The sequence below is a fragment of the Haliotis rufescens genome, unplaced genomic scaffold, assembly GCF_023055435.1.
Source record: "Haliotis rufescens isolate VD_foot unplaced genomic scaffold, xgHalRufe1.0.p SCAF_20, whole genome shotgun sequence".
NCBI classification, from domain to species: Eukaryota; Metazoa; Mollusca; class Gastropoda; order Lepetellida; family Haliotidae; genus Haliotis; species Haliotis rufescens.
In genome coordinates, this window is record NW_025963891.1 from 18008396 (window position 1) to 18080484 (window position 72089).

The 72089-nt window shown below is 39.6% G+C and overlaps 2 protein-coding genes and 1 long non-coding RNA gene across 3 annotated transcripts; all 3 read left to right on the forward strand.

The window, feature by feature from the left end:
- The first annotated feature begins 26394 nt into the window (after positions 1–26394).
- On the forward strand, positions 26395–33658 carry LOC124133896 (galactoside alpha-(1,2)-fucosyltransferase 2-like). The gene is made up of 3 exons (XM_046498485.2): positions 26395–26437; positions 31261–31353; positions 31886–33658. The coding sequence occupies exons 2-3, from the start codon at positions 31311–31313 to the stop codon at positions 32917–32919; spliced, it is 1077 nt and encodes a 358-aa protein (XP_046354441.2). The 5' UTR covers positions 26395–26437; positions 31261–31310; the 3' UTR covers positions 32920–33658.
- Positions 33659–45973: 12315 nt separating this feature from the next.
- Positions 45974–46639, forward strand: LOC125382648. The gene is made up of 2 exons (XR_007222502.1): positions 45974–46076; positions 46505–46639. It is a non-coding gene; the product is annotated as an uncharacterized LOC125382648 (long non-coding RNA).
- Positions 46640–60856: 14217 nt separating this feature from the next.
- Positions 60857–66031, forward strand: LOC125382649 (galactoside alpha-(1,2)-fucosyltransferase 2-like). Its single transcript, XM_048400710.1, has 3 exons — positions 60857–60883; positions 63637–63729; positions 64262–66031. Exons 2-3 carry the CDS (start codon positions 63687–63689, stop codon positions 65290–65292), a joined length of 1074 nt encoding a protein of 357 aa, XP_048256667.1. The 5' UTR covers positions 60857–60883; positions 63637–63686; the 3' UTR covers positions 65293–66031.
- Positions 66032–72089: the final 6058 nt, after the last annotated feature.

Consider the following 72089-nt stretch of genomic DNA (forward strand, 5'->3'; position numbering starts at 1 on the left):
CCCCAACCTTACACTGATACACACACACTACCACTGAGGTACCCCTTCCTACAAGGTGTCTTATCAGCTGCCCCAACCTAACACTGACACACACACAACCACTGAGGTACCCCTTCCTACAAGGTGTCTTATAAGCTGTCCCAGCCTTACACTGACACACACACTACCACTGAGCTATCCCAACCTTACACTGACACACACACAACCACTGAACTACTCCTTCCTACATGGTGTCTTATCAGCTGTCCCAACCTAACACTGACACACACACACAACCACTGAGGTACCCCTTCCTACAAGGTGTCTTATCAGCTGCCCCAACCTAACACTGACACACACACAACCACTGAGCTACCCCTTCCTACAAGGTGTCTTATAAGCTGTCCCAGCCTTACACTGACACACACACTACCACTGAACTGCCCCAACCTTACACTGATACACACACACTACCACTGAGGTACCCCTTCCTACAAGGTGTCTTATCAGCTGCCCCAACCTAACACTGACACACACACAACCACTGAGGTACCCCTTCCTACAAGGTGTCTTATAAGCTGTCCCAGCCTTACACTGACACACACACTACCACTGAACTGCCCCAACCTTACACTGACACACACACAACCACTGAACTACTCCTTCCTACATGGTGTCTTATCAGCTGTCCCAACCTAACACTGACACACACACACAACCACTGAGGTACCCCTTCCTACAAGGTGTCTTATCAGCTGCCCCAACCTAACACTGACACACACACAACCACTGAGCTACCCCTTCCTACAAGGTGTCTTATAAGCTGTCCCAGCCTTACACTGACACACACACTACCACTGAACTGCCCCAACCTTACACTGATACACACACACTACCACTGAACTACTCCTTCCTACATGGTGTCTTATCAGCTGTCCCAGCCTTACACTGACACACACACTACCACTGAGCTGCCCCAACCTTACACTGATACACACACTACCACTGAACTACTCCTTCCTACAAGGTGTCTTATAAGCTGTCCCAGCCTTACACTGACACACACACTACCACTGAGCTATCCCAACCTTACACTGACACACACACAACCACTGAGGTACCCCTTCCTACAAGGTGTCTTATCAGCTGCCCCAACCTAACACTGACACACACACAACCACTGAGGTACCCCTTCCTACAAGGTGTCTTATAAGCTGTCCCAGCCTTACACTGACACACACACTACCACTGAGCTGCCCCAACCTTACACTGATACACACACTACCACTGAACTACTCCTTCCTACAAGGTGTCTTATAAGCTGTCCCAGCCTTACACTGACACACACACTACCACTGAGCTATCCCAACCTTACACTGACACACACACAACCACTGAACTACTCCTTCCTACATGGTGTCTTATCAGCTGTCCCAACCTAACACTGACACACACACACAACCACTGAGGTACCCCTTCCTACAAGGTGTCTTATCAGCTGCCCCAACCTAACACTGACACACACACAACCACTGAGCTACCCCTTCCTACAAGGTGTCTTATAAGCTGTCCAAGCCTTACACTGACACACACACTACCACTGAACTGCCCCAACCTTACACTGATACACACACACTACCACTGAGGTACCCCTTCCTACAAGGTGTCTTATCAGCTGCCCCAACCTAACACTGACACACACACAACCACTGAGGTACCCCTTCCTACAAGGTGTCTTATAAGCTGTCCCAGCCTTACACTGACACACACACTACCACTGAACTGCCCCAACCTTACACTGACACACACACAACCACTGAACTACTCCTTCCTACATGGTGTCTTATCAGCTGTCCCAACCTAACACTGACACACACACACAACCACTGAGGTACCCCTTCCTACAAGGTGTCTTATCAGCTGCCCCAACCTAACACTGACACACACACAACCACTGAGCTACCCCTTCCTACAAGGTGTCTTATAAGCTGTCCAAGCCTTACACTGACACACACACTACCACTGAACTGCCCCAACCTTACACTGATACACACACACTACCACTGAACTACTCCTTCCTACATGGTGTCTTATCAGCTGTCCCAGCCTTACACTGACACACACACTACCACTGAGCTGCCCCAACCTTACACTGATACACACACTACCACTGAACTACTCCTTCCTACAAGGTGTCTTATAAGCTGTCCCAGCCTTACACTGACACACACACTACCACTGAGCTATCCCAACCTTACACTGACACACACACAACCACTGAACTACTCCTTCCTACATGGTGTCTTATCAGCTGTCCCAACCTAACACTGACACACACACACAACCACTGAGGTACCCCTTCCTACAAGGTGTCTTATCAGCTGCCCCAACCTAACACTGACACACACACAACCACTGAGCTACCCCTTCCTACAAGGTGTCTTATAAGCTGTCCCAGCCTTACACTGACACACACACTACCACTGAACTGCCCCAACCTTACACTGATACACACACACTACCACTGAACTACTCCTTCCTACATGGTGTCTTATCAGCTGTCCCAGCCTTACACTGACACACACACTACCACTGAGCTGCCCCAACCTTACACTGATACACACACTACCACTGAACTACTCCTTCCTACAAGGTGTCTTATAAGCTGTCCCAGCCTTACACTGACACACACACTACCACTGAGCTGCCCCAACCTTACACTGACACACACACAACCACTGAACTACTCCTTCCTACATGGTGTCTTATCAGCTGTCCCAGCCTTACACTGACACACACACTACCACTGAGCTGCCCCAACCTTACACTGACACACACACTACCACTGAACTACTCCTTCCTACATGGTGTCTTATCAGCTGTCCCAGCCTTACACTGATACACACACACTACAACTGAGCTGCCCCTTCCTACAAGGTGTCTTATCAGATGTCCCAACCTTACACTGATACACACACACTACCACTGAACTACTCCTTCCTACATGGTGTCTTATCAGATGTCCCAACCTTACACTGATACACACACTACCACTGAGCTACCCCTTCCTACAAGGTGTCTTATCAGATGTCCCAACCTTACACTGATACACACACTACCACTGAGCTACCCCTTCCTACAAGGTGCCTATCAGCTGCCCCAACCTAACACTGACACACACACACTACCACTGAGCTACCCCTTCCTACAAGGTGTCTTATAAGCTGACCCAACCTTACACTGGCACACACACTACCACTGAGCTATCCCTTCCTACAAGGTGTCTTATCAGCTGCCCCAACCTTACACTGACACACACACTACCACTGAGCTATCCCTTCCTACAAGGTGTCTTATCAGCTGCCCCAACCTTACACTGACACACACACTACCACTGATCTGCCCCAACCTTACACTCACACACACACTTCCACTGAGCTGCCCCAACCTTACACTGACATACACACTACCACTGAGCTGGCGCAAACTTACACTGACATACACACACTACCATTTAGCTAACCCAACCTTACACTGACACACACACACTTCCACTGACCTGGCGCAAACTTACACCGACACACACACTACCATTGAGCTGCCCCAACCTTACACTGACAACACACACTTCCATTGAACTCCCCCAACCTTACACTGACATACACACACTACCATTGAGCTAACCCAACCTTACACTGACACACACACACTACCACTGACCTGGCGCAAACTTACACCGACACACACACTACCATTGAGCTGCCCCAACCTTACACTGACACACACACTTCCATTGAGCTGCCCCAACCTTACACTGACACACACACTACTATTGAACTGCCCCAACCTTACACTGACACACACTACCACTGACCTGGCGCAACCTTACACTGACACACACACTACCACTGACCTCCACTTACACTGACACACACACACTACAACTGAGCTACCTCAGCCTTACACTGACACACACACTACCACTGAGCTACCCCTTCCTACAAGGTGTCTTATCAGCTGTCCCAGCCTTACACTGACACACACTACCACTGAGCCACCCCTTCCTACAAGGTGTCTTATCAGCTGCCCCAACCTAACACTGACACACACACTACCACTGAGCTACCCCTTCCTACAAGGTGTCTTATAAGCTGACCAAACCTTTCACTGACACACACACTACCACTGAGCTATCCCTTCCTACAAGGTGTCTTATCAGCTGCCCCAACCTTACACTGACACACACACTACTACTGAGCTATCCCTTCCTACAAGGTGTCTTATCAGCTGCCCCAACCTTTCACTGACACACACACTACCACTGAGCTGCCCCAACCTTACACTGACATACACACTACCACTGAGCTGGCGCAAACTTACACTGACATACACACACTACCATTGAGCTAACCCAACCTTACACCGACACACACACACTACCACTGACCTGGCGCAAACTTACACCGACACACACACTACCATTGAGCTGCCCCAACCTTACACTGACACACACACTTCCATTGAGCTGCCCCAACCTTACACTGACATACACACACTACCATTGAGCTAACCCAACCTTACACTGACACACACACACTACCACTGACCTGGCGCAAACTTACACCGACACACACACTACCATTGAGCTGCCCCAACCTTACACTGACACACACTACCACTGACCTGGCGCAACCTTACACTGACACACACACTACCACTGACCTCCACTTACACTGACACACACACACACTACCATTGAGCTGCCCCAACCGTCGTCTCCTATAAAGGTGCTGCAGTGCTTTCTCGGCGTTGTCTGTTCATGTCATTTCTATGTGTAATAAAGATGTGAAAGTGTGGTGAAAGGGAGGCAACCCAGTGACCCCCAAACATTCAAAGCCAATCGCCTGGTGTAAAATCCGGTATCGGTAGTATGGTTCTATGTCATCCGTTTCCCTGTGAAATAACGAACGCCTCCTTTACATCCAAAATCTCCATGGCTGAATTGGTGGTTGTTTTGACGATCACATCGTTTTCGAATTGACAAGTAATCGTGACAACTGTACGAAGCGATGATAATATGATATTTTATTTGTTTGTTGTTTAACGCAGCACTCAGCAGTATTCCAGCCATATGATTCTAGGCCAGACAATCCAGTGATTGATATCACGAGCATCGATCCACGAAATTGGGATACAATGACAAGCATCACCCAAGTCAGCGAGCCAGACCACCCGATCCTGTTACTCGCCTCTTAAGACAAGCATGGGTTGATGATATTAAATTCACCTTTGGTCATCTCCAACAAATTTTACACGTAGAAGTACTGAATTCAAAGGCCTTTCTTTCTGAAAATGAAAACCTGGCACCAAGTATAAGGATCCGCCGACACGTATATAATCTTCTGAGAAGAGGAAACTCTGAAGTTTGGCAGCTCTGAGACGTGTACCACTTTGGTGAAACACATGAGCACTGGATTGGTGCTGACAAACCTTAAAATATATTATGGGTGAATCTGGGATTCGAACCCACGTTCATGTATGTTATTTAAAACACAATCTCATTAAAATCAGATCTTAGTTCTCGCTACCGCTAAACTAAAGTCGGACGACCTTTCATCCGACCAATCAGAGCGTCGCTTACCAGATCGGGAAAGTGACAGTCGGAATGTGTTTTCCTTTCATGTAACCTCGAAAAGGTGCAACACGAGGTATTCCGAACGACAGTCTCTCGCTTCAACGGCATTCGTCACCACTCGCCCCTTTCCGTAACCTGCAACAAGGTCTTGTCCCGGAATAACACGAGTTGGTCACGAATGGCTTCAACGGGTTACAGATTTGAAACGGAAGAGACTTTCCATTGCCCATGGAAAGTACTGCCAGTACTGCCACACAATATCGACCATAAATATTTTATTTATTAGACATTCCCGAATTATATTTGGTTCAAATTTCTAATTTTGAAACAATATTTTTCAAAGCGTAGCCGGGAATGGAAGTCGCCAGTTTGAAACAAGCACCGTAATTGATTTGGTCGGTCAAAGTTCGCGAAAGGTTGTTGATCCGTAATGCGATGTCCTCAGTTCTTTTTTAGTAGTGGTAGCAAGAACTAAGATCTGATTTTAATGAGATTGCTCAAAACAGAGACGGAGGTGACGTCACGACCGGACGCAGCTATATGAATGTTACCGACGAATCCTGGTATCCATTTCATACAAATATGCAGTGGATTATCGTGGATGACCATGTACTATTCGCCACCATAGACTCCTTTTGAGTCCGTTCGAATGACATGACCGTCTTAATACTCTTGAAACATCTTTTCCTGCTAAATATTCATTTTAAAAAATAAAACGTCTTAAGTATGCAGACGGCTCGTTCCTACTAGGCTGCAGTTTTAAAAATAGATATGTATGTACAAGCTCCTTCCAGCGCGTGACATCTTCGTTACACTCTCGGTAACATCGCTGCCACCAGTGTGGGCGCGGCCATTACAAGAATCTTGAAATTGTCCCTCTAACCCCAAATGTAGTAGTGTTTATTCTTTTGTTTATGTCTTTGGGAATGCAATCATAGTGAATTTTGAAAAGGTTTATGACTGACCAGATTTCCTAGATGAATTTGCCTTTTTGTTTGTTTGATCCGATTGATTCGAGATTGCAGACGAACGGATAATCAAGCAAGTTCCCTCTTACATTCTTACTATATCAATTGCATGATAGTTGAAGTGAAATAGAAATTCAAATTGACAAACAAATAAAATAATTTAGCAGGGGTAGGAGTATTCGGCATCACGTGCTGGGAAGGAGCTTCTCAATTTCATTAAAATCAGATCTAAGTTCTCGCTACCGCTAAACAAAGATCTGAGGACATCACATTACGGGTCACGTCAGACCGACCTTGCGCGAACTTTGACCGACCAATTGAATGACCAATCAGAAGGCAGCTCTCTCGTGCTTTACGGCACAAATTTGAAATTGGCAACTAAGCTTCGAAGCATATTTTGACAAATTCTCGATTACAAATTTGAAACCTGAACAAAAACACATTCTGGAATGACAATTAGATGGTCTAGATTGTAAGGATTCAGTCGTTAAACCCGTAACCATCGTTCGGAATACCCCATGTTAAAGTTTTCGAGAGTGCATGATTAGAAATCACTTTCCAACTGTCACTTTCATAATCTGGTAAGCGACGCATTGATTGGTCGGATGAAAGGTCGTTCTGACGTGATCCCTAATGGGATGTCTTCAGATCTTTGTTTAGCGGTAGCGAGAACTAAGATCTGATTTTAATGAGATTGGGAGCTTCTGTACGGTCAATGTAAGGGGAATAACTCTAAAAGGATGTAGAACGAATATGGTGATATGTTGCTAGGTCAGCGGGTGCACGGTAAGAATAGAAGGGAGGACAGGGCAGTTGAGATGTCAACACAGCTCGATTTGTACAGTAACGGAATAAAGACGTGTGTTGATTGTAGCAGTGACCTACGTGTGTTCTCTTGTAATCTTGATGATTACATATATATAGATACCGAATGACCGGTTGTAAAGTTCAAGCTCAGTAAGCCCATTTCTGGTGTCCCCCGCCGTGATATTGCTGGAATATTGCTAAAAGCGGCGTAAAACCATACTCACTCACTCACTCACTCACTCAAGCTCAATAGCGAGAGAACAGCTGTCCCACTTGTGTGATTATGGTGATGCCATTTCCTAACGTAAGCTTGAAGCGGACATAAAATATCCCCTCACATTGCCAGCGCAACTGGTGCCGGTTTCCCGCACACATCAGATTGGGAATGTCAGGACGTATTGTCCTGTGTTTTACTTTTTAGATCCTTTGAAACATTGCAGGATCTTGCAATATTGAAGCACGACTGGCCCCATACGGTAATGAGAAATGTTTGGTATCTGATACCTCGCCACTAAAAACACGAAATATCGCGATGATTAATTAACGAAGCTAACTGCATGTGTTCTAATACCTAACAGGTGAAAACAAGCCATTCCGCCGATAGGGAATAATACTCACAGTACTTGCAAAGTGCTCTTTTCAAGGAATGCCCAGTTACAATCCGGGTGAGACTCGACAGTTAGGTGACTGCGAGCGACTAAATTTAACAGCGTGTGCAGCTGGCGATATTTCGTGATTATAATTGAAGTGGCGAGGACCATAGCTTTTTATAACGATGAATGATCCACTCTCTTCCACGAGGTTTTATAACCCTAACCTTAATTTCATAACTCACTTAGTCGTCTCAGTGAGTGTTTGATTTACACTTTCAAAACACAATTTGTCTTCGTTGGTTGCCCCCTCCCCACAACACAAATATAAATATATGAATAGAAAATAAATATATAAATACATGAATGGAAAATAAATAAATATATAAATAAATAAATAAATATCGCTGGGCAGGCTGGATGTCCACAAAAGGTTAGCAGTGATGAGAAATTAAACTGATCGGCTACTCCTTTCACTAAACAAAATTGCATGACTTGTAGCAGTGACAGAAACGAATACGTGCTGTCTCAGACAAAAACATATTGTACAAAATCCATCGGCTAGTCCAGTGGTTTTTCGTTTGAGACCAAATGTTTTATTCGGTACATCCAGTAAACAATAAGGACATTTATTTTATAAATCATGGGGCGTTTTGTGAAATGCCTACCAGCAACCTCACACTATGAATATACCTCAGTTACAATGGTATGAGTTTATGAGCGCAATCGTCATACATATCCTATCTCAGCGACATCCTTGTGTAATAATAAGCAAGAGTGGGGATTCTCTTTTCTCGTTATTCGGGAGGTGTTAACCCCCTTCTTGATAAATTTAAAAGATAACTTTTATACATTGCTTTAACAAAGGTCCAGATGAACCGTAAGACGAAAGTATCATTTATGAGACGTCATAAATATGTATGGAATTTTTTAATATTGATAATATTAAGATATTGTTTAATTTTCGCTTGCAAATGGTGAAATTAACGCAATGTTTAAATTATTTCCTTGGATACTCTTTAATTTGTGGTTTTACAAATTTAAATTCTGTTTATTTCCCAACGATCAAAATAGTCTTTTCTTGCGAAAATCAGTCAAAAAACATTAACATTGAAAGAGTTATAAAACTGACTGAACGGCATGGGGTTCGTGTGAATTCGAAATATGAAATAATAGAACTTGTAAAATACTGAGAATTGATATTGAGAATTCTAAAATAAGGCAAAGTACAACGTGAATTATCTGACACTTCCATAGTAAATTCTACAAACAAAACGTGATGTCCGCCACCTTGAAACGTTCGGGCTGCCTCGGTCCAGATTGAACGTATCGACGGAATAAATGAACAAGTTATGAGAGAGAGGCACAATAAACACCTTTCTCGTGATAATAAGGCACACTCCTTGTGATATCGCGGGCCAGTTTCTGTACGTGGCTGCGACAGTGGCTAGACATAAAACAAGAAAGAAAAAAAGCAGCGAAACAATTTCTGTTGGTAAACAAGATGAAGGCCGTAAAGAGCAGATAACTCTACATGCCTAACTTCTTGTCTCCACTCAGCCGTCTAAGAAGTTTGTTGGGCTCACAAGTTCCACAATATTTTTCTTATCAGGACACTTGTTTTGTTTATGTGTGATAGGGGTGCCTGAGGGGAAAGATCTTTTCAAGTATTTTCTTACATACCGAATGTAGCATTCTTCTTTCTCGTTACCTTCCAGATCTGCCAACCTATGGACGTATGAAGTGCCGTTTCACTATTTATTCCCTGTGTTAGGTCAGAAAGTCCTTCACTGATGCCACAAATTCGATTCTCTTTTATATAACTAAATCAAAAAACGTTTTTTAATATTACAAAATATATTTAAAGACATCACAAAAACATGATTAGGTTTAATTATCACAAATTAATTTGTTGATATCTAAAAATCGGCTGTGATGTCAATAAATAGTTTATGATTATATTTATGATATCATCAGGTCGAATTCATCATTTTGTGATATAATTAAATGAGTTAATGGTTTAATAATATACAGACAATAACGTAAACCGGCGCCTCATTTGCGGGAATCGCTCTTCGATAATTTAAAAGAATACTCGAATCTTATAATAATGCAGATTATTTTATCAAGTTATATGAATAGTCACAAAACCAGTGTAATTAATCAAATGTTATTTATTGTTTTGTCAAGAGATTAGTTGTTGTATTTGTAATATTTTACAATAAAATGTGGTTATATGAGGAGAACTTGTCTTGAATGCCTGTACGTAAATGAGCCCCTGAAAAAGGTCTCATCCCATTAGTAAGACAGCCCAGTTGTGAGACACCTTAAAACAGTCTTACTAATGGGATGTAACCCTGAAAAATACGTGACCACGCGTCATGACGTAACCGAGGTAGACGCTTCAGGTTAAATTCAATTACTGTCTGTTATGTCATGTGACTGACCATATTGTCAACAAAACAATAGGGAAAAATGCATACAGGAGATTGAATTTCTTTTTTTCTTTGTGTTTCAATAGATGTCTACGGATGCCTTTAAGGGACATTTTTACAAATATTCTTTTAGTATCTTGAAATTTCAAGTTATGTTTCTTGAAATTTCAAGTTGGTATCTTGAAAGTTCAAGTTGGTATCTTGAAATTTCAACTTAGTAACTTGAAATTTCAACTTAGTATCTTGAAATTTCAACTTAGTATCTTGAAATTTCAATTTAGCATCTTGAAATTTCAAGAATACAATTTTAAAAAATCAAATGCCCCTAAAAGGCTTTCGTCGGCTTCCGTAGATATCAGTCATTTTTAACTCCTTGAAGGTTTGTTTAATTTACGATGCTCAGAAGACATGCACAAATAACCGTATTCTATGTTAAATAAAATCAGTTTCGATACGATTATTTAATCAACTGACGTAGTGATAAAAGGCTTTTTTACTTGCCCATGTGATTGTTCACTAGTCCCGGTATAGCATAGTTATATCTTGCTGCAGTCTGAAATAATATCGTAGACAATACCAGTTTAATAATGTCACCGTGAGGCATTTAGACCAGTTGTTGTTTGAGCCGAAAATAGTTGTTTCTAAGGCTAATTGCCAAGAACTAGCTTTGTTTACACATTATATCGGTTGCATGTGTGTTTTTAAACCTATGAAAGAACGTCGTTAAATGTGAGTCCCAATATATATCGCAACAGTACGACATATTTGTGACGTCCAGCCACTGTGACGTGGCTTATACAACGCTCCCTGAAAGCAAAATCGCTACCGGTGTCGATCATTGCTACTTATTAACGCGTCTATTTTTATAACATTTTCGTTTTCCATCGGCATCATCCTTTCGAATTTTATATATTAGTCTTAAATAATTATCTATCATAAAATATATAAAAAGGACAACAACGTTACGATAATATCCATAACGCTAACACGAGGCTACACCGCATCATCAACATTTATGTTCAATAGCGGTTTATGTAATAGTTGAATCGTTGCAGTTCATCGAAGTGTAAATTAGAAAATGTAGCCCTAGATTGGCATCACTATAATCATGATGTTAAACATGTTTCAACACCAATAATTTGAATAATTCCCTAAAATGCTTTCGAGGATACAATTGAATGTACTCTTCCTTTTTTAACACTACCCAAAATATAATATCGGAAAAATGTGGGATTGTGCGGAAAGTCTATGATGCGTTTTAAGCAATGACCTGGTGACAGCCATCGGTTGATTATGAATTCCGTGTAACTGAGTTTCCACAAAGCTATCAAAAAGTTAAGTGATCAAGCATCAAAAGCAATGTACAGCATATTTAGACGAATAAGAACACTAGACATTCCTTTAGATTGCCAACTTAAACTGTTCGACAATTTGGTTCAACCGATACTTCTATATTCTTCAGAAGTATAGGGGTATGAAAATGTAAAGACAATTGAAAGAATTCACCTAAAGTTCTGTAAATCTATCCTCAGACTAAAACAGTCAACACCCGATTTTGTAGTATATAGTGAATTAGGTAGACATCCATTAACGATTCAGATAAAAATAAGAATGATATATTTTTGGAGCAAACTAATTTTATCGCCTAATAAACTATCTAGCCGCATCTATCTGCTAATTCATAAAATCACAATGACTAGCAATACTGCATTTCCATGGCTCACCTCAATTAAAAATATTTTATATGAAACTGGTTTGAATTTTGTCTTTGATACTAACTCTTTTCCAAATCTCTCTTGGCTTAAAATAAACGTTAAACAAACCTTAATAGACAACTTCTATCAAAGCTGGAATGTCAAGGCTTGTTCTTCATCTAAAGCCAAATATTATACAATGCTAAAAGACAAACCACAGTTTGATGAGTATCAATTACCTCTTCCATTGAAACAAGCAATCTGGATTCTTAAACTGAGAACATCTAATCATAGGCTACCAATTGAGAAAGGCAGATGGTTTAACACACAGAGTACTGAGAGAACTTGCACTTTATGTAACGACCAAATAGGAGATGAATTTCACTTTCTATTAGTATGTCCAAGACTAAATGACCTTCGAAAACAATACCTTCCGGCCTACTATACTAAATATCCCTCCACTCTAAAATACAATCAATTAATGAAATGTTCATACAAACCCATTCTAGTAAAACTGGCTCAGTTTTGTAAAAAAGGTTTAACATTATTTATATAATTAAATGTCATAGGATCGTCGATCTATGGCTGGAAAATTGCCCTTGCGACGTTAAAATTTGTGAATTTCACTCTACAATATAATATATGTGTACATTTTATGTGTTCACGTGTGTAGTTATGCAGATCATACATGTATTATAGAAATGCATTATGCGTGATTGGGTGCATGTATGTATTCATGTATGTATATATTATTAGATATTATTGTTGGTGTGGTTGTGCATATATTCAACCTCATGTATGCTCTGTAATCACTCTGTGTGATTTTCTTTCGAGCAATAAACTTCTGTTCTGAGATCTGATCTAATGATCTGTCTGTGTAAATGTGACACCAATTTGGCCAATTTTCATGTATGTATGCTAGTGTGGTGGTTTTAGCCATGTTTGGGTCGGTTTGTTTATTTATTGTGCTAGCTAGTGTTATGTCTATTTTGGGTGTTTTAAGTTTAGGGGTGAAGATGTTTGATTGTTTACAGTTTTGTTTAAGATTTATTTGGTGTTCATTTAAGTAATTGATTATTCTTTGGGATATTGGAGTAAGTAGAGGGTGTTTTTGAGCTAGGGCTTGTTTTTTTGGGCTGATATTTTTGTTTATTAGGTTTTGGATTAGGGGGTTGGATTGAGACGCGGCCCAGAAATTTAGGGTTAATTGTTCCCTACGTAGATTTAGTGGCATTTCTCCTGTTAAGGCCTGGAGTGAAGTGTAGGAGGTGCCATGTTGAGTTCGTGTTATTAGTTTTAGAGCCTGATATTGGATTGAGTCTAGTTTTTTGCTAAGGGATTTGTTTAGGGTGTCGTATATGGCACAGCCGTAGTCTAGTTTAGATCTGATTAGTGATATATAATGTGAGAGGAGGGTGTCTTTGGAGGCACCCCGTTTGAGCCAGTAAGGCATCTTAGCGTGGGTAGATCTTTGCTACATTTAGTTATTAGATTATTTATGTGAGCGTCTCAGGAGAGATGTTCATCGAAAATTAGTCCTAAGAATTTGGTTTGTTTCAGGAATTGGATTGGTTTGTTGTTTAGCTGGAGGTTTGGGTAGGCGGATTTCATGTTTTTTGTGTTTAAATACTATTCCTGTAGTTTTTTTTCGGGTTAAGGGGGAAGCCCCATTTGTCAGCCCATTGTTGTATTTTGTTTAGAGATTTTTGAAGTAGATTTTGGGCCATTTTAATGCTTTTAGTGCAGATCCAGAGGGCTCCATCATCCGAAAAATTTTGATGTGTTTATTTTAGGGGATAGGCCCTCGAATAGATCATTTATCATTATATTGAAGAGTGTGGGGCTGAGGATACTGCCCTGGGGAGTGCCATTTTCTAGGGGACATTGGTCCAATAGTGTTTGGTCTATACCCACGGTTATTTTACGATTGTTTAGGAAGTCCTGGATGTAGTTTATTATTTGACCTTTGAGTCCTAGTTATTGTAGTTTTTGTATTAGCCCGTCGTGCCATACCATGTCGAAAGCTTTGGAAAAGTCTAAGAAGATGCCTGTAGTATATTGTTTGTTGAGTTGTCCTGTCTTAATGTCCTGCTCTAATCCGGCGAGGTTATCTAAGGTTGAGCGGCCAGGAGTGAAACCGCTTTGGTCTGGGTTTATGATGTTATTTTGAGTTAGGTAAAGTTGTAGCCTGTTTTTAGCCATAGATTCCATTACTTTACATAAGTTTGAAGTTAAGGAGATTGGTCTATAGGAGTTAGCCTGATTAGCTGGTTTATTAGGTTTAGGGATTTGTATGACTAATGCCTGTTTCCAGGGAGTAGGTACTTGTCCGTTTTGATAGATGAAATTGTATAGTGCCTGGAGTAGTTTAGGGGGGAGTTTTTTAATTATTTGGTAGGAAGTGAGGTCCAATCCTGGGGCTGTGCCCATTTTCCTGTTTTGGATGACGTAGAGTAGCTCCTCCATTGTGTAAGGGTGGTTTATTTCTATGTTATCATTATTGGGTTCTTTGGTTGATTTGTTTTCTGTTTTAAGTTTATCTTTAAATTTTTGGCTAAATTTGGTGTTACTGCTCACGGCCGAAAAGTGGTTGCGAGGTAATTTGCCTTTTCGGCGGGGTTTGTTGAATTATTAATGTTAGGATTTTTTTAATGACGTTTTAAGCCTCTAATGGCGTAGATTTTGCGCCAGACCGTTCTGGCGTCTGTACAGTTATTTATTTCTTCACAGAATTTTTTCCAGTCTCTGGTTTTAGCTATTTTGACTAGACTTTGGACTTGGTGGTTTAGTTCGTGGGCTATTTTTAGATGTTTATAGTCGCATTTGGCTTTATTGAAGGCTGTTTTACGTTTACGTCTAGTTTGTTCTATTTCCTCGTTCCACCATTGTACCGTGGGTTTGCCTGTTTTAGTTGTTTTAAAAGGGATGGAGATTTTGGCTGCGTTTATTATGTAATCTGTTGGGTTTTTGCAGTAGATTTCTGGATCATTATTTTCTATTCCGTTTAAGTTAGCCTGATTGCAGATCTCTTGAAATTGGTCCCAGTTAGCTTGGTTATAACGGAATTTTGGTTCTTGATTTTCTGTTTGGATTGGTACGTTTGTATCTCCTATGGATATGTTTATGGGGAAGTGATCACTACCTAGTGGGACATCGTGTACCTCCCATTGAGTACTTTGGGCTAGATCTGCGGTGCATATAGTTAGGTCGATAGCCGACATTTTTGGCTCGGTCAGTTCTAACTGAGTTATAGTTTGGTAGTGTGAATTTGGATTTTTTGAAGAATTTAGTTTCCTGAATACAAGCAATATGTGGTCCTTTATCTCGTTTAAATTTAGCTTTTAGTTCATGGCCGTGGGAGGTAAGTCCGTTGGCGTTCCACGGAAAAATATTTAGTCCTTCCATTATTGGGGTCGGGTGGTTGGTAATTTTGTTTTGTTTTGTTTTACTTGGTGACTTCTTTTAGGTGGAGGTTAAAGAGGAAGAAGGGGAGGTTGGTTAAGTTTAGATTGAATGCTACTTTGTGGAAGGATTTCATGCTAGCTTTTGGTGAATTTTGACTATGCATGTAGGCTAGGAATAAAATGAGACTATTTAGGTTTTTGATGTTGGTTAATTGGTTTTTTTTGCGGTTTAGTTTTTTGTTTCTTTTAGGGGCTGAGAAGGTAGTTTCATTTGTTTTAGTTGGAGTAGTTTCGATTGTTTCTTCAGTTGTGGAGAACTCTTCGTCATCGGTTAAGTTAGATTTAGCTGTTTGGGTTTCCATTGGGGTGGCTTGCGGTATGGAGGGTTGTGTTTGTGCTTGCGGGTTGGGTGTAGCTGTGATCTCCTTAGCGTTTGTGTTTTTTTGTTGTGCTTGCTTGTGGGGGAGTGTTGTTGCCATGTGGGCTGTAGAGTGTTTGGATAGGGGTTGTGTTGTGGTTGTCGTTTTGTGGTTTGTTTTGCATGCGGGTGTTGATGTTGTGGCTATGTTAGGTAGGGGAGAGTTGGTGGGTGGTTGTGTGGCTGCTTGTGTGTGTGAGGTGGGTGCGGTTTCTCGGTAGGGGCCCCAGACGGAGCTGTCGGTTATGGATTTTGGCCGTTTCTATGTTTATGTGTTTGTTGGCCTGCTGAGGGTGTGTCTGTGAGGGCATTGGTTTGAAAGTGAGGTGTGTTTGATGGATTTGCAGTAGATGCACCAGGGTGAGCATGTGCCTGGGCAGTCTGTTTGTGCGCATTTTTTACATTTAGTTTTTTTAAATGTGCATTGGGAGACAGTGTGATTATATTTGAGGCAGTTGGAACATTGTTTAATATAGGGTTTAACTTCTAGGTTAGTGTTGGCTCCGAAAGATATGTGTTTAGGGGCTTCGGGGAATTAAGCGGGTTTTTTTAAAAAGTTTATGACTGTGTCTTTTCTTTGATGAGAAGGTTTCTCACCGACCTTAGCGTGTAGGGGTGTGATGTCCTGGGCAGGAAATGACAGTGTTTTGACTACTCTTCTTTCATTAATTAACGTGTTTGGCATCCCTAATTAACCTTTACTAATTCATGTTAACCAACACAGGATGTTTTCTGCAAAAGGATATTCGCGAATATCATAGGGCTGACACGACACGTGTTTATAACTGTCAAAGCGCTTCTAAAATTACAACACATACTTTACATCTATAGACTAGTATTATATCTACCTATATACCACTTTAGTGTCTCATATTGCGGTAGCAAACACGGTGCTCAAAGTGAGGCCCTTTTCCCTCTACATTCTCTCTATCAGAAGTGTTTGGCTTGTGTTCGGTCCGACTTGGTCCGGGCTGTCAAAATCAACTTTAAACACACAGATCGATCTTCAAATGTGTTTACATCTATAGCCTAGTGTTATATCTACCTAAATACCACTTTACAGTGTCTCAGATAGCTGTACTTAAAGAAAACAAGGGGCTCAAAGTGAAGCCCTTTTCCCTCTACATTCTCAACCCATATCTATATCTACCCATATACCACTTTATAATGTCACAGTGTATCGCATTTAAAGAAAACTGGTCCGTTAAAGACAAGTAGTTTTACTGTATTTTCTTAAGAAAATCTATGTCAGAAGTGTTCGGTCCAATTTGGCCCGGGCTGTCAAAATCAACTTAAACCTCACAGATGTATCATCAAATGGATTCACCTCTATAGACTAGTATCATATCTATCTATATACCACTTTATAGTGTCTCAGATCGCTGTACTTAAAAGAAAAAAAGGGGCTCGAAAGTGAAGCCCTTTTCCCTCTACATTCCCAAAATAGTCTCTATCAGAAGTGTTTGGCTTGTGTTGGGTTCGACTTGGCCCGGGCTGTCAAAATCAACTTTAAACACACAGATGTATCTTCAAATGTGTTGACATCTATGGCTTAGTGTTATATCTACCTATATACAACTTTATAATGTCCCAGATCGCAGTATTAAATAAAAACAAGGTGCTCAAAGTGAAGCCCTTTTCCCTCTACATTCTCAACATAGTCTCTATTAGAAGTGTTTGGCTTGTGTTGGGTCCGACTTAGCCCGGGCTGTCAAAATCAACTTTAAACACATCATATGTATCTTCAAATGTGTTCATATCTATAGATTAGTATTATATCTACCTATATACCACTTTATAATGTCACAGTGTATAGGAAACTGGTCCGTTAAAGACAAGCACTTTTACTGTATTTTCTTAAGAAAATCTATGTCAGAAGTGTTCGGTCCAGCTTGGCCCGGGCTGTCAAAATCAACTTAAACCTCACAGATGTATCATCAAATGTGTTTCCATCTATAGATTAGTGTTATATCTACCTATATACCACTTTATAATGTCACAGATTGCAGTATTTATAGAAAACAAGGGGCTCAAAGTGAAGCCCTTTTCCCTCTACATTTTCAACATAGTATCTATCAGAAGTGTTTGGCTTGTGTTGGGTCCGACTTTCTGTATGCTTACACATCATCACGTCATACTGTATTTAATTATGTTTCTTATTCTAATACTGCTAATGTTTGTCAGTGGCCAGTGATAGGATGATTTATGGAATAGTATTTTTCATACCAATATGGCGATATGTTATAACTTTATTTCGTATTTGTGAGGGACACGACACTATCATGGCTTACAAAAGTATTCTGGAAGCATTTTAGGACAGACATGTTAACGGAAGTTCAAAAGTAAATATAAATGGGTTTTGTTAATTAGCCTCAACAAATGCATAAGTTATCAATTGAAACGGTACGCTATTAACTAAAAGAATGTCAGGTTCAAGTATTATTTGCAACACATTCAACAGTCAATAAATATGTTATATTAACTAAAAAAGAAACCAAACAACAAAGTTTTACATTCATCTTTTATTTCACACAGATATTCGCAACATTTTACATTCATATTTTATTTCACACAGCTTCCAAAGTCAAACAATATATGAAACATATCATCCAATTTATAGTCCGACAAGATGTGGGACATTGTCTCCATAGATCAGGGGGGTTGTGACACCTGTCACAAGTAGTCTCTTTTGCTGCTCTAACCTTTCCTCTAGCTGGCGGTACACCTTCTTGGGTCTAACACTTCCACCTGCGTTCAGCTGCATTACCGTCAACTCTGCATAGTTCTGTTCGGACTTGATCAGGTTCACAAACTTAAATATGTTGGGGTGACAAGCAGCAAGTTTGGACAACTTCGAATGCCATACGTCTACATGGTTTGTTGTCCTTGGACCTACAGTGTCGAAATGATTCCACATGAATCTCTCTCCACCCTCCACCCACTGCTCAGTCACATAGTCAGCAAAGTTCCTTACACCAGGGATGTCCATATCAACCGATTCCAAAGCATGGAGCCAGAAGTCTTCGATGTCACAAAGTCGGAGAAGTGGAAGTGCTGCTGCATGACGGATAAACCGATTCACTGATGGATTGTTCTGAAATGCTACCTGAAGTCCACAACATTGCACATTCTTCCATACTGCTTGTCTGAAGTGAAACATACACCCCTTAATCTGGCATGGGAACTCTATTTTGGCGGCATTTTGGGCTGCGGTTTCAAAGTCAGTGAAGACGAAGTTGGGCTGTAGCTGGAGGTTCATCTGGTTGGCCTTCTGTTTCAGGATGGTAAACAGACGTAGATAAGTGGATTGTTTCTTGTCTGGTAGCAGGGCAAACACCAGAGGGACCATCTTGTTGTGGACAAAGGCATCTGGTAGAAGCGGCTGGGGCACATACTGAATGTTCCATCGCAGTAGTACACATCAGAAGCTGAAAGATGACGAATATTCTGGGATGTGGCAAAGATCATGAGCTTATTGTCGTCTTCGGTGTGAAGCAGGAAATCTTGGCCGCTGATGGTTCTCTGGTGGCTGTCAGGCAGTTGGATATCCTGGCGTTGTTTTGGCAAAGGTGGAAGGGTCTTGGCTCTGGCACGGTATAGACTGGCGCCAACGCTGTAGAGGGTTGGAACGGTCTGCGGGATGTCATCAGCCTCAGTTGTTCTCAGCTCTGAAAAAAACCAATATAATATTTAAAAAACACTGCAAAACAGATATTACTCATTAAGTAAGATTCTCTAAATCTGAGAAAAATGTCACAAATTGAAATAAACCTGTCATTGAAAAATAAAATAAACCTGACATTGATAAACACTGCTATGCTATGCCTTGAATGCAAGGATTTATGAATGCAAACATATTATTTTAATAAGAAAATTTAAATTGATTACTTACTGTTAAGTTCCTCTTGAAATATACTAGGCACTGGTCTGTGGTCTGTTCGGACAAGGTCCTTCATATTGGCAATGAAAGTATCTACTTTCAGTCTAGCAGGATCTCGAAGATGGTTGTGGATATTCTTGTACTTGGTGATGAGGTTGTCAGCGGTGTTGATCGTTGCAGGACATCCAGCCTTACAACACTTCCAGTGAACTGTCTAGCGTCTTCTTGTCTTAACTCTGAACTTGTGACCTTCATAAACTAAACTCTGGCCACCACGCGAATTTGGATGAATTGCAGCTGTACCTGAGCATTGGCCATTTTGCAATGAACTCCAACATTCTTACTTACTTATATTGGAGATTTTACGTGCGCTTTCCGACTGCAGCGTATTTCGCACACGGGCCAGGCCAAGCCATTTAATGTGTTTCCGAAAAGGGGAAAAAGTTGTTTGGCAATCCAGTAGGGGTGTTTTAGTGGTTGCTTATATAGAATTTTGGAAATTTTGAGGTTTGGAAAAAATGACAAGAGGGTTTCGGGGGCGAACTAAGGGAGCTGAGTATGGAAGTTTGTTAGTTTGATTATGTGGTTTGGTTTTGGTAGTTTATTGGTGTTTTAAATGCGATTTATTAGTCCTGTTTTGATTAAGTATACGCCTAAGGCTTTGAATTTTTCTATTTTATCTTGTGGGTTTAGGACTGCTTCTAGAATAAGAGCCTTATTTAGATTGAGGGTGGTTTGTAGTGTAGTTCGGTGTGTTAGGTAGTGGGTGCAGTGTATGAGTGCGTGTTCTGGGGTTTCTTTTTGTTTGCAATGTGGGCAGGTTCCTGTTGCGTGTTTTCTTATTATTTTGAGGTGGTTATTTAGGTTGGTATGTCCTGTTTGGAGTTTAGTGATTACTCTGTCGATTTTTTTGGACGGGTGTAGAATTTTTGGTTTGGTTAGGGTTTTTTTTAGAACCTTTTTGATTTGGCTATTTGAGTTTTGATATAGGTTATGCCATTTTTTGGTGATTTTTTGTTTGTTGACACTTTTAATTTCTGATTTTGAGATGGGTAAGTTTAAGCTTATTTCTGGGATTTTAAGGGATAGTTTAGCTGCTTTATCGGCGTTTTCATTGCCGTATATTCCTACGTGGGCGGGGATCCAAATGAATACTATTTGTTTGCCTGCCTTAGTTAAATCGTTTGAGCTTTTTAGTATTTGATTTATTAGTTCAGGGCGGATTTTGGTGTTTTTATTTTGGAGGGCTTGTAGTCCACTGAGCGAGTCGGTAAGTATTAGGATTTTGTTTTGTTTTTTAGATTGTTGATTATGAAGGGCTGAGGCCATGCCCATTAGTTCGGCCGTGAATATGGATTGATTGTTTGGGAGTCGGTAGGATTGTGTGGCTTTAGTTGGTTGTGTGATGTGGACTCCGAAACCTGTGTCTTTTGAGATCGGATCTGATGATCCGTCTGTGTAAATGTGACACCAATTTGGCCAATTTTCATGTATGTATGCTAGTGTGGTGGTTTTTGCTATGTTTGGGTCTGTTTGTTTATTTATTGTGCTAGCTAGTGTTATGTCTATTTTGGGTGTTTTAAGTTTTGGGGTGAAGATATTTGATTTTTTACAATTTTGTTTAAGATTGTTTATTTGGTGTTCATTTAAGTAATTGGTTATTCTTTGGGATATTGGAGTAAGTAGAGGGTGTTTTCGAGCTAGGGCTTGGTTTTTTGGGGCTGATATTTTTGTTTATTAGGTTTTGGATTAGGGGGTTGGATTGAGACGCGGCCCAGAAATTTAGGGTTAATTGTTCCCTACGTAGATTTAGTGGCATTTCTCCTGTTAAGGCCTGGAGTGAAGTGTAGGAGGTGCCATGTTGAGTTCGTGTTATTAGTTTTAGAGCCTGATATTGGATTGAGTCTAGTTTTTTGCTGAGGGATTTGTTTAGGGTGTCGTATTGGCACATCCGTAGTCTATTTTAGATCTAATTAGTGATATATAGAGTGAGAGGAAGGTGTCTTTGGAGGCACCCCAGTTTGAGCCAGTTAGGCATCTTAGCGTATTTAGATCTTTGCTACATTTGGTTATTAGGTTGTTTTGTGAGCGTCCCAGGAGAGATGTTCATCGAAAATTAGTCCTAAGAATTTGGTTTGTTTTAGGAATTGGATTGGTTTGTTGTTTAGCTGGAGGTTTGGGGAGGCGGGTTACATGTTTTTGTGTTTAAATACTATTCCTGTAGTTTTTTTTCCGAGTTGAGGGAGAAGCCCCATTTGTCAGCCCATTGTTGTATTTTGTTTAGAGATTTTTGAAGTAGATTTTGGGCCATTTTAATGCTTTTAGTGCGGATCCAGAGGGCTCCATCATCCGCAAATTTTGATGTGTTTACTTTAGGGGATAGGCCCTCGAATAGATCATTTATCATTATATTGAAGAGTGTGGGGCTGAGGATACTGCCCTGGGGAGTGCCATTTTCTAGGGGACATTGGTCCGATAGCGTTTGGTCTATACCCACGGTTATTTTACGATTGTTTAGGAAGTATATTGTTTGTTGAGTTGTCCTGTTTTAATGTCCTGCTCTAAACGGGCGAGGTTATCTAAGGTTGAGCGGCCAGGAGTGAAACCACTTTGATCTGGGTTCATGATGTTATTTTGAGTTAGGTAATGTTGTAGTCTGTTTTTAGCCATAGATTCCATTACTTTACATAAGTTTGAAGTTAAGGAGATTGGTCTATAGGAGTTAGCCTGATTAGCTGGTTTATTAGGTTTAGGGATTGGTTTCCAGGGATTAGGTACTTGTCCGTTTTGGTAGAAGAGATTGTATAGTTTAAGTAGTGCCTGGAGTAGTTTAGGGGGGAGTTTTTTAATTATTTGGTAGGAAGTTAGGTCCAATCCTGGGGCTGTGCCCTTTTTCCTGTTTTGGATGACGTAGAGTAGCTCCTCCATTGTGTAAGGGTGGTTTATTTCTAGGTTGTCATTATTTGGTTCTTTGGTGGATTTGTTTTCTGTTTTGAGTTTATCTTGAAATTTTTGGCTAAAGTTGTTGTTACTGCTTACGGCCGAAAAGTGGTTGGCGAGGTTATACTCCAACATGAAAGTTCCCTTTTTATATTCGTCTTTGAATACATACTCACTCAAATTGTTTAGTTTGTTAATTTCATTAAATAAACACTATTCATATTTATCTGTGATTACTGGTCAACATGTATGTCTAATACTGGTGAACATGGTGATGTGGGGCACCTTTCTGGGACAAGACATACTCAACTTTCGTAAGTCCGGCCATAGCTTAATTGGACGAGGATGAATCTCATGTTCAAATATATGATTGAGAACATTTGGTATATTCTTACACAAATCCCACAACTTGTTTAAAGGTAATGTTTGAATAAGATGTGTGATGTTCCGGGAGCAGATTAAAGAAAGGAGGAGGTTTTGTAAGACAATGTTGTTGTCCACTACTGCTCATTGTCTCAACATATTGATAATCCCTCATAGCAGGGGAGTGGACCAGTCCATTCATTAATTAGGTGTGACCAGCATGGCCCAATTAATTAGTGAGCTAATTTTAACTGCTTTTTGGGAGGTCTGCATTTTGGAGGTCTACGTTATGGGAGAGTACCATCGGGGGCAACTAATTTGGTGTAGCACCTGTCGTTTTAAGGGATTACCATGCTCCAGTGACCTGGAATAATAGGAACTGGCAATGTGAGAACACCCCCTATTAACTACCACTAAAAGCTCGGGACAGCTAATTAAGGGCCAATGGTTGATTAATTACACAACACCTACTTGATTGCAATTACACAAGGGGCAATTAAGCAAGCTGAGTACAGGTGAAATTTGGATTAATTCCACACTTAACGTGCATATACGGACGCTATGAGAAGGATTGATGAGTCACAAGACTTAAAGCTTGAAGTTAAGCAAAAACGTTTCTCCAGTATAATTCAGTGTAATCGAATAATCAAATTAGCGTATTGTGAGACGATGCTTGAACCGTGAAACCAAACATTAATGTTATCATCTCAAGTTTGGGTGTAGGAAGGTGTTTTTCTTGCAAAAAGATGTACATGTACATATGTTAAGGTACGAAAACCTGGTACCTAAGTGGTACCTCAGCTGTACTATTTGAGTAACAGTTCACGATTGATCTAATGTTCAACATTGAGATGTCTTAACATGTGTTAACCAGTCGTACGTTATGAATAATTCTTAATTGGAAATATTATGCGTTTGTTCTATGAGTACATGGGAATCAGTTTTGTAAAAGCATTCTTAACCCGCATCGGTATATTCTTAATTACAGTTTAGTTACCTGAGGTTATAATTTGCGTTCGGCAAAGAAAACCAAAAGGTTGTGTTTCCGACAGACAGGGGACTACACCTGATGTTAGAACAAATATTGCGTAAAATGGCAAAACATAATTGATAAAGTTAAATACACATGTTTAAAATACACATTACAATAAATATGAATATGAACGCTGCGTTTTCTGAATCAACATAAAAAAGGAACATATATGTGAATCTTGAAATAGTGTTTTTTACATTTCTTACAAATTCAAAACACGCTTGACTAAAGATCATAGCTTATGACACCATATAAACATGCCAAAACTTCAACACACTTTATCTGTTGTTGGAATAACCAGTTTAAGTTACAATTTATTCAGCAACATAGCTGCAAAACTTACACTACAATGTGATCAAACAAGGTATACAAGCTTATATTAATCTCGTGGATGGGGAAGTCAAAAGCATTTACTCACTTATTTTGGGATTATAAATATAGTAATACTAATAACGGAAGTGGAATGGCATGTAGTAAAAATACATCGTACTAACAGTGTCACAATTAGAAGCCAACAACTTTTATGTTTCGCCCCGTCTACGCAAGCTGCCAGTATCTAATTATTTGGAATAATCCTTTCCCGCGTTTCTTTCAATTAAAAAGGCCTAATTTCATACGAAGGTGTCTGTGATCTAAACACACAATTAGTACGTTTACGTAAACACAGACACACGTGGTGTGATCTGGTCTGGTCAGCAACTGACAACCTGCTGATGACAAATGTCAATATACCGGGTCAGTAAACTGACCATTACAATGATCGAACGATGTGTGACGTCTACTATTCATCTAACAGTTGAAACATTTGTACATCAACGCATTCGTTTTCTCTTTGTTTGATAGGCATTACTTAGAAGTTGACGGATGACAAGGTAGACACAATTTTATGGATAACGTTTTCTATACAATTGTGTCTACCTTGTCATTCGTTTTCTACCAAGGATTTAAGATTGGGAGGCCACGTGTAAGTTATTTTCTTTTACAAAAGAATAGGATTTCGATCAAAAGGTAACAGTTAAAATGACAAATACAACGTTTAAATCTATTTAAATCTATAAGATTATGGTGAATTTTGGCCAAGGAGAAAAAAACCACTACTCTGAGAGTGGATGTGGAGAGTATGCGAAAAAGTGCTTCACTTTGTATGCATGTAAATACATTTCATGATACATCTGTTGATTTTGACAGCCCAGGCCAAGTCGGACCCAACACAAGCCAAACACTTCTGATAGAGACTATGTTGAGAATGTAGAGGGAAAAGGGCTTCACTTTGAGCATCTTGTTTTCTTTAAATACCGCGATCGGAGACAATATAAAGTGGTATGTAGGTAGATATTATACTAGTCTATAAATGTGAATCCATTTGATGATAGATCTGTGAGGTTTAAGTTGATTTTGACAGCCCGGGCCAAGTCGGACCGAAAACTTCTGCCATAGATTTTCTTAAGAAAATACAGTAAAAGTGCTTGACTTCAACGGACCACTTTTCTTTAAATGCGATACACTGTGATATTATAAAGATGTATATAGGTAGATATGACACTAATCTATAGATGTAAACATATTTGAAGATACATCTGTGTGCTTCAAGTTGATTTTGACAGGCCGGGCCAAGTTGGACCGAATACTTGTGAGACTATTGAGAGTATGAGGAGAAGAGGTCTACTTTAACCACCGTGTCTGCTTTAAACACGATGAGCAGTGACATTATAAAGTGGTATTTACTTAGATATAGTACTATCCTATAAATGTAAACGCTATGACGACAAATTGAAATTTGTATCACGACAGCTAGAAGTATTTGATACGTTTCAAATCCCATTTCGTTTAACGATTGCTCTTTTACATGTTACCTCGATGAGCGACGCTTACACACAGCTCCACTTTCTGGTTTTCAAGCGATTTACTCCGAATCACTTAATTATGGTGCACGATTTTGGTTTCTGATTGCTCATTAATGTCATGTGTGTATGTTGCATCAATAATATATAGGTATGGTCGCCGATAATGGAGTAATTAGCAATAAAACTTTGGCCCGGCCCGGCCCGACTTTTAGGTAATCCCGTCAGTTATAATTAGGCACTATAACAAGCTACTTTAATAAATCCTTAAATAATGACTCAACCATCCATGGTTACAGCCGATCAACCGCTGGCACCTTGAATGTTGTGATCTTTAGTTATGTAACGTATGGCCAGAGTTGTATATATACGGCGGTCGGTGGTAGTAAACTTCACTCTACTTTCAACGAATACACGCCATCAACTAAGCAGCCTTCTCTGTTCTTCAAGGTAAGACACTATTGACCTAACTGTTAACTTATTCTGTCAGCTACGATCTTAATATGTTTGGTGTAGGTTAGATCTATTTCGACTATATCGTAGCGTTAGGAAAATTATCATTGACTTAATATCCAGACAATACTTCCTCTCGCGAACGTATATTTTTGTATATTAGCATACTAGTTGCAGGGCAACATCCCAATATGAGTATGTGTACCAATGTCAATAACTTGTACGTTCCTACATTCAGTTACACATACTCATAACAATGATTTGCCTGCAACTTAGTAGCAATGAAAACTGAGTCGGCCAACATTATATTATATTGTCTGTTATAACAGTATGTTGTTAAATATCCACGCATGACAGCGTGAGACCGTGTACTGTTTTCTACAAGACATATTTTCTCGTAATAAATGCCTTTTTATAACCATCTGTTAAACCTTAAAATACAATATATTGTACATCTATACAGTCATGTCATTATCTGTTGTATGCCGATACTATTATTATGATCATACGTGTTGTACACGTATCGAATTATTATAATTATATGTATACGATTATATGAATATAACTCTACCTCTGAACACTTGTTTTCATGTATCATAGTATCTTGTTATTATGATTAAATGTACTTGACTCTACTTCCTCCGAATAAACGCCATCAACTCAGCAGCCTTCTCTGTTCTTCAAGGTGATAGCCAGTCGTGACCGCTACTACCGCTAATTCCCCCAATTAAGTAGTAACACCCAAAAGACGTCTACGTCACCCAAAAGACGCGCTACGTCACTACCATTACCCCTAGTTTCAGTTCGGAGAGCATGAGATGATAATCTCAATCTTGTAAGTGCGAATCTGTGATTATAAATCAATACACTACTAATATACTTTTCTATTCCAAAGATTGGCTTAAACTGTTTATATAAAAGATATGACAATTCTCTTAATTCTCGATTCCACGGTGTTATATAATTATCTTATGACGCTGCCTCAGTACTTTACAAAAGGAAGATACGTTTACGTTACAAGGTTAAATCCACACATGGTAATAGCCATTCTCTGACAATATAGACTTTACTATACCAGTTGTTCGTGTGATTACATACAGTCGTATACATGTCTTTTAATATACCAGTAGTATATTAAAGTATACACCTTAAACGAATATTTAACCATACATACTTGACGTTGGATATTCAATGGAAATTTCCCCAACTCCCCTTATATCTGCACATTACTAGTACTATCCTTTACACCCAGAATCAATTTACAAAATTTACGATGTACTCTCTTAATACAATCAGCTTTTTTTCCAACCCCATACTTCACAACCATGATGTAATACTGGTAACACACATGTGTCAAATAGTTCTCAGGAAGATTTCACATCAATTTTTTTTTTTATCACACTTATTAATATTATTACATGCCTTTAATCCCTTTTCGGATAACACTTTGATAGCTGGAGTAAGATTACCATTTGACACCAATAAAAATCCGAAATTATTAAACTGTTTTACTATTTCTAGAGAAACTGATTCATTTAAAAACTGTATGTCTAATGGTGATATTATTTTCTGAAAATTACAACTTTAGTTTTGTCAATATTGACAGTCAACCACCATTTGTTACAGTAATGGGCAAGTTTATCAAGATGTCACTGCAGACCAGAAGCAGTTTTACTCATTAGGACCATGGCATCAGCAAGGAGTAATAACAGAAACATAAGATCACTTATGTCTATGCCAGATTGTAAATTTTCTTGCAAACTAAATTCTAAATCTTCAATAAAGAAAGAAAAGAAAAGTGGCGACAGGATTTCACCCTGTCTAAGTCCAGAACTATAACTAAATATTTCTCCATACATATTTTGATACTTAACACATCACTAAACATCTTTATACATTGATCGACAAATGTCTAGAGGGGATGTGATGTCAGTACATACATACGCAATTCATTGTTTACTTAACTGCGCATGCGTGTTTCACCCTGCCTAAATCCAGAGCTGTAACTGAATATTTCTCTAAACATATTTTGATATTTAATACATGATTAAACATCATTATACATTGATCGACAAATGTTTATAGGGGATGTGACGTTAGTACCCGCATGTCTGTTCATTTTATTTATTAACTATGAGCTGGATCCTGTTTTAGTACAGAAAATATTCATGCTATTCACTCAATCGATCATATATACATTAGATGGTTAATCTTTCATTTCCAACGTGAATAATGGCACACAATGAGATGCAGGTGATCGGTGCCATAGCAACGCACACAACAAAACCATTTGACCACATGGATATTTTGTATCAACCAGCAGATTGGCGAAACACATCATCCAGTAACTGTATCGGTTACATACCAAACAACGACTCGGATGAGTGAGTGAGTGAGTTTGATTTTACGCCGCTTTTAGCAATATTCCAGCAATATCACGGCGGGGACACCAGAAATGGGCTTCACACATTGTACCCATGTCGGGAATCGAACCCGGGTTTTCAGCGTGACGAGCGAACGCTTTAACCACCAGGCTACCCGACCGCCCCACGACTCGGATGAAGAGCGTTCGTGTGGAATAGCGACCTTCTGTCGTATCCATGATCGGGGCTCTAGTTGATGGTGGTGTGACCTTGTTGGGGGTATTAGATATGTTCATACAAAGTATGCAGAAGATCATTTTGACATATTATCGTTCGGGGCTCTGTGGTCACTCTATTTAGCCCCCAAGTGAACCTTAGCTGAGCGTCTTCAAGGGATTAATGTCAATCAGACGTGGGAGCATTTTTGTTAGGTCAAATGAGAGAAACATGGCGTTTGGGTATATCGGTTAAAACCATGTTCAATCATTTGTTGCAAACCTGAGAGATTTTCAGGAGCAGAATGCACCCTCGCTTGTCGTGACATATTTGTTGTTGTTAACCCCCGCTGGATGCCAAGTTAATTTTTCTGGCGCACATTTTCCTAAGATCTGAAAAGTGAAGGTTATGCTTTGTTTGTTTGTTGTTTAACGCCGCATTCAGCAAAATTCAAGCTATATGACGGCGGTCTGTAAATAATCCAGTGGTTGATATCATGAGCATCGATCCACTCAATTGAGATCGATGACATGCATCAATTTGCAACCAAGTCAGCGAGCCTGACCACCCGATCCCGTTAGTCGCCTCTAACGACAAGCATAGTCGCCTTTTACGGCAAGCATGGGTTGCTGAAGACAGATTCTACTCCGGATCTTCACGGGTCGAGGGTTATGCGAGAATTGCGCTCACGCGGCACTGTATCTACCTCCGGCTATAGAATTACGCAAAGATATAGAATATAAAATTTCCTATCCGATGGTGCTTAACTACAAATATTTAAACCAGTTTGATAAAAGATACTGCTGAGACTTGTCCGAGAATTCATTCTGCGTTGTCACTCTCGCATTCAAGAGGTTAACGACGAAAATGGCGTGCCATCGTGTCCATTGCAATTGGGCGTGGAGAGTTTCCCATAATATCAAATTCTAATTTTACACTTAAAAGCCACTGGCATCAAGAACAACGTACAGCCGTGTAATATACCGATATGTTCAAATTTGTTCCCGTGTAACAGCGCATGGTTATATATACACGTAACACGTTTTGTGTATACTAAACTCCACTATCAACTGAATGGGAAGACCAGTTAATTATAATATTATGTTATATAAAGTGTGTGTTGTGTGTATACTATACTCCACTATTAGTTAAATAGTTAATTATAGTAGCTGTATTCTAATTATAGTAATAGTAACTTTTGTATTCTCTCTCTCTCTATAGATAGATAGATAGATTGATAGATAGATAGACAGACAGATAGATTTATACTATTATGTTATATAGTGTGTGTGTGTTGTGTGTATACTATACTCCACTATTAGTTAAATAGTTAATTATAGTAGCTGTATTATAATTATAGTAATAGTAATTTTTGTATTCTCTCTATCTCTCGATAGATAGATGTAGATAGGTAGATAGGTAGATAGGTAGATGAAATGTCTCCCGGGCCAACTGCCCCGCCACATCAGTGTACTCAGTTATACCATTTTTTGTGGTATCTCGATGAAATATTCTCAAAATATCCACCAATGGTTTGTCTGGGCCAGACGGGACTATTTACAAGCCGGAGTGAGATAGGTTGGATATGTCTGACGGTGATTGAAAACAACACTAACTCAATCATTTTTTACCGCAAAGAATCATTTGTCAATATGCAAATATCTACTTGGTATAGCTCAACACATTATTATTCGTAATCGATAGAAACAAATTATGTGCACGTGAGATGTGAATATTGGACATAAAAGAAGAACAGTAAATTATAATATTATGTTATATAAAGTGGGTGCTGTGTGTATACTATACACCACTTTTAGTTACATAGTTAGTTATAGTAAATTATGTGAGATGTGAATAATGGCTATAAAGGCTGAAGATGAATAATGATGATATAGAACATCAACGCCAGAGAGTAAGCAGTCTCGATTATCCTACGAAATATATTCATTTGATCGTAGAAGGCCATATTGTGGTGAAAATTATATGTTTGGATCACTGAATATCAGTGATGACACAAGCTGTTCGCGAAAAGGGTAAGCATTACCTGCCCTACCGGCAGCACCCGCCACTCACACAATTTGTATAAAACAGGAAGTGTTTGTTGCCAGACACCGCGCATGAGCAGCAGTCGAAATAATGGCCTTAGTAAAAGTGTTTGAGTATGGCTTTATGCCGCTTTTAGCTAGTACAATTCTTTTCAACTCCGATTTTAAAACTATATTGTTTTATGATGATCTACAGGTGCATCTGGGAAGGTTTGGAATACCGTGGACGTAAATCCTGTATGCAAGATGGTCTGTCAGGATGTCACCTGGAAGCAGGTTTTTAAAAGAGGTAAATATATTTTCTACATTAGTTTCATGGCTATCAATCTTCTGTACAAATGAATTTAGCAGTAATGTCTTCGGATAACTGTATATATTGCTTTTTTAAATTACTCGTGAAGTGCACCCATTTATATAATTAGGGATCGTCAATTTCATATACTATTTGACAATGTAATTTTTGTGACAGACAATCCATTTGTTTTTCAACAGTCCGAAGCAAGTTTATATAGTTTATAGGACATCGGGCATGGTACGATAGAGCCAGGACCTTTCTGCCCCACTAAAACCACCAGATTTCAAGTTCAAATTTTGTCGAAACTACTGTAGTTCAATTGACGGACGACTGACTACAGTTCCCATCAAGAACAGGTTAACTTATTAGTATTAAAGCGTGCACTGAGCATCGAGTTCGTTCTCAAGTTGAAAACCCATGTTCGATTCTCTTTATATTTATGTCCATCCATGACCTCCTCCGAGGTCAAATTGCAGAAACCATGAAGAAAAGATGAATACCTCACTCAATAATATTTTTGTTTCAGATCGAAAACTAAAATATATGGTTCTACTTGGTATTGCCACCATAGTGGTGTGCGGATTCCACGTGTCAAGTCATCTACCAACAGTCGTAGAACCTTCGAAGTCTGGCATCAAAGATGGCGGCGAGGAGAATCAGCAGACAACTTTAGGAACGCCGAGCCAAAACCTGAATAAAACCCCGTCTAACAGTATATCGGAAAACCGAAACAAACATTTCATTATATGTATGGAATCTGGTCGCCTTGGAAACTTGATGTTTACTTATGCATCTATTTATGGTATTGCGTCGAGAAAGAATATGAGTGTTGTCATTGATGAAAGCAACCCGCTGGTGAAACATTTCAAATTGGACGCGACAAGTATGAAGATTCAGTCACTAAGCGGTCATTTGACATTGGTCGAAAAACGTCCGTGTGACTTCGACCAAGCATTGACCAAGTTCGACTCAAATAGAAATGTCAGGATAGAACGTTATTTGCAGTCATGGCGATACTTCCCTCACGTCGAGGACAAAATCCGGAGTCAATTTGTTTTCTCAGATTCTACAAAAGCATCGGCTGATGGTATTCTTAATAAGATTCGTGAGGAAAGGTCATTGTCAGCCAACGCGAGTGCCACCTTATTAGTCGGCATCCACTACAGAAGAGGGGACTTAGTCGCGAAATATTACCAAGATTTTGGTTACAACATTGCGCCAGTGGAATACATTCAACGTGCAATGGAGTACTTCCGCTTGAGGTACAGTCACGTAACTTTCGTCCTTGCAACTGTTTCCGCTGACTTCTTAAAGGATCTTCTGAAGGACGGTAGCGTCATACATGTGACTGGAGGTACAGCGATAGCAGATATGGCCATTTTGGCGAGATGTGATCATTTGATTCAAACTACCGGGACGTATGGATGGTGGTCAGGATTTCTAAACAGTGGTACTGTTGTGTATTATAAATACCCAGCAAGAGAAGGATCTGTATTACGAAAATTGTTTAGTAGTGACTATTCAAGTTTTTTTTACCCCAAATGGATTGGATTGGAATGAACGGGGAGCTATTTTCATCAGGTGTTTCAACTTGTGGGATTCTGTGTGCTATAGGTTTCCGGCAATCTATGTTCGTCTTTTGATTGGATTAAATGGATCTGGCGGTCATAATGTTTTGGATAGGACCCCAGACTCGGTGACTTGGTTGATTGTGTGGCATACTATCTTGACGGTGTGAGACGTTGCTCATAGCACAAACCATCGGATGGGTGCGGCGTAAAACAAACATGAGGCCTTTGCTGAGTATTAAGAAGTTGATGGTTCGTACAGGCATCGATACATTGAGTCTGTAGAAATATCTTGAGTCTGTAACTATCTCCATCTCTACACGCATTTGGGGCGGTCGAGTATCCTAGTGGTTAAAGCGTTCGCACGACACGCCGAAGACCCGGGTTCGATTCCCGACATGGGTACAATGTGTGAAGGCCATTTCTGGTGTCCCCCGCCGTGATATTACTGGAATATTGCTAAAAGCGGAGTAAAACTATACTCACTCACTCTACACGCATTAGGATGTGGAAGATAAGCTCACACGCATTTGTACTTATCAACATCTCTAATCCCTCATACGCATCCAGATTCCTCTCGCAACATTTCTCCTGCCACCATCCCACTGACGATACAGGATCAACGTAACAGGTTCTGTTCTTGCCGACAGAGACGAATTGGGCATCGCCTGTGTTTTCAGGCGTGTCGCATTAGTGTTTGTAATTTTATACATTAAAATATGGTTTATTAAGTCTTGTAATTTAATGTCTTCAGTAGATGATTACATTCATTATTCGTGTGTGTGTGTGTGTGTGTGTGTGTGTGTGTTCGTAATATATATATATATATATATATATATAGAGAGAGAGAGAGAGAGAGAGAGAGATAAAGAGAGAGAGAGAGAGAGAGAGAGAGGTTATCACGCGGGTGTGTTTGGGGATGGTAAATATCCTGCATTAGGAATAAATATTGTATTTAGCGAGCCTTTGCGAGCTAAATACATATATGATATATATCAATTATTTATCCGCTCTGTCAGGTATATCAGCACGCAACAACTACATCAAAAGAAAAACTCTGCTCAATAAATGCAATAGGGAAATCGAACAATGAGTCTTCAGTTTACGTAAGGTACGAAATAATCGCGTCTGGACCAGACAATCCAGTGATTAACATCATGAACATCGATCCACGCAGTTGGGATAGCGACCGCCTCTTACGACAAGCATAGTAGCCTTTTACGGCAAGTGTGGCTTGCCGAAAACCTATATTCATACCAGGATCTTCACAGGTGTCAACAATAAACAAAGCTTCTGTGTTCATTATCAACCTAACCAACCACACAATCTAAAGTTCACACTTTGAATGATCGGCTTACATAGTTTCTGCGTAATTGCAATTTAGTAGGTGTCGAACTTAAACAACATCCGCTCGCTAACAGACCTCAATTGCCTACTGAGATTTAATTAGTGCGTATTCAATCAGTGATGTGTACAGAGCGATGATGGCGAAACGATGATCGTAACTCCCATACTTTAACACAGACTTACAATAATCGCAGTACTAAGCTCGCTTTGTGCAGGTGGGCCCAGGTATTTCATGGATAACTTCGGTGTTGGGCGCAGTATTCGGGCATTTGCTAAATCAGCAACAGCTTCAGCTTGGATGCATCTCCCTGTATCGGGTGAACTGGAAATTACATATTACATTCATTTCGTATGTTTTCAAAAGACTTGCACATAGAAGTAACAAAATAACATTTCCTTTTCGGTTCCTTGCTTTTTAGAAAAATACGCTGACCAGTTATTTCATTATTTATTTGTACACAAAGGCGTATCATACTGAAGGCATTTAGAAGTAAGAAGAAAATGATGACTTGAAACTTTTTATGGATAGTAACTTCTTTTATTCTTTGTTCACGGCGTTTCAGAGTTACTTCTAGCTCCTTCATCAGGTGATGCCGAGGAAGTGTATCATGATATGTTTACACAACACATGGTGGGATGAATGTACAAAGATAACAATGTAATGACGAAGCCAGTGTGATTAACAGGAGAGGATTCAATCATTCATATCACTTGCAATTGTTTTAAACAAAATGGCGGTGCCAATTCAAGACGATCTGATCTATAATACATAGTTCCGACCGGGAGCCATTTAACCATTCGGAGCGCTCGCTTTCCTTCGCTGCCGAATAGCTTGACACAAGGGCGCCATTTTGTCCCCCAAGCGCTAACGCTATCCAAGGCCTTCACAGCCACGTGTTGTATTGGGGTCACTGCACGGTAATTTTAGGTATTCGCATGAAGGCGATTCCCGGTGTACTTTGAAGTTTCTCGAATATGGACGACGTCTTAAATGGGTTAAGCACACCCAAGGACGTTCCGACACACGCCAGTTTCATAGCGGTGATGTCCCGCGAGCGGTGCTTTTGACGGCGTTGGATCAAGCAAACCGTTTGAAGATTCGATTATGGACGATGTCGGAAATGGGCATAGAACACCCTGGGACACTTCGGTATAAACCAATTTCATAGCGGCGATATACTGCACTAAAAAAACTTACTTTTGACGGCCTTGGTACAAGCAAACCATTTTACCCAGTTGGCGGTATCCTCAAACATTCTATGTACAGATACAACCCATGCTTGCCTTCTGTGTTGTACCCTCAAACATTCTATGTACAGATACAACCCATGCTTTCCTTCTGTGTTGTACCCTCAAACATTCTATGTACAGATACAACACATGCTTTCCTTCTGTGTTGTACCCTCAAACATTATGTGTACAGATAAAACCCATGCTTGCCTTCTGTGTTGTATCCTCAAACATTCTATGTACAGATACAACCCATGCTTTCCTTCTGTGTTGTATCCTCAAACATTCTATGTACAGATAAAACCTGTCCTTGCCTTCTGTGTTGTACCCTCAAACATTCTATGTACAGATACAACCCATGCTTGCCTTCTGTGTTGTATCCTCAAACATTCTATGTACAGATAAAACCTGTCCTTGCCTTCTGTGTTGTACCCTCAAACATTCTATGTACAGATACAACCCATGCTTGCCTTCTGTGTTGTATCCTCAAACATTCTGTGTACAGATACAACCCGTGCTTGCCTTCTGTGTTGTATCCTCAAACATTCTATGTACAGATACAACCCATGCTTTCCTTCTGTGTTGTATCCTCAAACATTCTATGTACAGATACAACACATGCTTTCCTTCTGTGTTGTACCCTCAAACATTCTATGTACAGATACAACCCATGCTTGCCTTCTGTGTTGTACCCTCAAACATTCTATGTACAGATACAACCTATGCTTTCCTTCTGTGTTGTACCCTCAGACATTCTGTGTACAGATAAAACCCATGCTTGCCTTCTGTGCTGTACCCTCAAACATTCTATGTACAGATACAACCCATGCTTTCCTTCTGTGTTGTATCCTCAAACATTCTATGTACAGATACAACCCGTGCTTGCCTTCTGTGTTGTACCCTCAAACATTCTATGTACAGATACAACCCATGCTTTCCTTCTGTGCTGTACCCTCAAACATTCTATGTACAGATACAACCCGTGCTTGCCTTCTGTGTTGTATCCTCAAACATTCTATGTACAGATACAACCCATGCTTGCCTTCTGTGTTGTACCCTCAAACATTCTGTGTACAGATACAACCCATGCTTTCCTTCTGTGTTGTACCCTCAAACATTCTATGTACAGATAAAACCTATGCTTTCCTTCTGTGTTGTATCTTCAAACATTCTATGTACAGATAAAACCCATGCTTGCCTTCTGTGTTGTACCCTCAAACATTCTGTGTACAGATACAACCCATGCTTTCCTTCTGTGTTGTACCCTGAAACATTCTATGTACAGATAAAACCCATGCTTGCCTTCTGTGTTGTATCCTCAAACATTCTATGTACAGATACAACCCATGCTTTCCTTCTGTGTTGTACCCTCAAACATTCTATGTACAGATAAAACCCATGCTTGCCTTCTGTGTTGTACCCTCAAACATTCTATGTACAGATACAACCCATGCTTTCCTTCTGTGTTGTATCCTCAAACATTCTATGTACAGATACAACCCATGCTTGCCTTCTGTGTTGTACCCTCAAACATTCTATGTACAGATACAACCCGTGCTTGCCTTCTGTGTTGTACCCTCAAACATTCTATGTACAGATACAACCCATGCTTGCCTTCTGTGTTGTATCCTCAAACATTCTATGTACAGATACAACCCATGCTTTCCTTCTGTGTTGTATCCTCAAACATTCTATGTACAGATACAACCCGTGCTTGCCTTCTGTGTTGTACCCTCAAACATTCTGTGTACAGATACAACCCATGCTTTCCTTCTGTGTTGTATCCTCAAACATTCTGTGTACAGATACAACCCATGCTTTCCTTCTGTGTTGTACCCTCAAACATTCTATGTACAGATACAACCCATGCTTTCCTTCTGTGTTGTATCCTCAAACATTCTATGTACAGATACAACCCGTGCTTGCCTTCTGTGTTGTATCCTCAAACATTCTATGTACAGATACAACCCATGCTTTCCTTCTGTGTTGTATCCTCAAACATTCTATGTACAGATACAACCCATGCTTGCCTTCTGTGTTGTACCCTCAAACATTCTATGTACAGATACAACCCATGCTTTCCTTCTGTGATGTATCCTCAAACATTCTATGTACAGATACAACCCGTGCTTGCCTTCTGTGTTGTATCCTCAAACATTCTATGTACAGATACAACCCATGCTTTCCTTCTGTGTTGTATCCTCAAACATTCTATGTACAGATACAACCCATGCTTTCCTTCTGTGTTGTATCCTCAAACATTCTGTGTACAGATAAAACCCATGCTTGCCTTCTGTGTTGTACCCTCAAACATTCTATGTACAGATACAACCCATGCTTTCCTTCTGTGTTGTACCCTCACACATTCTATGTACAGATACAACCCATGCTTGCCTTCTGTGTTGTATCCTCAAACATTCTATGTACAGATACAACCCATGCTTTCCTTCTGTGTTGTAACCTCAAACATTCTATGTACAGATACAACCCATGCTTTCCTTCTGCGTTGTATCCTCAAACATTCTATGTACAGATAAAACCCATGCTTGCCTTCTGTGTTGTACCCTCAAACATTCTATGTACAGATACAACCCATGCTTTCCTTCTGTGTTGTATCCTCAAACATTCTATGTACAGATACAACCCATGCTTTCCTTCTGTGTTGTACCCTGAAACATTCTATGTACAGATACAACCCATGCTTTCCTTCTGTGTTGTATCCTCAAACATTCTATGTACAGATACAACCTATGCTTGCCTTCTGTGTTGTATCCTCAAACATTCTATGTACAGATACAACCCATGCTTTCCTTCTGTGTTGTACCCTCAAACATTCTATGTACAGATACAACCCGTGCTTTCCTTCTGTGTTGTATCCTCAAACATTCTATGTACAGATACAACCCATGCTTGCCTTCTGTGTTGTATCCTCAAACATTCTATGTACAGATACAACCCATGCTTTCCTTCTGTGTTGTATCCTCAAACATTCTATGTACAGATACAACCCATGCTTGCCTTCTGTGTTGTACCCTCAAACATTCTATGTACAGATACAACCCATGCTTGCCTTCTGTGTTGTACCCTCAGACATTCTGTGTACAGATAAAACCTGTCCTTGCCTTCTGTGTTGTACCCTCAAACATTCTATGTACAGATAAAACCCATGCTTGCCTTCTGTGTTGTACCCTCAAACATTCTATGTACAGATACAACCCGTGCTTGCCTTCTGTGTTGTATCCTGAAACATTCTATGTACAGATACAACCCGTGCTTGCCTTCTGTGTTGTACCCTCAAACATTCTATGTACAGATACAACCCATGCTTGCCTTCTGTGTTGTACCCTCAAACATTCTATGTACAGATACAACACATGCTTGCCTTCTGTGTTGTACCCTCAAACATTCTATGTACAGATACAACCCATGCTTTCCTTCTGTGTTGTATCCTCAAACATTCTGTGTACAGATAAAACCTATGCTTGCCTTCTGTGTTGTACCCTCAAACATTCTATGTACAGATAAAACCCATGCTTTCCTTCTGTGATGTATCCTCAAACATTCTATGTACAGATACAACCCGTGCTTGCCTTCTGTGTTGTACCCTCAAACATTCTATGTACAGATACAACCCATGCTTGCCTTCTGTGTTGTACCCTCAAACATTCTATGTACAGATACAACCCGTGCTTGCCTTCTGTGTTGTATCCTCAAACATTCTATGTACAGATACAACCCGTGCTTGCCTTCTGTGTTGTACCCTCAAACATTCTATGTACAGATACAACCCATGCTTGCCTTCTGTGTTGTACCCTCAAACATTCTGTGTACAGATACAACCCATGCTTTCCTTCTGTGTTGTACCCTCAAACATTCTATGTACAGATACAACCCATGCTTTCCTTCTGTGTTGTATCCTCAAACATTCTGTGTACAGATAAAACCTATGCTTGCCTTCTGTGTTGTACCCTCAAACATTCTATGTACAGATACAACCCATGCTTTCCTTCTGTGTTGTATCCTCAAACATTCTGTGTACAGATAAAACCTATGCTTGCCTTCTGTGTTGTACCCTCAAACATTCTATGTACAGATACAACCCATGCTTTCCTTCTGTGTTGTACCCTCAAACATTCTATGTACAGATACAACCCATGCTTGCCTTCTGTGTTGTACCCTCAAACATTCTATGTACAGAGAAAACCTATGCTTTCCTTCTGTGTTGTACCCTCAAACATTCTATGTACAGATACAACCCATGCTTTCCTTCTGTGTTGTATCCTCAAACATTCTATGTACAGATACAACCCATGCTTGCCTTCTGTGTTGTACCCTCAGACATTCTATGTACAGATACAACCCATGCTTTCCTTCTGTGTTGTATCCTCAAACATTCTATGTACAGATACAACCCATGCTTTCCTTCTGTGTTGTATCCTCAAACATTCTGTGTACAGATAAAACCCATGCTTGCCTTCTGTGTTGTACCCTCAAACATTCTATGTACAGATACAACCCATGCTTTCCTTCTGTGTTGTACCCTCAAACATTCTATGTACAGATACAACCCATGCTTGCCTTCTGTGTTGTATCCTCAAACATTCTATGTACAGATACAACCCATGCTTTCCTTCTGTGTTGTACCCTCAAACATTCTATGTACAGATACAACCCATGCTTTCCTTCTGCGTTGTATCCTCAAACATTCTATGTACAGATAAAACCCATGCTTGCCTTCTGTGTTGTACCCTCAAACATTCTATGTACAGATACAACCCATGCTTTCCTTCTGTGTTGTACCCTCAAACATTCTATGTACAGATACAACCCATGCTTTCCTTCTGTGTTGTACCCTCAAACATTCTATGTACAGATACAACCCATGCTTTCCTTCTGTGTTGTACCCTCAAACATTCTATGTACAGATACAACCCATGCTTGCCTTCTGTGTTGTACCCTCAAACATTCTATGAACAGATACAACCCATGCTTGCCTTCTGTGTTGTACCTTCAAACATTCTATGTACAGATACAACCTATGCTTTCCTTCTGTGTTGTACCCTCAAACATTCTATGTACAGATACAACCCATGCTTTCCTTCTGTGTTGTATCCTCAAACATTCTATGTACAGATACAACCCATGCTTGCCTTCTGTGTTGTACCCTCAAACATTCTATGTACAGATACAACCCATGCTTTCCTTCTGTGTTGTATCCTCAAACATTCTATGTACAGATACAACCCATGCTTTCCTTCTGTGTTGTATCCTCAAACATTCTATGTACAGATACAACCCATGCTTTCCTTCTGTGTTGTACCCTCAAACATTCTATGTACAGATACAACCCATGCTTTCCTTCTGTGTTGTATCCTCAAACATTCTATGTACAGATACAACCCATGCTTTCCTTCTGTGTTGTACCCTCAAACATTCTATGTACAGATAAAACCTATGCTTTCCTTCTGTGTTGTATCTTCAAACATTCTATGTACCGATAAAACCCATGCTTGCCTTCTGTGTTGTATCCTCAAACATTCTATGTACAGATACAACCCATGCTTTCCTTCTGTGTTGTACCCTCAAACATTCTATGTACAGATACAACCCGTGCTTTCCTTCTGTGTTGTATCCTCAAACATTCTATGTACAGATACAACCCATGCTTGCCTTCTGTGTTGTATCCTCAAACATTCTATGTACAGATACAACCCATGCTTTCCTTCTGTGTTGTATCCTCAAACATTCTATGTACAGATACAACCCATGCTTGCCTTCTGTGTTGTACCCTCAAACATTCTATGTACAGATACAACCCATGCTTTCCTTCTGTGTTGTACCCTCAGACATTCTGTGTAGAGATAAAACCTGTCCTTGCCTTCTGTGTTGTACCCTCAAACATTCTATGTACAGATACAACCCATGCTTTCCTTCTGTGTTGTACCCTCAAACATTCTATGTACAGATAAAACCCATGCTTGCCTTCTGTGTTGTACCCTCAAACATTCTATGTACAGATACAACCCATGCTTGCCTTCTGTGTTGTACCCTCAAACATTCTATGTACAGATAAAAGCCATGCTTGCCTTCTGTGTTGTACCCTCAAACATTCTATGTACAGATACAACCCGTGCTTGCCTTCTGTGTTGTATCCTCAAACATTCTGTGTACAGATACAACCCGTGCTTGCCTTCTGTGTTGTACCCTCAAACATTCTATGTACAGATACAACCCATGCTTGCCTTCTGTGTTGTACCCTCAAACATTCTGTGTACAGATACAACACATGCTTTCCTTCTGTGTTGTACCCTCAAACATTCTATGTACAGATACAACCCATGCTTTCCTTCTGTGTTGTATCCTCAAACATTCTGTGTACAGATAAAACCTATGCTTGCCTTCTGTATTGTATCCTCAAACATTCTATGTACAGATACAACCCATGCTTTCCTTCTGTGTTGTACCCTCAAACATTCTATGTACAGATACAACCCATGCTTGCCTTCTGTGTTGTACCCTCAAACATTCTATGTACAGAGAAAACCTATGCTTTCCTTCTGTGTTGTACCCTCAAACATTCTATGTACAGATACAACCCATGCTTTCCTTCTGTGTTGTATCCTCAAACATTCTATGTACAGATACAACCCATGCTTGCCTTCTGTGTTGTACCCTCAAACATTCTATGTACAGATACAACCCATGCTTTCCTTCTGTGTTGTATCCTCAAACATTCTATGTACAGATACAACCCATGCTTTCCTTCTGTGTTGTATCCTCAAACATTCTGTGTACATAAAAAAACCCATGCTTGCCTTCTGTGTTGTACCCTCAAACATTCTATGTACAGATACAACCCATGCTTTCCTTCTGTGTTGTACCCTCAAACATTCTATGTACAGATACAACCCATGCTTGCCTTCTGTGTTGTATCCTCAAACATTCTATGTACAGATACAACCCATGCTTTCCTTCTGTGTTGTACCCTCAAACATTCTATGTACAGATACAACCCATGCTTTCCTTCTGCGTTGTATCCTCAAACATTCTATGTACAGATAAAACCCATGCTTGCCTTCTGTGTTGTACCCTCAAACATTCTATGTACAGATACAACCCATGCTTTCCTTCTGTGTTGTACCCTCAAACATTCTATGTACAGATACAACCCATGCTTTCCTTCTGTGTTGTACCCTCAAACATTCTATGTACAGATACAACCCATGCTTTCCTTCTGTGTTGTACCCTCAAACATTCTATGTACAGATACAACCCATGCTTGCCTTCTGTGTTGTACCCTCAAACATTCTATGTACAGATACAACCCATGCTTGCCTTCTGTGTTGTACCCTCAAACATTCTATGTACAGATACAACCCATGGTTGCCTTCTGTGTTGTACCCTCAAACATTCTATGTACAGATACAACCCGTGCTTGCCTTCTGTGTTGTATCCTCAAACATTCTATGTACAGATACAACCCATGCTTTCCTTCTGTGTTGTACCCTAAAACCTTCTATGTACAGATACAACCCATGCTTTCCTTCTGTGTTGTACCCTAAAACCTTCTATGTACAGATACAACCCATGCGTGCCATAAAAGGCGACTATGCTTGTAGTAGGAGGCAACTAATGAGATCGGGTGGTCAGGCTCGCTGACTTGGTTGATGCATGTCATCGATCCCAATTGCGTGGATCGATGCTCATGATGTCAATCACTGGATTGTCTGGTCCAGACTCGACTATTTACAGACCGCCGTCATATAGCTGGAATATTGCTGAATGCGGCGTTAAACAACAAACAAACAAAACAAAAACTATGTACAGATACCTCACTCACAAGCAGGCAGCTGGGCTGCGCCTTTGATATCGCCTCCAAAAGATGTAGTAGAATGAACTAACGTCGGGGGGTGTTATTTTTATGAAGTTATACCTTTGCGGCATATGACTAACGTTTATTGTCATGTGTGCTATGACTAGAATAAGAAATTCAAGCTCAGTTACCGCGCTATAGCGCTACCGCTGTCTCGCTATACCGTCACCCAGGCGATCCAATACCGAGAGAGGGAAATGTTTATTTAAGTGTCACGTGCATATCATATGATAAAATACAAAATGTACATTCATAGAATTATAAAAAAGCACCCGGCCATATGGCCTATGAGACACTATAATCTAAAATATCACAGAACAACAATAAGTTAAGAAAGTACAAATGACAAACAGTACATACATTCAATATATAATTAAAACATGACTTATACCAAAACCTTTATGAGAACAATCATAAAGGTCTATCAACAACATAGATTCTCGCACAAACATGCATTCAGTCGAACGCATTCACACACATACATACACGCATACACACACATACATACACGCATACACACACACAACATACACATAGACACACAGACACACAGACCACACACACACACACACACACACACACACACACACACACACACACACACACACACACACACACACACACACACACACACACAAACATACATACATACATACATACATTCTAGGGGGCAGAGAGGACAGATTCTGTCATGAAGTGGAATAGGCGGCTTAGAATATCTGCCTGTCTCTACACACAGAGGCAGACTGCAGGCTCTCAGTCGTATGAAGGACTTGCGGTGGTGTCAAGACATTGTATTGGTTACATAAGCTTCTGGGCACAGGTCTTTCTTAAACATGCGATAAGTCCTAAGTTTATTTCCGTTTGTTAAATTTCCTTTATCGTCCCATAGGTCAGTAAACCACTTCTGTTCACCCTGAATGTTCAGCTGCTTGCGAATAAGTTGTACAGTGGATTTAAAATTAACTGCGGTTACGTATTGCTCAAGTCCCAAGGCTTTACTCAGCTTCTGCACTCGGTGTTCCCAGGATCTCTTCCGGTTGAGTTACGACTTATGTATCTTGTTAGGTAGTCTGGATTCGTGCAGGTCACATGCTAAGAACGATGAGAACTTTGTTAAATATAAAGAAGCAAAGCGTAGTTTTAGAAGACAGCATCGTAGATCCAAACAATCGCTCATAGATAGCAGACTGAAAGAACTCTATGAGGCAGCTGAAATAGATGTACATGAATACTTTAAAACTGCAAAACGATATCACAAAACTAAGGGCCAAGTACACAAACTTCTTTATAAATGTAATCAAAGTAGTAACGCGGAAGGTATTTGTGGAATCTTTGGTAAATACTTTAGAGACTTGTCAATCCCAACCATGGAAAGTCATTTTGACTGCTCTTTTGCTGATGAAGTAATATGCTCAGTCAAAAATATTGAAAACAACGAAACATCTGATGCTGATAACGATGTAACTGCTAACCATTCATTGAAGAGACCATTCACCATTGCAGAGGTAGTAAGTACAGTTAAAGGACTGAAAAACAATAAATCTCCAGGACCTGATGGGCTCACAAACGAACATATTAAGTATGCGGGAAGATCTTTATTAAAGCATATTATGGTATTATTCAATGCTATCATTAAACATGAATATATACCCAAAATGTATCATATTGGCGAAATCTTACCAGTACATAAGGGACGAGGAAAAAGTAAAAGTGATCCATCTAACTACAAGGGCATAACACTAACTTCAGTCCAAAGTAAGCTTTTCGAAAGAATGCTTCTCATCAGAATCGAAAAATGGACAAGCGACGATGTAGCCTTCCCTCACCCACTACAGTTTGGATTTAGAAAAAATGCTGGTGCTGAAACGGCGGCTCTCACTCTTCTAGAAAGTATTTCATACTTTAACGAAAGAAACTCACCAGTTTATTGTTCCTTCCTCGATAACGAGAAAGCCTTCGATAGTGTTTGGCTTGACGGTCTCTTCTTCAAATTACATAAATTTGGTATCAATGGTAAATTATGGAGAATTCTACGTTTATCTTACAATTCTATGTACTCATGTGTTAGCTTTGCCGGCTTCAAATCCGATGTTTTCCCTGTTAAACAGGGTGTTGGTCAGGGTCGTGTCATATCACCATAGCTCTTTACTCTTTATATAAACGATTTGCTTCATGAACTAAGCAATTCCGGTTGTGGACTATGTCTCCCTTTGGGACGATATCCAGGAATACTGTTAGCAGACGACACGACCTTGATCAGCTGTAACACAACAGGTCTTCAAATGCTCCTAAACGTAGCAGAAAATTATGGTGACAGTTAAAATACAATGTGTTCAAAAGTGCTGTCCTAACTTTTGGATGTAGTAAAAAAACAGTGTCGCCTGAACATCTTTACATTGGTAAGATAAAATTACCTGTTCAAAAGGCAATTTTCTATGCGGGAGTGTACATAAGTACTGCTAAAACTTCGGTAGAAAGAACGAGGTTAGCATGTGAAAAACTGAGAAAATTGATAAAGGTAAACCATGATTCTGGCCTGTACTTTGGTGGACTTAATCCTATAGCCGCCGTGCGCATCTGGCAACGAATGATATTACCCTGTGGCTTACATGGATGTAATGTGTGGGGAAAACTATCCTTAAAGGAATATGAAATGCTAGAAATCACTCAACGCTATTTCTGTAAGAAAACCCAGGGTTTTAATAAGCGTATGCCCAAAGAAATAGAGAGAGACACAATTGGTGTTATATCAGTACAAGGATACATTGATCAACAAAAGCTTTTGCTCCTTGGTAAGCTATGTAATTCAAACCTAATGTATATCTTCAAACAAATGTTTCCAGCCCGACTTGGACAGTTTAGATATAAAACAACACTAGTTAATAAGAACAAGTGGGACACGAAATCACCCATCTTTAAGCATGCTACATCTTGTCTCCAAATATTATTTATCTGACGAGGTCAATGATTATATAATGTGTTCAAATTTCATCAAGAAACGATTATGGTCAAAACTGGTGAAAGAAAAGATTCACCTACACGAAAAACAATTACTAAACAATGCGCTTCTGAGCAGATTATCTCTGTCAAGATATCTAACAATACGATCTGGACGAGAACATAGGTTATGGAAACTTGCTCTCGATAGACCAGAATATTTTACTTCCTTAGCTAGACTAGTTTGCTTAGGTTCAATGCCAATAGAATCAAAGGAATGTATTTGTGGAACAGTTGCGAATGATATAGTGAAACACGTTTTCAGGTCATGTCAAAAGAATTTAGAAGAAAGAAATATCATATTTGATAAAATCATTGATTTGCTTGATGTTAAAATATTTGTGAGAATCTGGGCAGACGATGACACCTTTCTGACTTTTCTGCTTGGCGGTTTACCTGAACAACTTGAAGTAGAATTAGACTACAATGTATGGGCAGAGAGCATGATAAATATTGGTGGTGCAGTTAAAAAGTGGGATGAAGTCATCCGAAGCTGCTTATACTAAACAATGTATGTATTGTAAACAAGTGTACATTTGTAAATAACACATGCTAATTGTCCATCTAATAACACAAATAATCAATACGATACATATGTATATGAACTACTTCTAACATATATGTAATATATATATGTATGTGTGTGTGCACATTTCTACTATAGATGTTGTCCTTTCACGGTATACCTTGTACTCTTCATGAAATGGAGGAAATAAAGAAGATCTATCTATCTCCTCTCGTAGCGATGTTCGAAGTTTCACAACTGGCTCCAAGGACAAAGCGACACGCTCTGTTTTGGATTGTGTTAAGGCATTTGTGTTCATAAAGTCCCCAAATACCTGCCCCATACGTCAGAATAGGCTGGATCAAAGAATTATAGAGGGCAGTTAGTACCTCTTAGGCCATTCCAACTGCATCACAAAACTTGGTGAAAAGTGCACTCAGAGCTCTGCCTGCCGATTTTGTCAACTGGTTGACCGCTGGCTTGAAGTCCAAATGTTCATGGAACCAGAGACCGAGGTATTTGTAGGACTGCGTGTACTTCAATGTAATGTCACCACATTTAAACGTTACTTTGGAGCATTCTCGCTTGCCTGGTCTGAAGTGAACGATTTGAGACTTCTCACCATTAAGCTCCAATCTCCACTTAAAACACCATTCATGAACTTTGTCGAGCATCATTTGTAAATATTCTTCTGTCGGTGCAAGTAACACTATGTCGTCTGCATAGAGAAGAATACTTATATTCGCATTCAACACCACAGTTCAAGTTCTTAATACTGCGAGCAAGGTCATCAATATAAATGGCAAAAAGGGTTGGTGAGAGAAGGCATCCTTGCTTAACACCATTTGGTACTTTAAACCATGGAGTTAAAGAGTCGTTTACCTGAACAGCACAATTGACCCCTTCGTATAGAGATTGAATTGCTTTCAACATTGGTCCTCCAATACCTGACATTTTCAATTTATACCATAAGCAGTCTCTGCTTACGTTGCCAAACGCTTTTTTCATGTCCATGAGACAGGCGAAAGTAGATTGGTCAGAGCATCTCCTGTTGTTGAGAATCTCATACAGGCTGTATATATGGTCCATGCAGCTACGTTGCTTCCTGAAGCCATTTTGCTCCTCAGCTAACAAGTGATGATCTTCGATGAAGGCTGATAATCTGTGGTTTAAAATGTCACAATATACCTTGCATGGGACTGAAATCAAGCAAATACCTCTGTATGTTAGTGGTTGCCGAACATTAGTGGTGCCGGGTTTAACGATCGGGTTGATAATTCCAGATTTCCAAGACTCAGGAACACATCCGCTCTCGAAACAGTATTCGATCAACCTATGGAGAATGTCAATACAAACATCGTTCTTAATTGCTTCAGCTGGTATAGAGTCAATGCCTGCAACTTTTTTGAGTTTACAACGGAAAACAGCAGCCTTGACTTCATCCCGAGTTTTCTCACGGTTGATGGCTGTTATGTCATCACGGACCGTTGTGACGTCATCCGTCGTCAAAGAGTTACGTACAAACGACAGGTGTGTATCATCAAAGGACATTGTGTTGGTATTGTCGTTGTAGAGCACTTCGTAGTCATCTCTTCATCTTTTCATGACGAGTTCAGGGTCGGTTATTACGGTACCATCATCGTTAGCAACTTCCATGGGAATACGGACTTTGCGATCGTTTCCAATTCCAATTTTACCAAAGGATTTCCAAAATACTGAGGAATTACAATGCTGTAGTTGCTCCAGTAAAACACTCTGTTCTTTTAGCTGGTATGATTTTTTAACCTTTCTATGCAACTTGTCAAAGTGGGTTCTCTGACTACAGTATAGTCTACGTAGGTTCCGTTTCTGTCCCTGGTTGTTAGCTCGTCGCCACTGACGTTCCAATTGACACACTTTATTCTACTTGAGTTGTAACTCCTGATTCCAATACGGTTTACCGGTGCATTTGTGTCGTTTAGTAGCATTAGGTGATTTCGAGTTCGTGAAGCAGAAAAAATCAAGACTCTTGGTAATAATTATAAGAGACACAAATTCAACGTATGCTGAGTTGATATCTCTCTGTGTAGACAGACAATCTTCTATACGCTGTATGGCAGCCACTACAACCTCGGAGTTCCCATCCTGTAGAAAAACACCTGGGATATCTTTCACGTTGAAGCGCCGTATATGCTCTCTCGCTGTAGGTTGAGTGTCCTTGTCTCCACTGTCAGCGAACACAGGTACATCAGTGACCCACTCAATGATGGAGTGATCAGGTATAGCATGTCGTACTACTAATTGCCTTTTCACAGATTGAATCACTCATACACACCACAGAGAAATCAGTATACAGGGGTAATTGTTCGTGGGGCACAAACACGTAGTCAATTACAGACTTACCACGCGTCGATACGTACGTGAAATCGTTCTTGCCGATGCGACCATTTAACATCCACATATTGCAGTCTACAAGAAAGTCTATCATCTCTTGTCCTTGTACATTACATGGCAGGGGGTAGGTAACACACACAGTATATGTAGGTTGCGCTCTTATTGCTCAGCTTTATCCACAGAATCCCTTCATATGTATGGTTAAGTACAGAACAGTCATAAAAATCAAGAAGTGTTTCCTTAACTAAAAACCCAACCCAACCTGATCCCCTTTTAGCATGTTTATCGAATGTCATTCTGTTATGCCCTATCCACTTGTAGCCATCTACTGTGATTTTCTCATCATCACGTAAAAAAGTCTCACACAACCCTATAATATCCTGACAATAAGACATCGTTTCTAAAGTTCGAATTATCATTGTCTTTCAAAGACCACCCACCACAGTTCCAACAACTCAGTCTAAGACGCCTGGTGTCCTATTGTCTCCCATTCCTGATGAGACGGGTACCACGTACATGGTACTCTTTGTCCTTACCCATCTCTCTCACCAGGGTACGGAGAGATGCCTCAGTGTTTCGAACATCATACGGTAAATCATTCTCAATAAACACATTCGGGAATGATCTTTTGTCTTTTAATTTTATTTTATCTTTCAAAATCTGTATCTTCTGCTCGACGGACTGGACCCTGGCGACGATGACCCCTGGTCTAGATCCCCTGCCCAGCTTCCTCACCGCACTCACCACCTTCACGTCTCGGAGCTGGAGTCCGTCTCGCCCCACACACTGCACTTTGTTTACACTCACGTTTTCATCACTAACTTCGTTTTCATCAAACTTAAGATTTTTCACAACAAACGTCGCAGATTGAGAAGAATCTTGTTTTACGACAGAAGCATAAGTCTTTTCAATCCCCAGGACTCTATCAGTAAGTTTGTCGATGTGAGACTGAAACACATCTCTCACTGCAGTAATCTCAGTCCTGAATGCAATCATAACTTGCTCCATCATTCGTGCCTCCATTTTACACATTCTGTCATCGAAATAGCACTTTAAAGAGTTAATTGTATCAAGAATTTGCCTCGTATCTCTGCTATTATCAGAATCGTTACCAAGAGTAGAGTTACCTGCACATGCGGACGCATGGAGAAGTGTCTCTGTCTCGACCCGGGTGGGGACGGGAGCGGCCATTACACACTCGACAAAATCACAATCGCCCAACTCGTGGGTCGTCGTCTTCTGCTCTTTTACTAATTCTGGGGTGTTTTCGCCGGATTTTCTCTTTGTAGATGCGTCCTGATTCATTGTCGGGTGTCTATTTTCAACAGAGCTTCAGAAAAGTTCCTTTATATCGATATATTTTAAATAGTAGGAGAGCAAATGACAACACGACTTACTCAATCAGGGTAGGTAGCTCCACCTTCAATACTGATGACTTTACATAATAATATTTCTTAATAAACAAACATCTCACTTTTCTATAGAAAGGACAAATTAATACAAAGTGACATTCAGCTTCCACGTCGTCGATATTACATTTTATACATTTTCTCTCCCCCGTGCAATCCTATTACTACCATGTCCCCTAGTTTCAGGTCGGATAGCATGAGATGATAATCTCAATCTAGTAAGTGCGACTCTATGATTATAAATCAATACACTACTAATATACTTTTCTATTCCAAAGATTGGCTTAAACTGTTTATATAAAAGATATGACAATTCTCTTAATTCTCGATTCCACGGTGTTATATAATTATCTTATGATGCTGCCTCAGTACTTCACAAAAGGAAGAAACGTTTACGTTACAAGGTTAAATCCACACATGGTAATAGCCATTCTCTGACAATATAGACTTTACTATACCAGTTGTTCGTGTGACTACATACAGTCGTATACATGTCTTTTAATATACCAGTAGTATATTAAAGTATACACCTTAAACGAATATTTAACCATACATACTTGACGTTGGATATTCAATGGAAATTTCCCCAACTCCCCTTATATCTGCACATTACTAGTACTATCCTTTACACCCAAAATCAATTTACAAAATTTACGATGTACTCTCTTAATACAATCAGCTTTTTTCCAACCCCATACTTCACAACCATGATGTAATACTGGTAACACACATGTGTCAAATAGTTCTCAGGAAGATTTCACATCAATTTATTTTTTTATCACACTTATTCATATTATTACATGCCTTTAATCCCTTTTCGGATAACACTTTGATAGCTGGAGTAAGATTACCATTTGACACCAATAAAAATCCGAAATAATTAAACTGTTTTACTATTTCTAGAGAAACTGATTCATTTAAAAACTGTATGTCTAATGGTTGATATTATTTTCTGAAAATTACAACTTTAGTTTTGTCAATATTGACAGTCAACCACCATTTGTTACAGTAATGGGCAAGTTTATCAAGATGTCACTGCAGACCAGAAGCAGTTTTACTCATTAGGACCATGGCATCAGCAAGGAGTAATAACAGAAACATAAGATCACTTATGTCTATGCCAGATTGTAAATTTTCTTGCAAACTAAATTCTAAATCTTCAATAAAGAAAGAAAAGAAAAGTGGCGACAGGATTTCACCCTGCCTAAGTCCAGAACTATAACTAAATATTTCTCCATACATATTTTGATACTTAACACATCACTAAACATCTTTATACATTGATCGACAAATGTCTAGAGGGGATGTGATGTCAGTACACACATACGCAATTCATTGTTTACTTAACTGCGCATGCGTGTTTCAGCCTGCCTAAGTCCAGAGCTGTAACTGAATATTTCTCTAAACATATTTTGATACTTAATACATGACTAAACATCATTATACATTGATCGACAAATGTTTATAGGGGATGTGATGTCAGTACCCGCATGCGCAAATCATTGTTTGCTTAACTGCGCATGCGTGTTAATAAGGTGCAAATGACCCGTTAACGACAGACAGACAGACTTTATTTAGACTCAGGCCATATTTGGCCTCTGGCAATGTACACAAGATACATTGGATGTTTGGCGCAGTGGACATAATTATAAACTTACCACCGATTCCCAGCTTACTAAGTTTAAGCCACCACCCATTTCGGTAAATACTATCACATGCTTTTGGATACTCCATGAATGCACAAAATACTTTACCTTTATCTTTAAATATATGTTCTATTAAAATATTCAAAATAAAAATTTGCATCTATGGTACCACATCCTTCTTTAAATCCATATTGAGCATCAGATATTAAATTAAACAAATTTGACATACGTCATAATCTACAATTTATAACCTTTGTGAAGAGTTTTCGAAAACTGCTCTAGAAGAATGACCCCCCTGTAGTTATTAGGGTCTTCTCAGGAATTCTTCTTGTGTACAATAGCACCAACTGGCCATATTGATGGAAAACACCCCGTGTCCAATAAAGAATGAAATAATTTGACGATATCTTTACCCATAACCTCAATCAGAAATTTGCATATTCAATCAAACATTATCCATACCAGGTGATTAATTCTTTTTCATATGCTTAATAGCTACATTTATTTCCTCCAATGCTATTGGAGAATTTAAAGTACCATAACACTCAGTTCAGGCATTTTTCAATAATTCTTCCTCCACAGTCACATTTATAAAGTTTATATCTGAATGTAAAACCTTGAAGTGTTCATAGAAATCTGATATATTTAGATCACAATCGCGTCTTTTCCTTTTATCTTTATAAATAATTTTCCAGAATTCTCTTGAGTGTTTATTTTTCAAGTGACCAAGTTATGGTGCACACATTTTATCCATATTGTCTTTTTATATAATCTCTTGCGCTGTAGCACATTCTGTCTCTGTTGTTTGTAAGGTGAACGTTTAAAGCACTTTTTAGATAATCTAAATTCTTTCCTTTGTTTATAACATTCTTTATCAAACCACTTCAGAGAATCTGTATTGACAAATTTTCCCTGCTTTTTCTGGGTGGTTTTGCTATAATAATTGGTACCGATACCGTTAATACGATTTGTAAATAGTGTCGGCGTGTCGGTGTTCCTAATCTAAATTAGATAATATTTATTCAAGTTTTCTTTTTCTTGTATCAAATCTTCTTTGAACTGCGTTCGGGTTAAACGAGCACCTCTTACGTGATGGCGCTCTTGGTCCAGTGGTAGAGCGTCGGCTAATTAATGTACTATTTAAACTAATTAAATTAATGCAGACAGACAGACCGACAATTGTTTATTTAAGTGAGTGAGTGAGTATGGTTTTACGCCGCTTTTAGCAATATTCCAGCAATATCACGGCGGGGGCCACCAGAAATGGGCTTCACACATTGTGCCCATGTCGGGAATCGAACCCGGGTCTTCGGCGTGACGAGCGAACGCTTTAACCACTAGGCTACCCGACCGCCCCGTTTATTTAAGTCTCATCCGAGTAATACAGTATAAAATTTACAAACATATATAAAACAACATAAAATTATTAATTAGGCCACTCAACAATGCTCAATACAGTACGTGTTATGAGAGACTAAAACGTTTAAGGTTATGTACAGCAAACGTGTATAGAAATAGTAAAGAGATATCACACTTTGTTATAAATAACCTATTTACGTTTTTGTAAATTTGCTTGGCAGGTTTTGGCACTAAGATTACACATAACATTATTTCATAAAACAAAAGACACTTTTTCAAGATTATTTCAGAGTATTAAAACCAGGATACATATCACAGCATTGTGTTAAAAGAGGTTGACGCTCATCATTATAAACAGTACAATTCAATAAAATATGTATTTCATCTTCAATAAAAGTTTGGCAATTAGAACAAAACCTTTCATTCACTGGTGTTTTCTTAAATCTTCCTGTCTCGATGTGTAAAGAGGTTGTACCAGATCTGAAGTTGGCTACTGCACTTCTGTGACTTCGAGGCACAGGTAGTAGAACATACGTTGCTGGACAGTTGTTGCCTACTAGTTTACAATAGAGTCTCAACTTATTACCTCCCTTGCTTGATGGACTCTTTCCACTCGTTCACATACAAATCCATAGCCTTGCTTTTGACCTCAGATACAATAAATTGCGAATTAAAGTTATTTTCACAAGGAATAAAATGTTCAAGGCCCAGTTCACTAAACTTGTGATGTATTCTAAAGTTCAAATTTCGTTTTCTTCTGGAAGCCCATCTATTACACCACATATAAATCGTGCCTGTTATTCTGTCCGGGGTTATATAAAGTCTTTTATAAAGTCTTGCTGTACTGCACCACTGACGTACAATAGGTGGAATCCAGGCCATATCACCGTTTACAGCAGGGTTTTTTGGCATACTTCCTAAGACCAAGATAAAACCTCATAGCTCTATTCTGTACTGCGTTGATACATGACATGTTGTATGTACCCCATATACATGCCCGTATTCTATAGTTGACCACACCATTTTGTCGTAGAGGGTTATAAATGTGCGAACTTCCATCCCGCCCAGCATCTTGTACTTAGAGATGAGTAGACCCAGTGCTCAACTAGCAGAGCCGACGGCTGCTCTCGCCACATGCTTATAGTCCGGGTGTTCCGTTAGTAGAATCCACAAGTAAGAATATGAGCCAACAGTTTCTAAAGTTTCGTCACCATACTTAAACGCAACGTTAGTCTTTTTCATTGATGGAGGCCTGAAGTGGATTATCTTCCATTTGGCCTTGTTAACGGTCATATTGTTGGTATGGCACAAGGTATTCAGACAGTCTAGTAACATGTTTAGGTCGTTTTCATTTTCATCGAGTAGCACTTGGTCATCAGCGTACGCCAGGACATTAAAAACAGTATCAACACACACACACACACCTAATGCTTCTAAAATGCTTAGCAAATCAAATTAATGCACTGATTAGCGCCCACAACGCTAATTGGATCTGAAGAAGTGCGCAGTTCATTGTAACTGTCGCTTTGAATATGCGGATTGACTAATACCTTCAGTAAAATCTTTTCTTCTTATAATTAGCTTACTCTTGAATGTACAATGTCACTCGCCTCAGAGAAAGTTGTGTCTAATTACAGAGTCGGCCCAATTTACAGGTGAGTCTACAATATCTGCTCTCGTTTAATCGTTTAATTACAATCTGCCACACCACGGTAACAGCCGGTATCTTCTCTTTCTGGGTGGTGCCGGCCAGTGGGCTCCAATTCGTTGAATGGCGACTTCTACGTTGGATTGTTCTCTTTGAAGAAGCGTAACAACTTAAAAAATGTTCGGATGGCTCTTCCTGGCAAGTTTGTTGAGTTTGTGGAGCCAGACGTCGTCGACCTTGTCCAAGGGAAGCAGAGGCAAGGCTGCGGCCCTTCTCACCAGTCGTCGCTTACTTACTTACTTACATATATTGGAGATTTTACGTGCGCTTTCCGACTGCAGCGTATTTCGCACACGGGCCAGGCCAAGCCATTTAATGTGTTTCCGAAAAGGGGAAAAAGTTGTTTGGCAATCCAGTAGGGGTGTTTTAGTGGTTGCTTATATAGAATTTTGGAAATTTTGAGATTTGGAAAAAATGCCAGGAGGGTTTTGGGGCGAACTAAGGGACCTGGGTATGGAAGTTTGTTAGTTTGATTATGTGGTTTGGTTTTGGTAGTTTACTGGGGTTTTAAATGCGATTTATTAGTCCTGTTTTGATTAAGTATACGCCTAAGGCTTTGAATTTTTCTATTTTATTTTGTGGATTTAGGATTGCTTCTAGAGTAAGAGCCTTATTTAGATTTAGGGTGGTTTGTAGTGTAGTTCGGTGTGTTAGGTAGTGGGTGCAGTGTATGAGTGCGTGTTCTTGGGTTTCTGGTTGTTTGCAATGTGGTTCCTGTTGCGTGTTTTCTTATTATTTTGAGGTGGTTATTTAGGTTGGTGTGTCCTGTTTGGAGTTTAGTGAGTGTCGATTTTTTTGGACGGATGTAGAATTTTTGGTTTGGTTAGGGTTTTTTTTAGAACCTTTTCGATTTGGCTATTTGAGTTTTGATATAGGTTATGCCATTTTTTGGTGATTTTGAGATGGGTAAGTTTAAGCTTATTTCTGGGATTTTAAGGGATGGTTTAGCTGCTTTATCGGCGTTTTCATTGCCGTATATTCCTACGTGGGCGGGGATCCAAATGAATACTATTTGTTTGCCTGCCTTAGTTAAATCGTTTGAGCTTTTTAGAATTTGATTTATTAGTTCAGGGCGGTTTTTGTTGTTTTTATTTTGTAGGGCTTGTAGTCCAATGAGCGAGTCAGTTAGTATTATGATTTTTTGTTGTTCTTTAGATTGTTGAATATGAAGGGCTGAGGCCATGCCCATTAGTTCGGCCGTGAATATTGATTGTTGTTTGGGACTCGGTAGGATTGTGTAGCTTTAGTTTGTTGTACATGTGTGACTCCGAAACCTGTGTGTTTGGAGATCGGATCTGAGGATCCGTCTGTGTAAATGTGACACCAATTTGGCCAATTTTCATGTATGTATGCTAGTGTGGTGGTTTTTGCTATGTTTGGGTCTGTTTGTTTATTTATTGTGCTAGCTAGTGTTATGTCTATTTTGGGTGTTTTAAGTTTTGGGGTGAAGATATTTGATTTTTTACAGTTTTGTTTAAGATTGTTTATTTGGTGTTCATTTAAGTAATTGGTTATTCTTTGGGATATTGGAATAAGTAGAGGGTGTTTTCGAGCTAGGGCTTGGTTTTTGGGGCTGATATTTTTGTTTATTAGGTTTTGGATTAGGGGGTTGGATTGAGACGCGGCCCAGAAATTTAGGGTTAATTGTTCCCTACGTAGATTTAGTGGCATTTCTCCTGTTAAGGCCTGGGGTGAAGTGTAGGAGGTGCCATGTTGAGTGTGTGTTATTAGTTTTAGAGCCTGATATTGGATTGAGTCTAGTTTTTTGCTTAGGGATTGGTTTAGGGTGTCGTATATGGCACACCCGTAGTCTATTTTAGATCTAATTAGTGATATATAGAGTGAGAGGAGGGTGTCTTTGGAGGCACCCCAGTTTGTTAAGCGTATTTAGATCTTTGCTACATTTAGTTATTAGATTATTTATGTGAGCGTCCCAGGAGAGATGTTCATCGAAAATTAGTCCTTAGAATTTGGTTTGTTTTAGGAATTGGATTGGTTTATTGTTTAGCTGGAGTTTTGGGGAGGCGGGTTTCATGTTTTTTGTGTTTAAATACTATTCCTGTAGTTTTTTCCGAGTTAAGGGAGAAGCCCCATTTGTCAGCCCATTGCTGTATTTTGTTTAGAGATTTTTTAAGTAGGTTTTGGGCCATTTTAATGCTTTTTGTGCGTATCCAGAGGGCTCCATCATCCGCGAATTTAGATGTGTTTATTTTAGGGAATAGGCCCTCGAATTGATCATTTCCAGCCGTCGCACTTCATCATCGTTCTTGTAGTCCGTAGCCAGACCTTCCTTCTGTACTTCCAAATAAGTTGCACTCTTTATATATACCATCAAATACATACTGTATGTATTCTTAAGAAACGACTGTCCTCTAAACTCATCGGTATCATAACCCATATCAACTAAGAAACTAATTGTTTGTTCAATTAAGAAACTGATCATCTCTTCTCCTGTGTTTAAACATCCAACTATTATTTTTTATGAAACGACTCTCTTGTAAATCTCCTCTACTCTCCTCTCTTCTGTTTGAACAGCACGGGCGCTAATCTAAACTACGGTAATCCGGTGTTTTTATAGCAATTACTCATTTCTCGCTTTCGTAGGACAAATACCCCAACTTGGGTTTTCGCTTTACTGATACTAGGGAAAATTGTATTTTCGTATATATATATATATATATATATATATATATATATATATATATATATATATATATATATATATATATATATTGTAGTTACATGTAGTTACATGTACATGTACATGTAGTCCATGTTTTCGATATGTAAGGCACAAAGACATAAAAGGTTTATGAACATTTTTAAAGTTTTAAAGTGTATTATAAAGATACACGAGATTTGGGAACACTGACATGAGCAATAAGACAAAGCAACATAAACAAGCATAAAAGGGTATAGAGAAAACGGTGAAATCAAATTTAAATTGATCTTGGTAAAAAGCATATTGTTCTAAACAACTTGCCTATTCACAAGTGGTTCCCGGGGATAGAATAACACAATTTGTTTGACTGTTTTGAGTTGTTGTAGACTGACGAGTAGCAAGTGTTTTTCATGCTGTGTGTATGCTTCCGTATAAAAATTACAAGTTACAAGTTTACAAGACAAAAGCTTTGTACAATTTACAGTATTATTAATAATTCATGTGAATCGTATTTACATGACACCATACCACCGCTGTTGAAAATGAGGTTAGTGTGACCTTCACCTTGAGATTCATCACCGTAGAGAATATGTTGCATTGTAATGTACTTCCAGCTCTTATATAGTTAGAGAACATGACATTTTTCGGAATAGTGTAATTGAGACATTCAAGAAAGAAGTGTATGGTGTTTTTACATGGATTTTCAAAAGAGCAGGACAGTATTAGATAAATTTACTTCGAAGAAATCTGCGTTTTGGGAACTGCAAGATTATTCTGTCAAGTAAATATTTAACGGTTCTTAACGAACAAATCATTTTGGAAGCTGAGCGGAAAATGCTATCAACGTGGGTTGTCCACTTCATATCATGAGAGAGAGTAATCCTAAAGGAGTTTTGACAAGCACGAATATCTATGTGTGCATGTATGTACATGTCTAAATCTGCATTTATATAAGTAGGCTTGCATGTGTATTTGTGCTTATGTATTTTCGTATTTATGTGTATATGCATGTAAAATGTGTTCACATAGGCATGTTTATGTTCTTCTTACAAATATTAGGTTACAAAAAACATGAGAACGCACAGTAAAGTTCTAACTCTCAGGCACAATAAAGTACTAATTATAAAGTGGAGTGAGATTGAACAGTTTTAATTGGCCAATTGTATATATAAAAATTACATTTCAAACATTTATTTTTATCAATGTAGCAAACTTACCAAGCCACCTACCCCACTGTTGGATAGGACTTGTAAATATTGTCACGCCAATCCTACTAATGATCATGTAAATTTTGTTGAAGATGAATGTCACTTTTTAATAGAATGTCCATTTTATGATGATTTAAGATACAACTTAGCTAAAGAAGCAACTTCTGTAGATAAAACATTTTATTATATGAGTAGTTTAGATAAGTTTATTTTTTTTATGAACGAAGAATCGCTCCAATGTATTTTAGCCAAATCAATTTACAACATGGTTAAAAGAAGGCATTTTCATTTTAAGCCAAGTATGTATGTATGACTTGTATGTATGTATGTATGTATGTATGTATGTATGTATGTATGTATGTATGTATGTATGTATGTATGTATGTATGTATGTATGTATGTATGTATGTATGTATGTATGTATGTATGTATGTATGACGTGGTGTGTGTGTGTGCACGCACGCACGCACGCACGCACTCGGGGAGCGGGGGCGGCGCAACGGGGTGGGGGGAGTTAAGGGGGAGCGCACTGTTTAACTTAGGACTTTCGAAGTCAGTTGCCCTGTATCCTGGCATACTGGTGCGCTCCTCACTGAAACCGCCCACGGCCGTGCTCCGCGCCTGCATCACGAGGTATGTATTTTTTATTCTGTTTCAACTGAATAGTTTTATGATTGATATGTTTTATAGTGTCTCGTAGGTCATATTTGGCCGGATGTTATATTTTACTGTTTTGTATATATCTTATTACGAAGTGTATATAACATGTGACACTTTAATAAACAATATTCTCTCTCTCTCTCTGTAAACAGCAAATGTAATTCAGTTTTATGTCATCTTACTATATCAGTTTATTCCTACTTATTTTGGGGATACTATAAACATGTATCAAAGTTTCTATTGAACTAGCGTGAATATATAAAAAAATACTTTGCATCTCATAATTTCCTCGACACCCACTGAAGGCTCTGATTTTGGCTGCGTACGTTTCTGTATACTGAGGGGTACATAGCTGTGGTATCTATGCCGACAACGATCCCTTCAGTTCCATATAGGCCACGGTCGTATGAAGCCAATCGTTCTTCTACCCAGGGTTCCTTGCTGCAAGCCGAGTACCTTTGCCAAATCGTCACATCTTACGCAGTCCGTTCATGTGTTTTTCATCTGTTATTAAAGAAGGGAAGTGCTAACAGGAATACAAGACATTTAAGATTTTTTTATTTCAATTTGGGAACACGTATACACCACCGGATGATAAAAGAGGATAACAAGAATATAATGATAGAATAATAGATGTCTTGTCCCTTTAAGGGGCTGTATAATTATTATCAGATATTGTGTCGATGTACGTTACAAATTAATTAGAAACTCTTTAATTATCCATACTCTCTGGCGGTATGAGATTAATTCTTGGTATTTGGCTCTTGACAAGCAGGCATCAAGTCGCGCTTGTCTTGGAACAATTGTCTATGTAATAAGCTTACTATTGTGTCGATAACAATGCATCGCCTATTCGGCCTCAGGCTGTAATAAACCGAACATGCGCAGACACGGACACCAGTCTACCTGCGGGCTCAATGTTACTGATTGGCATTTTGCAGTTGACATCAATTGAGGACGGTAAAGGGTGAGGGAGGTAAGACGAGCTTGATTTTTGAGGGACAGTTTTATTCATAGCTTATGTGTCAAGCTTGATACTATATACAGTCTTATGTGAAAGAGGGTTACTGTCTTTTATGTTACACTGCATTGACAGGAGGAGAATCGATTCGTACAGTGATTATTTTGGTTCAGCTGACACAATGAATACTTCTGCCTACACTATTCTACCCAACATTGGTTTCTATACAATACAAATGAAGCAGTAGACCATTTGGATCTGAAGTTTTGATCCAGATCGAAAGTCGTGAAGAGACCGGGCGTTTTTATTTTGTTTTGTTTTTACGCAACCAGTTTATGACGTCAGATGATTCGTTTATATCAGCATATGTACTACTGTCAAGGTAAATGTTTCTCGAAATTTAGAAACATCATAACCCCGGCTAGAAGTATTGAAAAAATCATTTATGTTGAGATCGGGTTAGTGCTAGTGTTATAGATAGGTTGCCCTAACCCAGACAAAATGTGAAGCAGGATTTATTGGCGGAAATCTTTCCTCTGTCTGTTCATTTTATTTATTAACTATGTGCTGGATCCTGTTTTAGTACAGACAATATTCATGCTATTCACTCAATCGATCATATATACATTAGATGGTTAATCTTTCATTTCCAACGTGAATAATGGCACACACCGAGATGCAGGTGATCGGTGCCATAGCAACGCACACAACAAAACCATTTGACCACATGGATATTTTGTATCAACCAGCAGATTGGCGAAACACATCATCCAGTAACTGTATCGGTGACATAACAAACAACGACTCGGATGAAGAGCGTTCGTGTGGAACAGCGGCCTTCTGTCGTATCCATGATCGGGGCTCTAGTTGATGGTGGTGTGACCTTGTTGAGGGTATTAGATATGTTCATACAAAGTATGCAGAAGATCATTTTGACATATTATCGTTCGGGGCTCTGTGGTCACTCTATTTAGCCCCCAAGTGAACCTTAGCTAAGCGTCTTCAAGGGATTAATGTCAATCAGACGTGGGAGCATTCGTGTTAGGTCAAGCGAGAGAAACATGGCGTTTGGGTATATCGGTTAAAACCATGTTCAATCATGGGTTGCTGAAGACCTATTCCATCCCGGATCTTCACGGGTCGAGGGTTATGCGAGAATTGCGCTCACGCGGCACTGTATGTACCCCTGGCTATAACATTACGCAAATATATAGAATATTAAATTTACTATCCGATGGCGTTTAACTACAAATATTTAAACCGGTTTTAAAAAAGATACTGCTGAGACTTGTCCGAGAATTGATTCTGCGTTGTCACTCTCGCATCCAAGGGGTTAAGGACGAAAACGGCGTGCCATCGTGTGGAGAGTTTCCCATAATATCAAATTTTATTTATACACTTAAAAGCCACTGGCATCTAGAACAGCCGTGTAATATACCGATGTACCCGTGTAACAGCGCGTGGTTATATATACATGTAACACGTTGTGTGAATACTATACTCCACTATTAGTTAAATAGTTAATTATAGTAGCGGTATTATAATTATAGTAATAGTAACTTTTGTATTCTCTCTAGATATCTGACCGCCTCCGTGGTCTTGTGGTAGAACGTCCGCCCGGAGAGCGGAAGGTCCAGGGTTCGATCCCGGGCCGCGTCATACAAAAAGACGTTAAAAGATTGTACTTGTTGTTACCCTGTCTGGCGCTCGGCATTAAGGGGCTAAAACAAGGACTGGTCGGCTCGGAGTCAGTATACTGTGTCTGAGTGGGGTATTCATGTTAAACTGCAGCATGGTATCTCAGTGAGCTAGCACTATAAATCGGCATCAGTCCGGACTAGTACAAGCAGACACACACACACATACACGTGCATGCACGTCGCTATATAAGTGCAATAATCTTGGACGCGACGTTAAACCCCATTTCACTTCACCTCTCTAGATATCTAGATAGATAGATGAAATGTCTCCCGGGCCAACTGCCCCGCCACATCAGTGTACTCAGTTATACCATTTTTTGTGGTATCTCGATGAAATATTCTCAAAATATCCACCAATGGTTTGTCTGGGCCAGACGGGACTATTTACAAGCCGGAGTGAGATAGGTTGGATATGTCTGACGGTGGTTGAAAACAACACTAACTCAATCGTTTTTTACCGCAAAGAATCATTTGTCAATATGCAAATATCTACTTGGTATAGCTCAACACATTATTATTCGTAATCGATAGAAACAAATTATGTGCACGTGAGATGTGAATATTGGACATAAAAGAAGAACAGTAAATTATAATATTATGTTATATAAAGTGGGTGCTGTGTGTATACTATACACCACTTTTAGTTACATAGTTAGTTATAGTAAATTATGTGAGATGTGAATAATGGCTATAAAGGCTGAAGATGAATAATGATGATATAGAACATCAACGCCAGAGAGTAAGCAGTCTCGATTATCCTACGAAATATATTCATTTGATCGTAGAAGGCCATATTGTGGTGAAAATTATATGTTTGGATCACTGAATATCAGTGATGACACAAGCTGTTCGCGAAAAGGGTAAGCATTACCTGCCCTACCGGCAGCACCCGCCACTCACACAATTTGTATAAAACAGGAAGTGTTTGTTGCCAGACACCGCGCATGAGCAGCAGTCGAAATAATGGCCTTAGTAAAAGTGTTTGAGTATGGCTTTATGCCGCTTTTAGCTAGTACAATTCTTTTCAACTCCGATTTTAAAACTATATTGTTTTATGATGATCTACAGGTGCATCTGGGAAGGTTTGGAATACCGTGGACGTAAATCCTGTATGCAAGATGGTCTGTCAGGATGTCACCTGGAAGCAGGTTTTTAAAAGAGGTAAATATATTTTCTACATTAGTTTCATGGCTATCAATCTTCTGTACAAATGAATTTAGCAGTAATGTCTTCGGATAACTGTATATATTGCTTTTTTAAATTACTCGTGAAGTGCACCCATTTATATAATTAGGGATCGTCAATTTCATATACTATTTGACAATGTAATTTTTGTGATAGACAATCCATTTGTTTTTCAACAGTCCGAAGCAAGTTTATATAGTTTATAGGACATGGGGCATGGTACGATAGAGCCAGGACCTTTCTGCCCCACTAAAACCACCAGATTTCAAGTTCAAATTTTGTCGAAACTACTGTAGTTCAATTGACGGACGACTGACTACAGTTCCCATCAAGAACAGGTTAACTTATTAGTATTAAAGCGTGCACTGAGCATCGAGTTCGTTCTCAAGTTGAAAACCCATGTTCGATTCTCTTTATATTTATGTCCATCCATGACCTCCTCCGAGGTCAAATTGCAGAAACCATGAAGAAAAGATGAATACCTCACTCAATAATATTTTTGTTTCAGATCGAAAACTAAAATATATGGTTCTACTTGGTATTGCCACCATAGTGGTGTGCGGATTCCACGTGTCAAGTCATCTACCAACAGTCGTAGAACCTTCGAAGTCTGGCATCAAAGATGGCGGCGAGGAGAATCAGCAGACAACTTTAGGAACGCCGAGCCAAAACCTGAATAAAACCCCGTCTAACAGTATATCGGAAAACCGAAACAAACATTTCATTATATGTATGGAATCTGGTCGCCTTGGAAACTTGATGTTTACTTATGCATCTATTTATGGTATTGCGTCGAGAAAGAATATGAGTGTTGTCATTGATGAAAGCAACCCGCTGGTGAAACATTTCAAATTGGACGCGACAAGTATGAAGATTCAGTCACTAAGCGGTCATTTGACATTGGTCGAAAAACGTCCGTGTGACTTCGACCAAGCATTGACCAAGTTCGACTCAAATAGAAATGTCAGGATAGAACGTTATTTGCAGTCATGGCGATACTTCCCTCACGTCGAGGACAAAATCCGGAGTCAATTTGTTTTCTCAGATTCTACAAAAGCATCGGCTGATGGTATTCTTAATAAGATTCGTGAGGAAAGGTCATTGTCAGCCAACGCGAGTGCCACCTTAGTTGGCATCCACTACAGAAGAGGGGACTTAGTCGCGAAATATTACCAAGATTTTGGTTACAACATTGCGCCAGTGGAATACATTCAACGTGCAATGGAGTACTTCCGCTTGAGGTACAGTCACGTAACTTTCGTCCTTGCAACTGTTTCCGCTGACTTCTTAAAGGATCTTCTGAAGGACGGTAGCGTCATACATGTGACTGGAGGTACAGCGATAGCAGATATGGCCATTTTGGCGAGATGTGATCATTTGATTCAAACTACCGGGACGTATGGATGGTGGTCAGGATTTCTAAACAGTGGTACTGTTGTGTATTATAAATACCCAGCAAGAGAAGGATCTGTATTACGAAAATTGTTTAGTAGTGACTATTCAAGTTTTTTTTACCCCAAATGGATTGGATTGGAATGAACGGGGAGCTATTTTCATCAGGTGTTTCAACTTGTGGGATTCTGTGTGCTATAGGTTTCCGGCAATCTATGTTCGTCTTTTGATTGGATTAAATGGATCTGGCGGTCATAATGTTTTGGATAGGACCCCAGACTCGGTGACTTGGTTGATTGTGTGGCATACTATCTTGACGGTGTGAGACGTTGCTCATAGCACAAACCATCGGATGGGTGCGGCGTAAAACAAACATGAGGCCTTTGCTGAGTATTAAGAAGTTGATGGTTCGTACAGGCATCGATACATTGAGTCTGTAGAAATATCTTGAGTCTGTAACTATCTCCATCTCTACACGCATTTGGGGCGGTCGAGTATCCTAGTGGTTAAAGCGTTCGCACGACACGCCGAAGACCCGGGTTCGATTCCCGACATGGGTACAATGTGTGAAGGCCATTTCTGGTGTCCCCCGCCGTGATATTACTGGAATATTGCTAAAAGCGGAGTAAAACTATACTCACTCACTCTACACGCATTAGGATGTGGAAGATAAGCTCACACGCATTTGTACTTATCAACATCTCTAATCCCTCATACGCATCCAGATTCCTCTCGCAACATTTCTCCTGCCACCATCCCACTGACGATACAGGATCAACGTAACAGGTTCTGTTCTTGCCGACAGAGACGAATTGGGCATCGCCTGTGTTTTCAGGCGTGTCGCATTAGTGTTTGTAATTTTATACATTAAAATATGGTTTATTAAGTCTTGTAATTTAATGTCTTCAGTAGATGATTACATTCATTATTCGTGTGTGTGTGTGTGTGTGTGTGTGTGTGTGTGTTCGTAATATATATATATATATATATATATATATATATATATATATATATATATTACGAACACACACACACACACACACACATCTCTAATCCCTCATACGCATCCAGATTCCTCTCGCAACATTTCTCCTGCCACCATCCCACTGACGATACAGGATCAACGTAACAGGTTCTGTTCTTGCCGACAGAGACGAATTGGGCATCGCCTGTGTTTTCAGGCGTGTCGCATTAGTGTTTGTAATTTTATACATTAAAATATGGTTTATTAAGTCTTGTAATTTAATGTCTTCAGTAGATGATTACATTCATTATTCGTGTGTGTGTGTGTGTGTGTGTGTGTGTGTGTGTGTGTTCGTAATATATATATATATATATATATATATATAGAGAGAGAGAGAGAGAGAGAGAGAGAGAGAGAGAGAGAGAGAGAGAGAGAGAGAGAGAGATAAAGAGAGAGAGAGAGAGAGAGAGAGAGAGAGGTTATCACGCGGGTGTGTTTGGGGATGGTAAATATCCTGCATTAGGAATAAATATTGTATTTAGCGAGCCTTTGCGAGCTAAATACATATATGATATATATCAATTATTTATCCGCTCTGTCAGGTATATCAGCACGCAACAACTACATCAAAAGAAAAACTCTGCTCAATAAATGCAATAGGGAAATCGAACAATGAGTCTTCAGTTTACGTAAGGTACGAAATAATCGCGTCTGGACCAGACAATCCAGTGATTAACATCATGAACATCGATCCACGCAGTTGGGATAGCGACCGCCTCTTACGACAAGCATAGTAGCCTTTTACGGCAAGTGTGGCTTGCCGAAAACCTATATTCATACCAGGATCTTCACAGGTGTCAACAATAAACAAAGCTTCTGTGTTCATTATCAACCTAACCAACCACACAATCTAAAGTTCACACTTTGAATGATCGGCTTACATAGTTTCTGCGTAATTGCAATTTAGTAGGTGTCGAACTTAAACAACATCCGCTCGCTAACAGACCTCAATTGCCTACTGAGATTTAATTAGTGCGTATTCAATCAGTGATGTGTACAGAGCGATGATGGCGAAACGATGATCGTAACTCCCATACTTTAACACAGACTTACAATAATCGCAGTACTAAGCTCGCTTTGTGCAGGTGGGCCCAGGTATTTCATGGATAACTTCGGTGTTGGGCGCAGTATTCGGGCATTTGCTAAATCAGCAACAGCTTCAGCTTGGATGCATCTCCCTGTATCGGGTGAACTGGAAATTACATATTACATTCATTTCGTATGTTTTCAAAAGACTTGCACATAGAAGTAACAAAATAACATTTCCTTTTCGGTTCCTTGCTTTTTAGAAAAATACGCTGACCAGTTATTTCATTATTTATTTGTACACAAAGGCGTATCATACTGAAGGCATTTAGAAGTAAGAAGAAAATGATGACTTGAAACTTTTTATGGATAGTAACTTCTTTTATTCTTTGTTCACGGCGTTTCAGAGTTACTTCTAGCTCCTTCATCAGGTGATGCCGAGGAAGTGTATCATGATATGTTTACACAACACATGGTGGGATGAATGTACAAAGATAACAATGTAATGACGAAGCCAGTGTGATTAACAGGAGAGGATTCAATCATTCATATCACTTGCAATTGTTTTAAACAAAATGGCGGTGCCAATTCAAGACGATCTGATCTATAATACATAGTTCCGACCGGGAGCCATTTAACCATTCGGAGCGCTCGCTTTCCTTCGCTGCCGAATAGCTTGACACAAGGGCGCCATTTTGTCCCCCAAGCGCTAACGCTATCCAAGGCCTTCACAGCCACGTGTTGTATTGGGGTCACTGCACGGTAATTTTAGGTATTCGCATGAAGGCGATTCCCGGTGTACTTTGAAGTTTCTCGAATATGGACGACGTCTTAAATGGGTTAAGCACACCCAAGGACGTTCCGACACACGCCAGTTTCATAGCGGTGATGTCCCGCGAGCGGTGCTTTTGACGGCGTTGGATCAAGCAAACCGTTTGAAGATTCGATTATGGACGATGTCGGAAATGGGCATAGAACACCCTGGGACACTTCGGTATAAACCAATTTCATAGCGGCGATATACTGCACTAAAAAAACTTACTTTTGACGGCCTTGGTACAAGCAAACCATTTTACCCAGTTGGCGGTATCCTCAAACATTCTATGTACAGATACAACCCATGCTTGCCTTCTGTGTTGTACCCTCAAACATTCTATGTACAGATACAACCCATGCTTGCCTTCTGTGTTGTATCCTCAAACATTCTGTGTACAGATACAACCTATGCTTGCCTTCTGTGTTGTACCCTCAAACATTCTATGTACAGATACAACCCATGCTTTCCTTCTGTGTTGTATCCTCAAACATTCTATGTACAGATAAAACCTATGCTTGCCTTCTGTATTGTATCCTCAAACATTCTATGTACAGATACAACCCATGCTTTCCTTCTGTGTTGTACCCTCAAACATTCTATGTACAGATACAACCCATGCTTGCCTTCTGTGTTGTACCCTCAAACATTCTATGTACAGAGAAAACCTATGCTTTCCTTCTGTGTTGTACCCTCAAACATTCTATGTACAGATACAACCCATGCTTTCCTTCTGTGTTGTATCCTCAAACATTCTATGTACAGATACAACCCATGCTTGCCTTCTGTGTTGTACCCTCAAACATTCTATGTACAGATACAACCCATGCTTTCCTTCTGTGTTGTATCCTCAAACATTCTATGTACAGATACAACCCATGCTTTCCTTCTGTGTTGTATCCTCAAACATTCTGTGCACATAAAAAAACCCATGCTTGCCTTCTGTGTTGTACCCTCAAACATTCTATGTACAGATACAACCCATGCTTTCCTTCTGTGTTGTACCCTCAAACATTCTATGTACAGATACAACCCATGCTTGCCTTCTATGTTGTATCCTCAAACATTCTATGTACAGATACAACCCATGCTTTCCTTCTGTGTTGTACCCTCAAACATTCTATGTACAGATACAACCCATGCTTTCCTTCTGCGTTGTATCCTCAAACATTCTATGTACAGATAAAACCCATGCTTGCCTTCTGTGTTGTACCCTCAAACATTCTATGTACAGATACAACCCATGCTTTCCTTCTGTGTTGTACCCTCAAACATTCTATGTACAGATACAACCCATGCTTGCCTTCTGTGTTGTACCCTCAAACATTCTATGTACAGATACAACCCATGCTTGCCTTCTGTGTTGTACCCTCAAACATTCTATGTACAGATACAACCCATGGTTGCCTTCTGTGTTGTACCCTCAAACATTCTATGTACAGATACAACCCGTGCTTGCCTTCTGTGTTGTATCCTCAAACATTCTATGTACAGATACAACCCATGCTTTCCTTCTGTGTTGTACCCTAAAACCTTCTATGTACAGATACAACCCATGCTTTCCTTCTGTGTTGTACCCTAAAACCTTCTATGTACAGATACAACCCATGCGTGCCATAAAAGGCGACTATGCTTGTAGTAGGAGGCAACTAATGAGATCGGGTGGTCAGGCTCGCTGACTTGGTTGATGCATGTCATCGATCCCAATTGCGTGGATCGATGCTCATGATGTCAATCACTGGATTGTCTGGTCCAGACTCGACTATTTACAGACCGCCGTCATATAGCTGGAATATTGCTGAATGCGGCTTTAAACAACAAACAAACAAAACAAAAACTATGTACAGATACCTCACTCACAAGCAGGCAGCTGGGCTGCGCCTTTGATATCGCCTCCAAAAGATGTAGTAGAATGAACTAACGTCGGGGGGTGTTATTTTTATGAAGTTATACCTTTGCGGCATATGACTAACGTTTATTGTCATGTGTGCTATGACTAGAATAAGAAATTCAAGCTCAGTTACCGCGCTATAGCGCTACCGCTGTCTCGCTATACCGTCACCCAGGCGATCCAATACCGAGAGAGGGAAATGTTTATTTAAGTGTCACGTGCATATCATATGATAAAATACAAAATGTACATTCATAGAATTATAAAAAAGCACCCGGCCATATGGCCTATGAGACACTATAATCTAAAATATCACAGAACAACAATAAGTTAAGAAAGTACAAATGACAAACAGTACATACATTCAATATATAATTAAAACATGACTTATACCAAAACCTTTATGAGAACAATCATAAAGGTCTATCAACAACATAGATTCTCGCACAAACATGCATTCAGTCGAACGCATTCACACACATACATACACGCATACACACACATACATACACGCATACACACACACAACATACACATAGACACACAGACACACAGACCACACACACACACACACACACACACACACACACACACACACACACACACACACACACACACACACACACACACACACACACACACACACAACATACATACATACATACATACATACATTCTAGGGGGCAGAGAGGACAGATTCTGTCATGAAGTGGAATAGGCGGCTTAGAATATCTGCCTGTCTCTACACACAGAGGCAGACTGCAGGCTCTCAGTCGTATGAAGGACTTGCGGTGGTGTCAAGACATTGTATTGGTTACATAAGCTTCTGGGCACAGGTCTTTCTTAAACATGCGATAAGTCCTAAGTTTATTTCCGTTTGTTAAATTTCCTTTATCGTCCCATAGGTCAGTAAACCACTTCTGTTCACCCTGAATGTTCAGCTGCTTGCGAATAAGTTGTACAGTGGATTTAAAATTAACTGCGGTTACGTATTGCTCAAGTCCCAAGGCTTTACTCAGCTTCTGCACTCGGTGTTCCCAGGATCTCTTCCGGTTGAGTTACGACTTATGTATCTTGTTAGGTAGTCTGGATTCGTGCAGGTCACATGCTAAGAACGATGAGAACTTTGTTAAATATAAAGAAGCAAAGCGTAGTTTTAGAAGACAGCATCGTAGATCCAAACAATCGCTCATAGATAGCAGACTGAAAGAACTCTATGAGGCAGCTGAAATAGATGTACATGAATACTTTAAAACTGCAAAACGATATCACAAAACTAAGGGCCAAGTACACAAACTTCTTTATAAATGTAATCAAAGTAGTAACGCGGAAGGTATTTGTGGAATCTTTGGTAAATACTTTAGAGACTTGTCAATCCCAACCATGGAAAGTCATTTTGACTGCTCTTTTGCTGATGAAGTAATATGCTCAGTCAAAAATATTGAAAACAACGAAACATCTGATGCTGATAACGATGTAACTGCTAACCATTCATTGAAGAGACCATTCACCATTGCAGAGGTAGTAAGTACAGTTAAAGGACTGAAAAACAATAAATCTCCAGGACCTGATGGGCTCACAAACGAACATATTAAGTATGCGGGAAGATCTTTATTAAAGCATATTATGGTATTATTCAATGCTATCATTAAACATGAATATATACCCAAAATGTATCATATTGGCGAAATCTTACCAGTACATAAGGGACGAGGAAAAAGTAAAAGTGATCCATCTAACTACAAGGGCATAACACTAACTTCAGTCCAAAGTAAGCTTTTCGAAAGAATGCTTCTCATCAGAATCGAAAAATGGACAAGCGACGATGTAGCCTTCCCTCACCCACTACAGTTTGGATTTAGAAAAAATGCTGGTGCTGAAACGGCGGCTCTCACTCTTCTAGAAAGTATTTCATACTTTAACGAAAGAAACTCACCAGTTTATTGTTCCTTCCTCGATAACGAGAAAGCCTTCGATAGTGTTTGGCTTGACGGTCTCTTCTTCAAATTACATAAATTTGGTATCAATGGTAAATTATGGAGAATTCTACGTTTATCTTACAATTCTATGTACTCATGTGTTAGCTTTGCCGGCTTCAAATCCGATGTTTTCCCTGTTAAACAGGGTGTTGGTCAGGGTCGTGTCATATCACCATAGCTCTTTACTCTTTATATAAACGATTTGCTTCA

What these genes read in the sequence shown, in the direction of transcription:
- LOC124133896 (XM_046498485.2), top strand. Translation starts at nt 31,311, where the DNA reads ATGGTCTGTCAGGATGTCACCTGGAAGCAGGTTTTTAAAAGAG. An exon ending in GAAGCAGGTTTTTAAAAGAG is followed by an intron (nt 31,354 to 31,885) that starts GTAAATATATTT and finishes TTTTTGTTTCAG; the next exon opens with ATCGAAAACTAAAATATATG.
- LOC125382649 (XM_048400710.1), top strand. Translation starts at nt 63,687, where the DNA reads ATGGTCTGTCAGGATGTCACCTGGAAGCAGGTTTTTAAAAGAG. An exon ending in GAAGCAGGTTTTTAAAAGAG is followed by an intron (nt 63,730 to 64,261) that starts GTAAATATATTT and finishes TTTTTGTTTCAG; the next exon opens with ATCGAAAACTAAAATATATG.